This window comes from Erpetoichthys calabaricus, chromosome 3, assembly GCF_900747795.2.
Source record: "Erpetoichthys calabaricus chromosome 3, fErpCal1.3, whole genome shotgun sequence".
Lineage (NCBI taxonomy): Eukaryota > Metazoa > Chordata > Cladistia > Polypteriformes > Polypteridae > Erpetoichthys > Erpetoichthys calabaricus.
Window position 1 is genome coordinate 239,262,333 of NC_041396.2, and position 72,089 is coordinate 239,334,421.

At 37.6% G+C, this 72,089-nt stretch overlaps 2 protein-coding genes across 2 annotated transcripts; both read right to left on the reverse strand.

Moving 5' to 3' along the window:
- Positions 1-1,094: 1,094 nt before the first annotated feature.
- LOC127527115 (trace amine-associated receptor 4-like) lies at positions 1,095-42,910 on the reverse strand. Its single transcript, XM_051924753.1, has 2 exons — positions 42,774-42,910; positions 1,095-2,178 (listed from the first exon to the last, which is right to left on the reverse strand). The coding sequence occupies exon 2, from the start codon at positions 2,115-2,117 to the stop codon at positions 1,095-1,097; it is 1,023 nt and encodes a 340-aa protein (XP_051780713.1). The 5' UTR covers positions 2,118-2,178; positions 42,774-42,910.
- An 11,663-nt stretch (positions 42,911-54,573) lies between these two features.
- LOC114649469 (trace amine-associated receptor 1-like) lies at positions 54,574-55,622 on the reverse strand. Its single transcript, XM_028798960.2, has one exon. The coding sequence runs from the start codon at positions 55,594-55,596 to the stop codon at positions 54,574-54,576; it is 1,023 nt and encodes a 340-aa protein (XP_028654793.2). The 5' UTR covers positions 55,597-55,622.
- Between the last annotated feature and the right edge of the window lie 16,467 nt (positions 55,623-72,089).

A 72,089-nucleotide genomic window follows, 5' to 3' on the forward strand; every position in this document is an offset into this window, starting at 1 on the left:
AACTCTTGACAAGATGTAGTTATAGAACAGTCTCCTTTTCTCAGAGATACCTAAGTTGCCTAAGTAAACATGGTGACATTAATATATAAAAGTATTAAAAATTTCTCTTTAATTCTAGCTAAATCATTTTATAGCGTGGACATTGACAAAGAATTAGGAAAGTTAAGAAAATTTGCCTTATCAAAGTTGATGACTGGCAAATGCAGAAATAAGTATGATGAAGTATTTTTATATTTACAAAAGAGCTAATCAATAGGTGCAAACATGTTATCAATGTAAAGGTCTCTGAAGGTTGAGATTCCTAATGACTTCCATAAATGAAATAATAATAGACAGCTGTATTTCATTATTACAAAGCAGCAGATAACAGAATCTCTTTCTTCATATGTTCTACATTTGTTCCATACTATGTGTGAGTAAAGCTTATTCTGATTAATAGTAAATTGAAGACAATTATTGATAACAGCACAGTATGTGAAGAGTATCTTCCAAGAAGCACCTTCAAATGAAAAATATTATAAATCATGGTATAATACAACCAGTGTTCTAATTGGGAAACATTAAGGATAGTGATTATTTATTGCATAAGCAAATTGTAAAGCATTTATAGGAATGCTGTCTTTTAAATGGCTTCCTAATAATTCTTAACCAAAACATGAATGGGCAAATTGGTCCACGGAAAGCATGCATGTTTGTGTAAGTGATATGGAAAATTTACTTTCACTGCGGACACAGAAACAAAGTCTATCTGATCGATTAGGTGCGGGCTCCCAATATTCATGGATGGTTAATGAAGTTTCATGTATATTCACTTCTTGGAAAACAAAAATGTTTGTTTTAATAAGTCTAATGTGACAGGGTGTATACCCTTAATTTTAAAGTGACCTCAATAAGCATATTTTGCTTTCTTAATTGTACTTTAAGCTAAATATGGTAAACGTAGAATATACATGATGATATTCTATATTTTAGTAATTCTTGACTAAACAGAAACACAAGAAGAAATTTTGGTAAACCAACTGGTTGTCATTTAAAGGAAACATTTAATTTTATAGTTTGTACAGTACTCTGTTTTTCTATAAAAATCATCCTTATTATTCAGTATACAGCATTATTGTTGAAGAGCTTGAATCAAGTATTTTACAGGAAATTATAAGTTTCAATGCTTTGCGAAACCAAGGATAGAAAAAGGCATATATAAGAGGATTAAAAGTGGAGTTTAAATAACCCAGCCAAATAACAAACTCAATAAGCGTGTCAGATGTGGAGAAATCAATAAACACATTGATTAGACTCACCATAAAATAAGGTAACCAACAGAGAACAAACACCCCCATTACTAATGCTAATGTTTTTGCAGCTTTCCATTCTCTGCTTTGTACAAGTCTATTTTTTCTCATGTCAAAAGGATTTACTTTATTTTCCATACTGCTTATTATTTTGGCTTGTCTATGTGCCACTTTGAAAATTTGTCTATATGTAACAATCATTGCAAAACAGGGTACTATAAATGTGCAAGCATTTACCAAGGACCATATTTCATTATAAAGAAGCATACACTTAGTACCATTGCATGACAATTGAGCAAGCAGATCTTCGTAACCTTTGCTAGAATCGTCATTGTATATTAATCCAAAACTGTAAATAAATGCAGTTATCCAAGCAATACATATAAAAATCACTGCTGTCTTAACAGTGATTTTATTTGGGTAGGACAGTGGATCACACACTGCATAATAACGATCAATCGCTATAAATCCTAAATGAAAAATTGAAACTGTACAGAGCATCACATCTATGGTTGTATGTACCTTACAGAACACAGTCCCCAGGTACCAGCAGGTTTCAATAGTTGTCATAATGCTAAAAGGTAAAACAAACACACCGAGCAAAAGATCTGCAACAGCCAAAGAAAGAACAAGAAGATTATTTGGTGAATGAAGCTGTTTAAAGTGTGAGATGGAGATGACTACACACAGATTTCCTACTACTGTCATTAAAACAATAATTAAAAAGAGAGAATACATAACAAACCTAGAAATGGCTGTCCGAGGTACCTTGTAACATAAAATATCATCAAAACAGTAGTCTTCAATGTATGGAAAAGTCAAATTCATTGTCTTTTATACAGATTATAAAGAATTCCTTATTGCTTTTAGCAGTGAAATCAGAAATTCTCTGCAATGAAAAACAAATTGAATAGTGCAAAAATATTTTCTTTAGTTCAAAAAAAATAACAACATATGTAATTTCAATAATTTGCTTATAATAATTAAAAGTTTGCCCTTCAATAACTAAAATATATTAAGAGAAGTCACAAAATACCATAAAATGCTAGTGCAACATTAAAGAACAATAAATATAAAACTTCATATTTAAAAGACGCCTTATTATATTATATTATATTATATTATTAGAATACATAACAATCGTTCACATCTCTACTTTTTACAATTGAGCACAGTTACTTCAGTGACTTGCTTATGTTTACACTGTGAGTCAGATGCAGATTGAACTGGAAGCATTATGGTTCAAAAATTATTTTATGTTACTATTACCGTATGACCATGTCTCATAATGAATACAATACTCACACTATATCAGTAAACAGACAAATATACCTTTTTCCAGTTTGAACTGAACAGAACACTGGGCAGAGGACAGCAGTATTGTTTACTGACTTCACTTCAAAAAAATTTACGTCATGAACATTCAAAAGTATATTTTTCTAATCTATAACTTTAAAAATACTTACAGTTTTTAAGTTCAGAAGTATATGTTTTTATGGACATCCATTCTGTTAGAAACTCAATCTGGATCACTGCTACTAAACACAATGATATTTGAACCCATGTCTTAGTAATTTGGAGACACTGCTCTTCCTAACATTAGGGCTTTGTATTAGAGAAAGGAAACAGTCAAACAATCAATATAAAGAAAATTAATACATTCATATATAATCTATTTATTCTGTAAACCTACTTAAAGAGTTGTGACCAACCTAACATAAATACTTCTGTGCTAAAGCCAACATGCCAAAGAAAATTCCTCTGAACACAGAGAGAACATGCAAAATCTTAAAGGAGTCACTAAACATTATGCTATCCAAAATAATTCATATATGGATCAAAACAGTTTATATCTTAGAGGTAATCTAAGAAAATAATAAATGCTCTGAAAAATAGCACACTAGATCTTCCACTATAAAAGCAGAAATATCATATTCAATAGTTTAAGTATTATGTACTTACACTTCATGTTTTTTATCCTAAACATTTATCACTTTTTAATTTTGTAAATTATTTAATGGCGTTTTGGATTTATTGTAAAATCTTTTGTCTGTTGCCTTTTTACAAAATTTGTTAATTGTTTCAAACTGCATATTGTACACTAATAATTTTGTGTTTTTTTTTAAATAGAGGCATGCTTTTAATGTTAAAGCTTCACAATCACATACAATTCATTTAAATTACCTTAGCAGATTTTGTGAGGCTGAACTTCAGTTGAATTTACTTCATTATGGTTATCCCTGCATTTGAAAAGGCCAAACTTATACCTTAATATATAGGTTCTTTAAAAGAATAGGGAGGAGTCAGAGACATTTCTTAAGCTTAATTAAGGTAAAAAGCACCACAGTGAAACTGATTCTCTAAGGATCTGTGTCTTTTTAGTAAACATCTTTTACAAACTTGTCAGCTAGCACTAGTGGTCCTGGTACTTTGACAGGTTAATATTTCAATTTTGACAGGTAAATAATTCAATAGCATTCTATTATACATATCTACGGTTTATAATCACTTTCCTTTACAAAAGCTGTACAATAACGCAATGAAAGATTTTAATTTTTGAATACACCTGACCTTTTTTCTAACATTAATCACTGTTAAAAAGGCTTTATCTTTCATTTTGTATTAGATAAAACATTGTGACTCATTTTCTGGTTACTACTAGCTCCAGGATACTACACTCTTCTTTTATTAATCTCTGTGGAATGGTTGTCTGTTACATAGGCTCTCACATCAGGGCCCACGGCCCATTAAGGGCCATCATTAAACTTCAGGGGGGCTATAACAAGAATGGAAATAATAAAAAAAAAAACTAGAAAAAATCATTACAAATTTAGATACAGCAGTGGTGTCAAACTCATCTTTTTTAAATGGACAGCTTTATCTACATTTAAAATACTGTAGCATCTCAGGTGGCTAAATGGTGGCGGCTGTACAACAGCTGGATTTGACAAGGAAGGCAGAGAGCACCAGAATTAGTTGAATGTCACTGATACTGTTGTAAAGAAGGGGCGGCTCATTGATTGGATGAAAAGTAAAAGAAAGGCTGGTCTGAGCCTCATTGCTCCTAATCTTGTGCATTCAGTAGATGTGCCCTCTTTGTAATGGATATGAATGAACAGAGTTCTGTATCTGAGGTCACTGTGATGATAACACAATTCTGTAGTATCAAAACTTCTGTAATGGAAAACATCTCAACCCGAATTTTGAAATGACTATACAGTATCTTAGATATTTTTCTTGACATGACATTTGTAAAGACAAAGGGAAACAGTTAACCAACCAATCAAAGAAAAATAATACGTTCATATATAATGTAAACCCACTAAATTCTTTAAAGATCTGTGACAATGGATAACCAACCTAACATAAATAGTTATGTGATGAAGCAATGTGTCAGGAGAAAATCCCTCTGAACACAGGGAGAACATGCAAACTCTCAATGGACAGTAAGTGAGCTTTCAATTGAACTCTGATGAACTAAACATTGTGCCCCCCAAAGTATATATGAATCAAAACAGCTTATATCTTAAGAGTTAATCTAAAGAAAATATATATTGCTATGAAAAATAGACATTTCATTTAAAAAGCATTTATATCATTTTCAATAGCTTAAGTTTTTGTATGTACTTGCACTTCATATTTTTATCTAAAACTTTTAAAACATTTTAAATCAGCCGTGTCAATTGTTTTTAAAGCTCTTTTGACTTCTGGTCTGGAGATGAAGGATGAAATTAAGCAGGGGTAGTTAAAACTTTAGAAACAGCTCCATCAGGGCAAAGGCAACTATAGAGACAGACTTCAGCAGAATTTACATCAGAAAAATATGACGGAAGAGTGGAATGAGGAGTATTACTGACTATAAGCAGACTGTAAAACATGCAGAAGAATAGAACAAGAACAGAGCTAATGACAGGTTTAACTCATTCTTGTCAGCCCACTTCTCCTGTAGCACTGCTACCCTCTTTGTGCAAGCTGAGGAGGTTCCAGAATCCCAATTGCCATCTGCACCTTGCTGACAACACACCTGTGGTTTCCAGGCCACCTCCAACTTCCTGGACTCTCTATATCTGCTGATCAAGAGAGGAGAGAGCTAGGAAAATGTCACATGAAGAAGACTGCAGGACTGGCTGGAATCAGCTCCAGGGGGCTGAAAACATGCCACCCAAGCTCTATGGGGTCCCTTAGCACCAGTTCTCAAAATCTCTGAATTTGCAGAAGATTCCCCAGCTGTGGAATACATCCTGTGTAGTCCCAGTGTCAAAGAAATGGGATTCCAGTGAATGCTGGGGAGAAAGACATCCAGGGATTATTCAAACCATTGACCATAGTGTAATTTTTTGTGGAAAAACATGTACCCATGTACTAAACAACTATGTTCTTATCTCTGAGAACAGTAACAAAGTTAAAACTACTCAGAGGTACCCTATTGCAACCAATTTCTGCTCCTGGAAGTAGTTAACAATGGGTTTTATAACAGACTTTCCTACATTGCATTGTTATACCACCATTTCTCTTCTTGTGGCTACTTTTTCCATAAGTACACACTTTGCCTCTTTAAAGAAATGACCAGCCTTGAAGAAGACTGGCTGATTTTTTAAGGGAAGTTCTCATCTGCATTGTATTGCCAAGAATATAATTTTCTGAATGAATTCCTTTATTTCACAATTCTGCTGATAGTTTACATTCTAAGGGTGGTGCTGAAGTGAATCTTCTGCATTTTCTCTTGACAGTAGTTTAAGGTGTACCACTGATACTTTTCACCTTTTAGCTAAATTCTCTCAGAACATCTTTGCATGTTTTTGTGCACTTCCTGGTGATGTCAAAGGGTGAGTTTAACACGGATTAGTTGAAGCTAGAATAATTCTGGTGTTGTTCTAGGATCAACTTAACCCAATGATATCAGACCATCCTACCAACACATGTGACAGAATAATCAAAATAAGAAATATTGGCAGAAAAAAAAATACACAAATAGGTCTTTTATTTTAAAGGGATGAGCCAGAACTAACCTAGGAGTTCATATAACTCATCAGAATCAAGGCAGAAAAGTTAAAAATTCTAACAGATGTTTGACACAATCAAAATCACCAATTCTTTCCATTAATCTTAACAGCTAAATATAAAAGTATTTTAGGATCATAAGCAAAAGGTTGCCTCTACAAGAGAAGAAGGTGAGCAGAGAGAAACAAGTTTGAACTAAAAAAAAAAGCAAATATTGATGATACCTAAGGTGAAGATTGGCCTGCTGCACAAATAAACATGATGACTGGCTGAAGGATGGCTGATTATGAAGACAACATACAAATCAAGTGTCTACCTGTCTGTTAGACAAAATGGAAATACAGACAAAAAACCCTTTGGCTGAACTGTATGAAATGACTGGAAAACTGCTTCAAATTGATCGATGGCACATGAACTGAGCAGGTACACTTCAGTAAGGTACTCACAGCTCTCAGGAAACATTACAACAACAAAAAAGAAACCCATTAAGTAAATTCCACTGGTACCTACAGTATTTCTTTCAGGTTGTACCTACTGAGGCGTCTAGCAAAACAACAAACAAATCAAAAGTCACATTTTCTTACTTTGTTTTCTTTAAAACAAGAGATCTTGTATATGAAATACAATCAACTTTGGGCCCAGCAGGCATTCAGCTATGGAGACGCAGGAGACTGCGAAGAAGGCTTTACCGTGTCCCGGGACCAAATTACCTTTGGCACATGGATAGCTATGATAAGCGCACACCTTTTGGTATCACAGTGAACGGATGCATCGATGGCTTCTCACGCCATATCTTCTGGATGCAAGCGAACATCACTAACAGTAAACCTGAAGTTGTTGCAGGTTACTTTATTAGTGCTGTTATTGAGTTGGGGGGGCTGCCCAAAAATAATCAGATCCGATCTCGATACTGAAAATGTGCACGTTAACAGACTGCAATGTTTTCTACGTGAGGATGAAAATGGCACACTTTCTGAACCTGCTATTCTTCAAGGAAGAAGTACTGCAAATCAGATGGTTGAATGGTGGTGGGGATTCTATCTGAGGCAAAATATGGACTACTGGAGAGATTTGGTTCTAGAGTTTTAGCCAGTGGGAGACTTCAATGGTGACGTGGTTGACAATGGTCTCATTCAGTTCTGCTTTCTTGATGTCATTTAGGTAGGAGGAACCTGTTCACACAAACACGTATACCGCTCTCAGATCCGGCACGATTATAATACATGCTGCCCCTCTTTGAGGGGCAGCAAAAGAAAAATAAATAAATGAATAATCCGGGGCGCGAGTGACCAACACTACTTTTCTACTACACCACTTCAATTATAGAGACACACCAGTGAAAGCAGGGTCAAGTAAAAATGATTATTGAAAGACAATACACATGATCACCGTGACAACAACAAAAAAATCCTTATATACATAATATCGCGCTGCAGTGTTTCCCATCCCCACACAAATCACAACACAACCACTTGAAAACATAGAATACTAATAAAGATTTAAGCAAATGAAAACACAAAAAAAACCCAATGAATTTATAGTCTTTTAAGTCTTATCTGTTCGGTAGCGTTGAGCTCAGTCCGTAGTGGGGAATGAGGTGCCGACCATATCTCTTATTGATTAACTGTTCCTTGTGCTGGCCTGTCAAGTCTGCTCCCGTATGCCTTCCTCCCGAAAGTAAAAATAATTTGACTGGCAATGAACCCGGGTTCACCTGATGAAATCCAAGAGGTGTTAATCCTTTCCCTCGTGCATTCACCTGTTATGGCCTCCTCCTCCTCTCTCCTAGCTCTTCTTCTTCTTTTCTTTTTTCCCGCCACCTATTTACATACAGATAGCTCCTCCCCATACAGTCTGTTGGCCTTCCAAGCCAGGTGCTCCCCTCCCTCTGTATAAAGGGCCGGCCCTACACATAAAGGCATACCACTAAAAACAGGCATGGGAAAAGGTACAAACTTATGGTACACCCATATGCTCACCCGTCTGCCAAGAAAAACTTTATTGTGCCACCTCCCTTAAGCAGCTTGCCGGGCAACTTTATTTTTTCCCACAAGCTGTGATTAATTAAGGTAAAGGTGCTCCCTGTATCAGTGACAGCATCCCCAATGATGTCCCACACACTCACCGGTACCACTAATAAGGGCAACTGTGCGCTTAACATGGTGAGCTCAGCCCCAACTGACCGGTCCTTGTCCTTCGGATATTTGACCTTGTGTGCATCTTTGCTAGAAGTATCTCTGGGAGGATCTTTTTTACCCCTCATAGCAGCCCAATCCTTCTCGATCAAGGATCCGATTTTTACCATGGACTGTACTGAACTCACCATTCCCCTAAGTGCTACAGCAAGATGTGGGTTACAAGCACCAAGAATGCGTCTAACCATGTGTTCTTCTGACATATTGGGGTTTAATTTTAGACAAAGCACATGGTATTCGTAAACAAAGTCTCTGATGGGTTGCGATGGACCCTGCCGAGCAGCCAGGAGCTGTTCGTCGACTTCAGTTTGGTAGTCAGCCGGTAAGAAGGCTTCCAAAAAAGCCGTACGGAAAGATGCCCAGTCCTTCGGGATTAATAAAGTATCTATCTATCTATCTATCTATCTATCTATCTATCTATCTATCTATCTATCTATCCTTAATATTATTCTTTTTCGCCTGCCACCAGTGGAGCGCTGGTTCCTGTAGAGACGTACTCAAGAAGCCCATCAATTCAGTTAGCGTTAATGGGTACAGTTCTAAAAACGCGTCTGCTTGTTCAATGAATTGAAGCACCTCTGTCGATTTACAGGAAGCTCCCAGTTTTGGAAATTCCAACCGTACAGCAGCTGCAGCAATAGAGGAGTAGGACGGCCGTGCTTCAACCAATAGCGTCAATCGGTGCAGAGTTTGAAAGTACGTAGCAATACTCCTCCTCATTGTCTCCTGTATTTCTACCTCCCATTGCTGATCGCACCGCAGTAGGCAGTCTACCAGCTTTTGTTCCAGACTTCTTAGACGTACATGTACCCACTCCTGAAAATCGGCCACCGCTGAATCCACTTATCCATGCAGAGCTTCTTCCCGAGCTACCGCCCCTTCAATCATTTCACCTAGCCGGACTTTAAGCTCGTCCAGCTGCACCTGCACCTCTGCCCATGAGGATGCAAGTTCAGTGAGGCATCCATAGATTCCTGACCCAGGCTCTTGGGAGTCAAAATTTATAAAGTGTCTGGCAGGCTCGCTGCCTCCTCCACCTCTTCTTGTGCTCTGACTGTAACGTGGCGACCTAGTAATTCACCTCGCTCCGGCGTTGCACAAGAGTCGGCAAAGCGCTGCTCAGTGCTCTCAGTTGACATTTCTGATGGTACTTGTGAGTGGCAAAATGAAATACAGTGGATGAAATTTAGTCAACCGGCTCCCTGTACGGGCCACCAATAATCTGTACTGCTCTCAGATCCGGCACGATTATAATACGCACTGCCCTCTTTGAGAGGCAGCAAAAGAAAAATAAATAAATAAATAATCTGGGGCGCGAGTGACCAACACTACTTTTCTACTACAGCACTTCAATTATAGAGACACACCAGTGAAAGCAGGGTCAAGTAAAAATGATTATTGAAAGATAATACACATGATCACCGTGACAACAACAAAAAAAACCTTAAATACATAATATCGCGCTGCAGCGCTTCCCCTCCCCACACAAATCACAACACAACCACTTGAAAACATAGAATACTAATAAAGATTTAAGCAAATGGAAACACAAAAAAAAAACAATGGATTTATAGTCTTTTAAGTCTTATCTGTTCGGTAGCGTTGAGCTCAGTCCGTAGTGGGGAATGAGGTGCCGACCATATCTCTTATTCCGCGAAACGTATTGATTAACTGTTCCTTGTGCTGGCCCGTCAAGTCCTCTCCCGTATGCCTTTCTCCCAAAAAGTAAAAATAATTTGACTGGCAATGAACCTGACGATATCCAAGATGTGTTAATCCTTTCCCTCGTGCATTCACCTGTTATGTCCTCCTCCTCTCTCCTAGCTCTTCTTCTTTTCTTTTTTCCCGCCACCTATTTACATACGGATAGCTCCTCCCCGTACAGTCTGTTGGCCCTGCAAGCCAGGTGCTCACCTCCCTCTGTATAAACGGCCGGCCCTACACATGAAGGCATACCACTAAAACAGGTATGGGAAAAGGTACAAACTTACAGGCGCATACACATATTCCGGTTGACTGTTATACACGCACACACGTGCACACACACACATGCTCACCATAGTAACTTTTTGGTGTTCACCATAGTAACTTTTTGGCTAAGTACATATGAATTCTACACTATAACAAGTAGCCTTTACGCTTTTTTAGTTTTTATGAACTGGTGTAATTGCATTTTTTGCCATTTAACCATGAGCCCATCAATGCTGATTAGCCCTAAAAGTATATGCTTGGCGGCTTTCTTTTTTTGGGTAAATATTTGTGTTTGCTGAGCCATACCTATTGATCTGAAAGGTGGTGATGATTGTAAGGGTTCACAACTGGATGGGGACCCACGAACATTCCAGCGAATAAAATTACACGGGGCTTGAAATTCAGCGAGGAATTATGAGTAAGCTATTCCGCACATTATTTGTTAAGCGATCTCAACGTCCTTGTACAAATTATTGTTAAGTAATTGTGCCTAATTTGTTATATAGGGATTTAGTGGTTTTTTATTACACTTTATGTTTTGTTAAATTCTCATGCATGCATCGTGCAGCTACTGAATTCACGCAATTTGATCAACTGTTTAGTGCACCTGTTCAAGTGCACCAGGAAAGTCTAAGACTTGTGGTGCGCGTATTGCCGTATTTAAACTGTGTTTTAGAAGACACTTGCCTAAACTTTATTTACTTAAACGTGAAAAACAGTCTGAAGTACATTCTTCCACTAAAATCAGTACATTTCAGGAAATTAACTTGGATTATTTGGTGAGTCCTTAATCAGCTTCACTCCTTTTTATATGGCGAACTGACTGCAGTGACACAATGATGAACAGTACTCAAAGATAACGCTGAGAAAAGCGTCTGTTAAATATGGCCCTGTTTAAGGTTGCCATCAAGCTCTGGAAAGAAACACATTTCAGCCTATAAATGAAGACTTTGTAGAACGCATTACCCTATGATTGCACAATTCAACTTTACATTATTTAATGGTCTTTTAGAAGTGTCTTTTGGTTTTGGCAACAGTTCATGGCAATTTCAAAGTAAATGTGTACACTGGCTGACTTATAGTCCTAGTCATTCTCAGGTTCCTCCAGTTCAGAGGAGCAGACAGCAAGAGCCTATAATGTTAGAACTGGGTTCAAGACAGGGCCTGGACAGGGTACTGGTACATCACAGCCATGCTAGTAACCAAACTAGCATGGGTTCGAGAATGTGGAAGGAAAACTGGAGTACCCAGAAAAAAAGCGCAGAGACATAAGGAGAACATATGCACTCCACACAGACAATCAGGTGCTGGATTTGAAACAAGCATGCTGAATCTGTGACAGTGCTAATCAATGTGTGCTGTGGTACCACCCAAGCTAAGAGTATATTAGCTTTTCGTTTTTACTATTGAAAATGTCTCAAATTAACAGCATTCACACTTTCAGCCTTATGTTGACTGCTAAACTGCCTAAGACCTATGGAAAATAATATTATGATAGGAAAAACAATATAGAATATATAAAAAAATTAAAGAATACTTATTTCCTTTTGCATAATTTATTTTACCTTCTCTATAGATTTTTATATTACCTTACTTAAATGATTTTTCCTTTGCATGTCTGTTTTTTGACTGAATATGAGTGTAATCATCCAAATTAATCATTTATTTAAAGTTAAAATAACTGGAATAACAACCTATTTGAAAGACTTTCTGGTTAATCCATCTACTCAAAGTTGTATAAACAATTATAAAACAATTATAAACATGATATTATAAAATGTCTGAAATATTAATATCAGAGTGATTTTTAATCTTTGGATTTTTGATCCATCAACACAATTTCATTCACTCCAGAAAGTCTTGTGTTTAATTTAAGGGAGGATCCCCCATAATTTCAAAGATGAATTTCAAGCCCTACTTTAATATAATGCTGTGTGTGTGTTTATAGATACTGTGTGTGTGTGTATATGGCAGACCAGAGCAATATTCTTTCAGGGGGACAATAATTCCTACCTGTGTCTATGTGTACCTGTGTACTGGGGTCATGGTGAGAAGATTAGTAACACATTTGACTAATTTGAATATTCTTTGCAGAGGGAGTTAGATACTGTGGTCAGAATGTGGAACAACCATCGGGTCAGGCCAGGTGGGAGTGGTCGTGATTTATTTCATGGCAGACCTTTTCTCACGTACCAAGCACCAGAACTTTACTAAGCACAGGACTACCTCCATCCACTTGACTATGACAGACTTGGTATAATTGTAGAAGAGGGTGTTTGCATTTGGAAAACTGGTATTCCCTGTGATCCAGATCTTCATGAACTCTGTGTTTTGCTAATGTAGAAACACCATCTTGAAGCTGGTTATACTGCTGTTGAGGCTACTAGCCTGTACAGAGACCTTAGGCCTTTGGTAAGAGAAATATTGTCAGAACCAGAATAGTCAGAACCCCCTGACGTACTCACACCAACATATGTAATAATATGTCCATAAAGGATCTTATACTCACTGTTTTATTTATGTCTGTTTCTTTTGAGTGTGTATGTTTCCTTTAGATTTCTTTGCTTGTTTGTTTTGCTACTATGGTTTAACCTTCTCTATTGATAGATTTCAAGGTAAATGACCTAAGCTTGAAAATTTTGTTGTGCTGAACATAAGTGTAGTGTATTTTGGGAAAGCTGAAAAGTGAAGTAGGACCTTAGAATGATTTGTATAGCCAGCCTGTTTGCAGGTTCAAGTAACTTTTAGGAATCAAACTTGTCTTGTGTGATAACTGTGGTAGTGGAATGAAAGCCAGGTGTAAATGTTTATTTGACTGTGAGGGGTTGGGGTGGTGCCTTTTATTATAACTCTTTTCAGAAAGAGTTCTGAATTCAGCTTTAGTTCAATTGCCAGTTTGTGGCAAAAACTGAGCATTTAATTCAGTTGCTTTCTGACACTTTTTGTAGAGAGCCCAGCTCATTTGCAAACATGGACATTTTGAGAGGAGCCATGGACATTTAAATGAAGCTTGCTATTTGTATAGCTGCTGGACTCCTGTAAAGGAGCTCAATCTCCAGCAAGAAATCTTTATTTTAACTTTTTACTTAAGGATATATAATTAATAACTAAGGAACTGGGCCATCAAGAAACTGACATCTGGGACTGAATGAAGATGCATGAACCCACCCAGATTGTATAATCTTTGTATTACTTATACTTGTTTTTATTTGTTGTCATTAGTTATTATGCAAATAAACATTTTTTATTTGCTGTCATTATGGAAATAGATAATTTTAAAATAAAAGCTTAAATTGGTGTTTTTGTCCAATTGCTATTAGCAAGCTCAGTTCTTCAATTGATCATTCCTTAGCTACAGCCATTTAAGGGTACAAAGGACACTTCTTGGAGCCTTGTATTGGTGGAAAGTTGGGCTGAATTAAAGGTTCAGCAAAGCAGTCTGCCATGGTGGTCTGTAAAGTTGACAATGAAGGTTACAGGTAACATATACATAGCTGGTATTGACATTTCTTCCTATCCCCGAAGAAAAAACCCTAAAACTTTAGTTAGTACATTTTGTGTTAAGTGCATGCCACAGGTGATCTTATAACACAATAAAACACAAATTTTATTTTCCTTTTTCCCTTCTGCTGATGGCTGAATGGAGGAGGAGCTGAATTTGCAGCAACTTTCTCTTTCAGACATCTGAATGAATGTCAGCAGCATGCCCAAAATGCAGAAATAAGTTATTTTACTTCATTTTTTTAACTTCATTCTTCCTCCTCTTTTTGTTTTCTTTGTAATGCCCCATCGCTCAATCAGTATGTAAATACATATCTACACTACTAGACAATCTGGTCATTGGAAGCAGTTTGGAGGTTAAGGCATAGAATTTTATAACATATTTAAATCTGAAAACTGTAATATTTGAAATCAATATACTCTTATCCTATTATTTGGGGAAATAAGATGTCTGTAGATTAAGTGTTTATTTTTTGTAATAAAAAACAATAAAATGCAAATATAAAACTAGAAAAATATTTTCTCCTCAAATCTTGTTTTCCTCATTACATGACATCATATCACACAATAGACCTGCAGAAAAGAAAAGCAGTTAAATTTGAAACATGAATGTACATTAAAAAAACTAAAACTCATTTTCTAACAGTTCCTCTGGAAAAAAAATGTGCACAAAATTCAAACTTCAAGCAACAGAAATACAAATGAAAATTAGATGGACAAAATCCATGTGAACTTTGTGATGTATTTTTATATTAATACTTAATAATTACATCATTTATGTTGTTCTACAATAACTTTTGTGTAAACAAAACAACGTGCTTGATTTGTAATGTAACAAAATTCAATATGTAACAAAGTAATGCATTACAGAGCATTATGTTGAACTATGAAGAAGAACGTTTAGTAGTTTGGCTCTTGTTGAGGGAACTATGTTGCCTTTGTTGCGATGACAAAGAAACAGAATGCATATGTAACTGATCTGCTTAAAAAGTACTTCAGGAAGACAGCATCCACTGTAAAACATTTGGAGCAGTATGTTAATTGTATTTCAGACACCTGTAGCACAGTGCAATGTATAATTGTGCTCCTTATTTTTATGTATAGTCATGCATCCCTGCAGTATCTTATCATGTAGTCATTCTGAGGTCTTCAATTGACAGCAAAGTTTTTTATACCATATCCATGACCCATATTCCACTTTTTAACACAGACAGAAACTCTCACCTTAATTCTGAGAAAATGCTGTAGTTGCGTGCTAGTTCCAGGACACAACTGCAAGTATGGGCTTCTGGCCATCTAGTAAATTCAGACATGTCCTTAAATGTAACATTAATGGTCTTTGACAGAAAAAGATCAGACCCTGTGCAAAACCTAAGGAACAGTCCAATCTCCTGATCTGATGTGGAGATGGAAATGTAAGACAAAAATTCTAGTCAATAAGCAAAAACTAGGTCTGAGCTAGAAAGACTACCTGGAGGGCAACACAAAATCAATCACAAAACATGAAGCAAAATAAAAGGTGAAAACGAGTTGAAAACACAAATATGAAATCTAAAGCTAGCCCTGCTTTGAAAAGGAAACTAACTGACTCTAAAAGTTATTTTCTTTATCCAACTGCGGGATAAAAGTGACTACCATAGTTATGTCGTGGAAAACTAGCATCCTGTAAACAAAGAATGGAGTGAAAATAAACTTTACTAAAACAAATCAACAAAGATAAATGAAAACCTTCCTAATACATCTTCCTGTTAACTTAACCACAAAATAACTCAAACTGCACATATATAAATGTTTTAATGTAACAGTACCCACTTTTGTTTATGATACCGAAGCAGAGATTCGATAAGCATCTGTTTTGTAAACCTAAAATTTGCATCTCTTGTCTTTGTAGATAATGCCATTTTTTTTTTTTTGTTCTTTATTTCACTTATACAATTTGTTGTATTAGGAATTTGTTAGTTTTCGCATACCCCTTGGGGTCAGAGCGCAGGGTCAGCCATTGTACAGAGCCCCTGGAGCAATTGAAGGTTAAGGGCCTTGCTCAAGGGCCCAGCAGAGTGGGATCTGTTTTGGCAGTGACAGGGATTCGAACCGGCAACCTTCAGGATACCAGCGCAGATCCTTAGCCTCAGAGCTACCACTCTCAATCCCCACAGCTGACTGTGATGTGGTTTAGATGAAAATTAGTATCTCCATCTGAGGTCATAGATCTCCACTGGAAATAAGTGTCTTGCTGTCTATACCTCATGGTAATTTATTAATCTTGTTGCAGTCTATTTTCTAAAGTTTTGTGTTGTTTCTATATTATTATATATATATATATATAGAACATAATTCAATCCGTGGCACGGTGGCGCAGTGGGTAGCGCTGCTGCCTCACAGTTGGGAGACCTGGGGACCTGGGTTCACTTCCCGGGTCCTCCCTGCGTGGAGTTTGCATGTTCTGCCCGTGTCTGCGTGGGTTTCCTCTGGGCGCTCCGGTTTCCTCCCACAGTCCAAAGACATGCAAGTTAGGTGGATTGGCGATTCTAAATTGGCCCTAGTGTGTGCTTGGTGTGTGGGCGTGTTTGTGTGTGTCCTGCAGTGGGTTGGCACCCTGCCCGGGATTGGTTCCTGCCTTGTGCCCTGTGTTGGCTGGGATTGGCTCCAGCAGACCCCCGTGACCCTGTGTTCGGATTCAGCGGGTTGGATAATGGATGGATGGATAATTCACTCCAAACCACAAAACTAAAATTAAATTGCTAATAATTAATCAGGTCTCATGAAACCCTTGGAAATCCAGACAAAATACATCTCTCTAAGAATTATTTTTATTCATTATGCAGATGTATTGCTGTTGGTATAAAGCGGCCCTAGTAGCATTTCTTGCCACACTTCTGCTGAATAATTTGTTATCTGAAAGTACTTAGTGTTAGTATTTCAGAGAGAGGATGATCAGCATTATTCATAATGGAACTTAGTTTTGTTTTAATTCCCTCCTTCACTAATACCTCCGAGGGATCCAGAGTGCGTCCTATAACTTTTAATTAACTTGTTGATTCAGTGGCCCCTCTCTTGAAGTGATGTTACCAGCCCAGCAAATCAGAGCATAGAAAATTGCACTGTCCATAGCAGAATTCTAGAAGATATGAAGGATGTCACATCCTACATTATAGCAACATTGTCTCCTAAGGAAGAAAAGCCAGCTCTGCCCTTTCTTACATAGTTCCTCTGTGTTCCGATACCATTCCAACCTGTCATGATGTGGAACCCAAAGTACTTGTAGAAGTGAACCACCTCTACATACGCTCTCTTACTAGTGACCAGACATAGAGGCTCTTTGGTGCGGTGAAAGTCAATAACCAGTTCCTTGAATTTGCTGATGTTAAGATGCAGACAGTTCTCTTTGCACCAAGAAACAAACTTTTTCACCTCGCTCCTATACTCTTTGCTGCGTCCTCCAAAATGTAAAGTTTCTCAGCAATCTAGCCATGCATAACAGGAGCGTGTCCCACTGTTTGTGTCCTCATTAGTGGCTGCTTTGCCACAAACTTCTTTTTAAAATAGTAAAGTATAGTATGAAACAATGCTGTAGATACATGCATCGATTTAAAATAAGAAGCATATTAGAAGACTGGATTGCAAGTTTCTCAACTTATTCCCCTATCACATGTTTCCACCATATAATTAAAATTTAGTTCTATTCTGCAATGAATTAAGTTAGGTCCAAAGCGGGTGCAGCTCTCTAAATTTGGGGTTGGTTTTGTGTTAAAAAAGTGCTTTAGTTGACTCACATTTTTATGCAATCTTTTTGTTCAACCCACTGAATTAAAGCTGAAAGTCTGCACTTCAACTGCATCTGAGTTGTTTCATTTAAAATTCATTGTGGTAATGTACAGAACCAAAATTAGAAAAACGTTGTCTCTGTCCAATTATTTATGGATCTAACTATAGTTATAGAACAGTCTCCTTTTCTCAGAGATACCTAAGTAAACATGGTGACATTAATATATAAAAGTACTAAAAAGATTCTGTTTAATTCTAGCTAAATCATTTTATAACGTGGACATTGACAAAGAATTAGGAAAGTTAAGAAAATTTGCCTTATCAAAGTTCATGACTGGCAAATGCAGAAATAAGTATGCTGAAGTATTTCTGTATTTACAACAGATTTAATCAAAAGGTGCAAACATGTCATCAATGTAAAGATCTCTGAAGGTTGAGATTCCTAATGACTTCCATAAATGAAATAATAATAGACAGCTGTAATGCAAAATTTTCCTGCAATGAAGCAGCAGATAACACAATCTCCTACTTCATATGTTCTACATTTGTTCCATATATTGTGTGGGTAAAGCTTATTCTGATTAATAGTAAATTAAAGACAATTATTTATAACAGCATGGTTTGTGAAGAGTTTCTTCCAAGAAGCAAATTCAAATGAAAAATATTATAAATCATGGTATAATACAACCAGTGTTCTAATTGGGAAACATTAAGGATAGTGATTATTTATTGCATAAGCAAATTGTAAGGCATTTATGGGAATGTTGTCTTTTAAATGACTTCCTAATAATTCTTAACCAAAACATGAATGGGCAAATTGGTCTACTGAAAGCATGGAATGCTTGTGTAAGTGATATGGAAAAGTTACTTTCACTGCAGACACAGAAACAAAGTCTATCTGATCGATTAGGTGTGGGCTCCCAATATGCATGGATGGTTAATGAAGTTTCATGTATATTCACTTCTTGGAAAACAAAGATTTATGTTTTAATACGTCTAATGTGGCATGGTGTATACCCTTAATTTTAAAGTGACATCAATAAGCATACAGTATTTTCATTTCTTAATTGTACTTTGAGCTAAATATGGTAAACATAGAATATATATGATGATATTCTGTATTCTAGTAATTCTTGACTAAATAGAAACACAATAAAAAATTTTGGTTAACCAGCTGGTTGTCATTTAATCAAAACATTTAATAGTTTGTACATTATTCTGTTTTTCTATAAAAATCATCCTTATTATTCAGTATACAGCATTATCGTTGAAGAGCTTGACTCAAGTATTTTACAGGAAATTATAAGTTTCAGCGCTTTGCGAAACCAAGGATAAAAAAAGGCATATATAAGAGGATTAAAAGTGGAGTTTAAATAACCCAGCCAAATAACAAAGTAAATAATCATGCCAGATGTGGAGAAATCAATAAACACATTGATTAGACTCACCATAAAATAAGGTAACCAACAGAGAACAAACACCCCCATTACTAATGCTAATGTTTTTGCAGCTTTCCATTCTCTGCTTTGTACAAGTCTATTTCTTCTCATGTCAAAAGGATTTACTTTATTTTCCATACTGCTTATTATTTTGGCTTGTCTATGTGCCACTTTGAAAATTTGTCTATATGTACTGATCATTGCAAAACAGGGTACTATAAACGTGCAAGCATTTACCAAGGACCATATTTCATTATAAAGAAGAATACACATAGTACCATTGCATGACAATTGAGCAATCAGATCTTCATAACCTTTGCTAGAAGCACCATTGTATATTAATCCAAAACTGTAAATAAATGCAGTTATCCAACCAATACATATAAAACTCAAAGCTGTCTTAACAGTGATTTTATTTGGGTAGGACAGCGGATCACACACTGCATAATAACGATCAATCGCTATAAATCCTAAATGAAAAATTGAAACTGTACAGAGCATCACATCTATGGTTGTATGTACCTTACAGAACACAGTCCCCAGGTACCAGCAGGTTTCAATAGTTTCCATAATGCTAAAAGGTAAAACAAACACACCGAGCAAAAGATCTGCAACAGCCAAAGAAAGAACAAGAAAATTATTTGGTGAATGAAGCTGTTTAAAGTGTGAGATGGAGATGACTACACACAGATTTCCTACTACTGTCATTAAAACAATAATTAAAAAGAGAGAATACATAACAAACCTAGAAATGGCTGTCCGAGGTACCTTGTAACATAAAATACCATCAAAACAGTAGTCTTCAAAGTATGGAACAGTCAAATTCATTGTGTTTTATATAGATTGTAAAGAATTCCTTATTGCTTTTAGCAGTGAAATCAGAAATTCTCTGCAATGAAAAACAAATTGAATAGTGCAAAAATATTGGCTGTAGATCAAAAAAATTAACAACATATGTCATTTCAATAATGTGCTTATAATAATTAAAAGTTTGCCCTTCAATAACTAAAATAATATATTAACAGAAGTCACAAAATACCATAAAATGCTAGTGCAACATTCAAGAACAATAAATATATAACTGCATATTTAAAAGATGCCTTATTAAATTACATTATTAGAATACATAACAATTGTTCACATATCTACTTATTACAGTTGAGCACACTTACTTCAGTGACTTGCTTATGTTTACACTGTGAGTCAGATGCAGATTGAACTGGAAGCATTATGGTTCAAAAATTATTTTGTTACTATTACCATATGACCATGTCTCATAATGAATACTCACATTATATTAGTAAACAGACAAATATACCTTTTTCCAGTTTGAACTGAACAGAACACTGGGCAGAGGACAGCAGTATTGTTTACTGACTTCACCTCAAAAAAATTTATGTCATGAACAATCAAAAGTATTATTTTTCTAATCTACTGTATAACTTTAAAAATACTTACAGTTTTTAAGTTCAGAAGTAAATGTTTTTATAGACATCCAATCTGTTAGAAACTCAATCTGTATCACTGCTACTAGACACAAGGATATTTGAACCCATGTCTTAGGAATTTTGGAGACACTGGTCTTCCTAACATTAGGGCTTAATATTGGAGAAAGGAAACAGTCAAACAATCAATGTACGGAAAATTAATATATTCATATATAATGTATTTATTCTGTAAACCTACTTAAAAAGTTGTGACCAACCTAACATAAATACTTCTGTGCTAAAGCCAACATGCCAAAGAAAATCCCTTTGAGCACAGAGAGGACATGCAAAACCTCAAAGGAGAGTGAGCAATCACTTGAACCCAGATGCACTAAACAGCACGTTATCCAAAATAATTCATATATGGATCAAAAGAGTTTATATCTTAAAGGTAATCTAAGACAATAATAAATGCTCTGAAAAATAGCACACTAGATCTTTTGCTATAAAAGCAGTAATATCAAATTCAATAGTTTAAGTATTATGTACTTACACTTCATGTTTTTTATTCTAAACATTTATCACTTTTTAATTTTGTAAATTATTTAATGGCTGTTTGGATCTATTGTAAAATATCTTTTATCTGTTGTCTTTTCACAGAATTTGTTAATTGTTTCAAACTGTATATTGTACACTAATAATTTTGTGATTTTTTTTTTAAATAGAGGCATGCTTTTAACATTAAAGCTTCGCAATCGCAAACAATTAATTAAAATTACCTTAGCAGATTTTGTGAGGCTGACCTTCAGTTGAATTTACTTCATTATGGTTATCCCTGCATTTGAAAAGGTCAATATTATACTTTAATATATAGGTTCTTTTAAAGAATAGGGAGGAGTCAGAGACATTTCTTAAGCTTAATTAAGGTAAAAAGCACCACAATGAAACTGATTCTCTAAGGATCTGTATATTTTTAGAATACATCTTTTACAAACTTGTCAGCTAGCACTAGTGGTCCTGGTACTTTGACAGATTAATTTTTCAATTTTGACAGGTAAATAATTCAATAGCATTCTCTTATACATATCTATGGTTTATAATCACTTTCCTTTACAAAAGCTGTACAATAAACCAATGAAAGATTTCAATTTTTGAATACACCTGACCTTTTTCTAACATTAATCACTGTTAAAAAGGCTTTATCTTTTATTTTGAAGTAGATAAAACATTGTGACTCATTTTCCGGTCACTACTAGCTCCAGGATACTACATTCTTCTTTTATTAATCTCTGTGGAATGGTTGTCTGTTACAGAGGCTCTCAACTGAGGGCCCATGGCCCACTAAGGGGCATCAGTAAACTTCAGGGGGTCTATAACATGAATGGAAATAATTTATAAAAACTACAAAAAATCATTAAAAATTAAGATACAGCAGTGGTGTCAAACTCATCTTTTTAAAATGGACCACTTTATCTGAATTTAAAATACTGTAGCATCTCAGCTGGCTAAATGGTGGCGGCTGCACAACAGCTGGATTTGACAAGGAAGGCAGAGAGCACCAGAATTAGTTGAATGTCACTGATACTGTTGTAAAGAAGGGGCGGCTCATTGATTGGATGAAAAGTAAAAGAAAGGCTGGGCTGAGCCTCATTGCTCCTAATCTTGTGCATTCAGTAGATGTGCCCTCTTTGTACTGGATGCGAATGAACAGAGTTCTGTATCTGAGGTCACTGTGATGATAACACAATTCTGTAGTGTCAAAACTTCTGTACTGGAAAACATCCATCCATCCATCCATTTTCCAACCCGCTGAATCCGAACACAGGGTCACAGGGGTCTGCTGGAGCCAATTCCAGCCAACACAGGGCACAAGGCAGGAAACAATCCTGGGCAGGGTGCCAACCCACCGCAGGACACACACAAACACACCCACACACCAAGCACACACTAGGGCCAATTTAGAATCACCAATCCACCTAACCTGCATGTCTTTGGACTGTGGGACGAAACCGGAGCGCCCGGAGGAAACCCACGCAGACACGGGGAGAACATGCAAACTCCACGCAGGGAGGACCCGAGAATCGAACCCAGGTCCCCAGATCACCCAACTGCGAGGCAGCAGCGCTACCCACTGCGCCACCGTGCCGCCACTGGAAAACATCTCAACCCAAATTTTGAAATGACTATATCTTAGATATTTTTCTTGACATGAACCATCAGAATTATGTGTAATGTATGCATGGGCAAATTAACATCTGCTGATCTCTCCATCTAAAAAGAAAGTATTAATAATGATTGTGGTGATGTCTTGCTTATATCCCATAGGTCTGTTGTTCTGGTGGACTAGAAGATAATTGCTTTATAAGGAAGTATATGTGAACACACAGTTTAGCCATTTACAGATATTGGTTAGCCTAAATTTAGGACTTTATAAAGAAAAAGGGAAACAGTTAACCAACCAATCAAAAAAAATAATATGTTCATATATAATGTAAACCCACTAAATTCTTTAAAGATCTGTGACAATGGATGACCAACCTAACATAAATAGTTATGTGATGAAGTCAATGTGTCAGGAGAAAATCCCTCTGAACACAGGGAGAACATGCAAACTCTCAATGGACAGTAACTGAGCTTTCAATTGAACTCAGATGAACTAAACATTGTGCTCCCCAAAGTATCTCCTATATGAATCAAAACAGTTTATATCTTAGAGTTAATCTAAGGAAAATATTTATTGCTATGAAAAAATAGACATTTTATTTAAAAAGCATTTATATCATTTTCAATAGTTTAAGTTTTTATATGTACTTACACTTCATATTTTTATCCAAAACGTTTAAAACATTATAAATCAGCTGTGTCAATTGTTTTTAAACCTCTTTAGACTTCAGGTCTGGAGATAAAGGATGAAATCAAGCAGGGGCAGTTAAAACTTTAGAAATAGTTCCATGAGGGCAAAGACTACTATAGTGACAGACTTCGGCACAAGTTTTTGGATGATAAATTAGACTTGGATGATAAATTAGACTGGACTACCAATACTGATGCTCTGTGTAAGAAAGGACAGAGCCGGTTATACTTCCTTAGAAGGCTGGCGTCCTTCAACATCTGCAATAAGATGCTACAGATGTTCTATCAGACGGTTGTGGCGAGCGCCCTCTTCTACGCGGTGGTGTGCTGGGGAGGCAGCATTAAGAAGAAAGACACCTCACGCCTGGACAAACTGGTGAGGAAGGCAGGCTCTATTGTTGGCATGGAGCTAGACAGTTTGACATCTGTGGCAGAGTGACGGGTGCTCAGCAGGCTCCTATCAGTTATTGAAAATCCACTGCATCCACTAAACAGTGTCATCTCTAGACAGAGGAGCAGCTTCAGCGACAGACTGCTGTCACTGTCCTGCTCCACTGACAGACTGAGGAGATCGTTCCTCCCCCCAAACTATGCGACTTTTCAATTCCACCCGGGGGGGTAAATGTTAACATTATATAAAGTTATTGTCTGTTTTTACCTGCATTATTATCAATCTTTAATTTAATATTGTTTTTTGTATCAGTAAGGTGCTGCTGGAGTATGTGAATTTCCCTTTGGGATTAATAAAGTATCTATCTATCTATCTATCTATCTATCTATCTATCTATCTATCTATCTATCTATCTATCTATCTATCTATCTATCTATCTATCTATCTATCTATCTATCTATCTATCTATCTATCTATCTATCTATCTATCTATCTATCTATCTATCTATCTATCTATCTATCTAAGTTACAACAGAACAACATGAAGGAAGTGTGGAATGAGGAGTATTACTGACTATAAGCAGACTGTAAAACATTCAAAAGAATAGAACAAGAACAGAGCTAATGACAGGTTTAACTCATTCTTGTCAGCCCACCTCTCCCGTAGCACTGCTACCCTCTGTGTGCAAGCTGAGGAGGTTCCAGAATCCCAGTTGCCATCAGCACCTTGCTGACAACACACCTGTGGTTTCCAGGCCGCATCCTACTTCCTTGACTCTCTATATCTGCTGATCAAGTTAGGAGAGAGCTAGGAAAATGTCACATGAAGAAGACTGCAAGACTGGCTGGAAGCAGCTCCAGGGGGCTGAAAACATGACACGTATCTCTGTGGGGTCCCTTAGCACCAGTTCTCAAAATCTCTGAATTTGCAGAAGATTCCCCAGCTGTGGAATACATCTTGTGTAGTCCCAGTGTCAAAGAAATGGCATTCCAGTGAATGCTGGGGAGAAAGACATCCAGGGATCATTCAAATCATTGACCATAGTTTTATTTTTGGTGGAAAAACATGTACCCATGTACTAAACAACTATGTTATTATCTCTGAGACCTGTAACAAAGTTAAAACTACTCAGAGCTACCCTATTGCAACCAATTTCTGCTCCTGGAAGTAGTTAGCAATGAGTTTTATAACATACTTTCCTACATTGCGTTGTTATACCACCATTTCTCTTCTTGTGGCTACTTTTTCCATAAGTACACACTTTGCCTCTTTAAAGAAATGACCAGCCTTGAAGAAGACTGGCTGATTTTTTTAAGGGAAGTTCTCATCTGCATTGTATTGCCAAGAATATAATTTTCTGAATGAATTCCTTTATTTCACAATTCTGCTGATAGTTTACATTCAAGGGTGGTGCTGAAGTGAATCTTCTGCATTTTCTCTTGACAGTAGTTTAAGGTGTACCACTGATACTTTTCATCTTTTAGCTAAGTTCTCTCAGAACATCTTTGCATGTTTTTGTGCACTTCCTGGTGATGTCATAGGGTGAGTTTAACATGGATTAGTTGAAGCTGAATGACTGTCCTGGAATAATTCTGGTGTTGTTCTAGGATCAACTTAAACCCAATGATATCAGACCATCCTACCAACACATGTGACAGAATCAAAATAAGAAATATGGGCAGAAATAAAAACACACAAATATGTCTTTTATTTTAAAGGGATGAGCCAGAACTAACCTAGGAGTTCATAAAGCTCATCAGAATCAAGGCAGAAACGTTAAAATTTCTAACAGATGCTTGACACAATCAGAATCACCAATTCTTTCCATTTATCTTAACAGCTAAATATAATAGCATCTTAGCATCAGAAGCAAAAGGTTACCTCTACAGGAGAAGAAGGTGAACAGAGAGAATCAAGTTTGAACTAAAAAAAAGCAAATATTGCAGATACCTAAGGTGAGGATTGGCCTGCTGCACAAATAAATACGATGAATGGCTGAAGGATGGCTGATTATGAAGACAACATACAAAGCAAATGTCTACCTGTCTCTTAAACAAAATGGAAATACAGACAAAAAACCCTTTGGCTGAACTGTATGAAATGACTGAAAAACTGCTTCAAATGGATTGATGGCACATGAACTGAGCAGGTACACTTCAGTAAGGTACTCACAGCTCTCAGGAAACATTACAACAACAAAAAAGAAACCCATTAAGTAAATTCCACTGGTAACTACAGAATTTCCTCCAGGTTGTACCTACTGAGGCACCTAGCAAAACAACAAACAAATCAAAAGTCACATTTTCTTACTTTGTTTTGTTTAAAACCCAAACAGAAAGCAGCTTTCCTCCTTCCAAAGAAAGTAAAATTCTGTTCATTTAGCTATTTTTTTCCCAGAAGGGGGATCTTCTCTTGCACACCACAAAAAATGAATCATCACAAATGTTATGGTTGCTGCAAGTTGCCAGGATAGGTTTTGGCAATTCAGGTTATGACCTTGAATTGGCTTGACGAGGTTTGAAGATGTGATTGTGTGAATAAAGACTCTTCAGAATTTCCAGTGCTATTCTATGGAAGCCGAGAGAGGACATGCTATATTGATATATTTTTTTATTGTTTTATTGAGATAACAGAATAATTTTATCAAGATCTCGAGAAACCGAACTTTATTTTCTCGACATAACGGAATAATGGCAGAAATTGTTTGAAATGGCAGAAGAGCAGAACTGTATTGATCAGTGCATCACATTTTTGTTCAATCAAGGACTGACGCAGGCTGAAATATCTTTATGTCTTGGTTTGGAAAATAACAACGTTAGTGGGCGTCATTTAAGAAGACGGTTAGCAAGGCTTCAGTTGTATAGGCGTCGCAGTCTAAGCTAGCCATTGTGCATCACATTGCAGAGCAGTTAATGGGCCCTGGGCAATTCCACGGATACCGTATGATGACAGAGAGATGTAGATTAGTTGGATTAAGAGTCACTAGAGATCTTGTATATGAAATACAATCAACTTTGGACCCAGTAGGCATTCAGCTAAGGAGATGTAGGAGACTGCGAAGAAGGCATTACCATGTCCCGGGACCAAATTACCTTTGGCACATGGACAGCTACAATAAGTGCACACCTTTTGGTATCACAGTGAACAGATGCATCGATGGCTTCTCACGCCATATCATCTGGATGCAAGCGAGTGTCGCTAACAGTAAACTTGAAGTTGTTGCAGGTTACTTTATTAGTGCTGTCATTGAGTTTTGGTGTTGTCCAAAAATAATCAGATCCGATCTCGTACTGAAAATGTGCAAGTTAACAGACTAGAGCATTTTCTACGTGAGGATGTAAACGGCACACTTTCTGAACCTTCTATTCTTCAAGGAAGAAGTACTGCAAATCAGAGGATTGAATTGAGGTGGGGATTCTATCTGAGGCAAAACGTGGACTACTGGAGAGATCTGTTTCTAGAGTTTCAGTCTGTGGGAGACTTCAATGGTGACATGGTTGACAATGGTCTCATTCAGTTCTGCTTTCTTGACGTCATTCAGGTAGGAGGAACTTGTTCACACAAACACACACACACGCGTACAAGCGCACACACACGTACTCACCATAGTAACTTTTTGGCTAAGTACATATGAATTCTATACTATTACAAGTAGCCTTTACGCTTTTTTAGTTTTTATGAACTGGTGCAATTGCATTTTTTGCCATTTAACCATGAGCCCATCAATGTTGATTAGGCCTAAACGTATATGCTTGGCAGCTTTCCTTTTTTGGTTAAATATTTGTGTTTGCTGAGCCATACCTATTGATGTGAAAGGTGGTGATGATTACAAGGGTTCACAGCTGGATGGGAACCCACAAACATTCCAGTGAATAAAATTACACGGGGCTTGAAATTCAGCGTGGAATTGTGAGTAAGCTATTCCGCACATTATTTGGTAAGTTATCGCAACTTCTTTGTAAAATTATTATTAAGTAATTGTGCCTAATTTGTTATGTAGGGATTTAGTCGTTTTTTTTTCACACTTTACATTTTGTTAAGTTCTCATGCATGCATCATGCAGCTACTGAATTCTGCAATTTGATCAACTGTTTAGTGCACCTGTTCAAGTGCGCCAGGAAAGTCTAAGACTTGTGGTGCGCGTATTGCCATATTTAAACTGCGTTTTAGAAGAAAATGACTAAACTTTTTTACTCAAACGCTAAAAACAGTCTGAAGTACATTCTTCCACTAAAATCAGTACATTTCAGGAAATTAACTTGGATTATTTGGTGAATCCTTAATCAGCTTCGCTCTTTTTTATATGGCAAACTGACCGCAGTGACACAATGATGAACAGTACTCAAAGATAACGTTGAAAAAAGCGTCTGTTAAATTTTCCCCTGATTAAGGTTGCCATCAAACATTGGAAAGAAACACATTTCAGGCTATAAATGAAGACTTTGTAGAACGCATTACCCTATGATAACACAATTCAACTTTACATTATTTTATGGTCTTTTAGAAGTGACTTTTGGTTTTGGCAACAGTTCATGGCAATTTCAAAGTAAATGTGTACACTGGCTGACTTATAGTCCTAGTCATTCTCAGGTTACTCCAGTTCAGAGGAGCAGACAGCAAGAGCCTTAAATGTTAGAACTGGGCTCAACATAGGGTCTGGACAGGGTACTGGTACATCACAGCCATGCTAGTAACCAAACTAGCATGGGTTCGAGAATGTGGAAGGAAAACTGGAGTACCCAGAAAAAAAGCATAGAGACATAGGGGGAACATAAACTCCACACAGACAATCAGGTGCTGGATTTGAAACAAGCATGCTGAATCTGTGGCAGTGCTAATCAATGTGTGCTGTGGTACCACCCAAGCTAAGGGTATATTAGCTTTTCGTTTTTACTATTGAAAATTTGTTAAATTAATAGTATTCACACTTATAGCCTTATGTTGACTGATAAACTGTCTAAGACCAATGGAAATTAATATTATGATAGGAAAAACAATATAGAATAGATAAAAAAATTAAAGAATACCTATTTCCTTTTGCATAATTTATTTAACATTCTCTATAGATTTTTTATATTACTTTACTTAAGTGATTTTTCCTTTGCATGTCTGTTTTTTGACTGAATATTTTTCACTGTCTCACTGCCTTTGCCTCCTCTTACCTGTAAACGACAAATCTCTTACAGAAACCTTAAAAATACCTGTCCCTCTATCCTTTCTGGATCCATTTCTGATATTTTACTGTCTGCACCTATTCCATCAACACTAGATAGTCTTGTTGACCACTATAACTCAGCCCTTCATTCAGCATTAGATAAAACAGCTCCTTTAAAACATAAGGAGGTTTCCTTTAAACGTTCAGCTCCTTGGTATAACTCAGAATTGCAATCTATGAAAGCAGCTGGCCGACGCCTTTAGAGAATGTCACGTAAGACTGGCCTCACCGTGCATATCCAGGCTTTCTCTGACCACCAAAGGGCTTACAGAGAAGCACTAACTGCTGCCAAGAACACCCACTATGGTAGAATAATAGAAAGTGGCCACGATAACCCAAGGGTTTTGTTCTCTGTAGTTAATAAACTACTCGAACCCACATCTGGCCCAACTACTTCTTCCACTGAAGTCTGTGAGGAATTCCTCCACTTTTTCCGTAACAAAATTAAAGATCTAAATAATTCAACTAACATAAATACATCATCTGTTTATATCTCTCCCTGTTTTCCCACTCCATCCAGCTTCTTCTCTAAGTTCTCACCAGTCACATCTGCGTTTGTTAATAACCTGCTTTGTAAGATGAGACCGACTACTTGTGTACTGGACCCCATCCCCAGTACACTACTTAAATCCTGCCTTCATGCCATAATCCCGACTGTTACAACAATAATAAACTCATCCCTCGACACTGGGTTTGTGCCGCTCACTTTTAAAATTGCTTCTGTAACCCCAATGTTAAAAAAGTCTGGTCTTGATGCTGACAAGCTTAACAATTTCCGGCCTATTTCCCACTTACCTTTCCTGTCAAAAGTTCTCGAGCGTGTTGTAGCTTCCCAACTCACCAATTACTTGACCTCTAATAACTTGATGGAACCCTTTCAGTCTGGTTTCAGGGCGCGGCACAGCTGTGAAACTGCTCTGCTACGGGTAACCAATGATTTGCTTATGGCAGCAGACTCTGGACAAACCAGCATATTAATTCTATTAGACCTCAGTGCAGCATTTGACACTGTCAGACATGACATTCTACTGTCCAGAATGGAGAATATGCTGGGTATCTCTGGCACTGCCCTCCAGTGGTTCAAGTCCTATCTGACTGATTGTGACGATGCGGGTTCTGCTCCATGCTCCCATCGGCTGTTAGGGAGCCCTTGAACCCAACACCGTCGGTAATGTCACTGATGAGCTAGACAGTGAGGCAATAAACATTGAGCAAGGGGATGATGTATAAGTGCAAAGTGCTTTTATTAAAAGACAAATCAACACAGTGTTTATAATAAAGTGCTGTGCAGTTCATTCAAAGTCTTCTTCAAATAAATAAATAATCCAATAAAATGAAATGTGGAGGTTAAAACCAATAGAAAAAACTCTTCTAAAAACCATGAGATAAAATAGCACAGGAAGCAATATGTTAAAATCAAAAAGCCCGATGTCTTCCGTTTAGCCTGGCGGCTCCCCTGCTACACCCATCTGGGCTGTTCTACCGGAGAGTCGCCTTACATGCAGCTGACCTTCTCTCTGCCTGCTTCAGCTGTTTGGATCGCCTCACCGACCCCTGGCTCCGGTAGGCTCTTCCAGACAGCGACTTGGGTTCCTCAGCGACCAGGGTGCCCACGCTGGGGAATACACACCCCAAGTCTTAACTCCCGCTGCCGTCCGTGGCCTTATGCGGAGAGTCATCCATCTTCCAGTCACTCCCGCCCTTCAAAATCAACGCTGCGGGAGCGACCACTACTGCTACTCCTCGGGTGTCAGCCTAACACCCAAGCTACCTGTACAGCTGCTGCATGAGCCTGCACTCGCTTGCTCTCCCACACCGACTTTCTCTCTCTCTACTGCTTCCTGCCTCCTCCTGCAACCTCCGTTTCTTTCCGTCTTTCCTTTTACTTCTTCTTCTTTTCTTTTTACCTGCTCGCACTTCTCTATATATGCGGAGAGGACATGGCAGCTGCAGCCCATTAGCCATAGGAACAATCACAGATATGGGCAGTCTCTCACCTGTGCACTTAGGTGAGAAACGCCCACACCGCAAATCGCCCTGCGGCTCGCTACAGTTACCACGCCCCCTCACAAAGCCGCGAGCGCGGCGATTATTTATTTAAAACAAAACGGCCTTTGCTGGAAGAGCTGTGGACCCATAACACCACACTGATAGGCAAGAGTTTATTAGTCTTGGTAACAGCAGATCCAGCTCAGCACCAGTCACACAAGGAGTTCCTCAGGGCTCTGTCCTTGGCCCTCTTCTCTTCTGTATTTACATGCTTCCCCTTGGCCATATTATATGTAGCTATGGACTGGGTTATCATTTTTATGCAGATGATACTCAACTCTACTTCAATGTTAAAAGTGGAACTTCATCAGAGTTTTCTCAGCTCACAACCTGCCTTAGTGAAATTAAAACCTGGATGGAGCAGAAATCTTTAAAATTAAATTGCAACAAAACTGAACTCCTGCAAACTGGGACTAAAGCACAACTTAATAAAATGAGCTCCTTCCCAGTCCATCTTGGCGGTGATCTCATCAGACCTGCCTCTACTATAAAGAATCTTGGTGTCATTTTTGATTCCTCCCTCTCTTATTCCGCCCACATAAATCACATTAAGAAACTTTCTTACTTTCACCTCCGTAACATATCCCGTGTTCGCTCCTTCTCTAATGCTGAGAAACTTGTCCATGCTTTTATCACATCCCGCATCAATTATTGTAATTCCCTACTGGCAGGTGCCCCTTCTAATCTTCTATCACAGCTCCAGCTTATTCAAAACTCAGCTGCAAGAGTCCTTACTCGAACCAGCAGAAGCAAGCAAATCACATCCATCCTGCTCCGTCTTTACTGGCTCCCTGTGCCTTAAAGAATCGAATATAAAATTCTACTAATAACCTACAAAGCCTTAAATAACCTTGAGCCAAACTACATCAGTGACCTTCTCCATCACTATGTGCCTGCCCGCCCACTAAGGTCCTCTGATTCTGCCAATCTTGTTGTGCCCCACACTAATCTACACTCCATGGGTGACAAGGCTTTCAGCTGTATAGCGCCCAGACTCTGGAATGACCTACCAAAATTAATCAGGTCAGCTGACTCCATGAATTCTTTTAAAAAACAACTCAAAACCCATCTGTTCAGGAAGGCTTTTAGCTCTACTTGACTCTATCACACTTCTCTCAGTTTACTTCTCTGTCAAGATGCTCATGTAACCTATATGTGTGTGTGCTAGACCATCAATTATGTTGTCTGTTAGGCTTTTTCTCTGAATTCATTGTCATAATCTTCTTTATTTATTTATCTGGTTTGTACAATGCTATATACTGTATACTCTGCCGTTCTTTCTTATATTCTGTAAGTTCCTTGAGCATGGGAAAGGTGCTATAAAAATAAAATGTATTATTATTATTAATCTTTACATGCAAAATTAAACAATCATTTATTTAAATTTAAAATAACTGGAATAACAACCTATTTGAAAGACTTTCTGGTTTCTCCATTTACTCAAAGTTGTATAAACAATTATAAGCATCATTAAGAATAAGATGTGATATTATAAAATGTCTGAAAAATTAATATCAGAGTGATTTTTAATCTTTTAATCTTTGGATTTTTAACCCATCAACAAAATTTCATTCACTCCAGCAAGTCTTGTGTTTAATTTAAGGGAGGATCCCCCCTAATTTGAAAGATGAATTTCAAGCCCTACTTTAATATACTGTGTGTGTGTGTGTGTATATGGCAGCCCAGAGTAATATTCTTTCAGGGGGACAATAATTCCTACCTGTGTCTATGTGTACCTGTGTACTGGGGTTATGGTGAGAAGATTAGTAACACATTTGACTAATTTGAATATTCTTTGCAGAGGGAGTTAGATACTGTGGTCAGAATGTGGAACAACCATCGGGTCAGGCCAGGTGGGAGTGGTCGTGATTTATTTCATGGCAGACCTTTTCTCATGTACCAAGCACCAGAACTTTACCAAGCACAGGACTACCTCCATCCACTTGACTATGACAGACTTGATATAATTGTAGAAGAGGGTGTTTGCATTTGGAAATCTGGTATTCCCTGTGATCCAGATCTTCATGAACTCTGTGTTTTGCTAATGGAGGAACACCATCTTGAAGCTGGTTATACTGCTGTTGAGGCTACTAGCCTGTACAGGGACCTTAGGCCTTTGGTAAGAGAAATATTGTCAGAACCAGAATAGTCAGAACCCTCCGATGTACTCACACCAACATACGTAATAATATGTCCATAAAGAATCTTATACTCACTGTTTTATTTATGTCTGTTTCTTTTGAGTGTGTATGTTTCCTTTAGATTTCTTTGCTTGTTTGTTTTGCTACTATGGTTTAGCTTTCTCTATTGATAGATTTCAGGTAAATGACCTAACCTTGAAAATTTTGTTGTGCTGAACATAACTGTAGTGTATTTTGGGAAAGCTGAAAAGTGAAGCAGGACCTTAGAATGATTTGTATAGCCAGCCTGTTTGCAGGTTCAAGTAACTTTTAGGAATCAAACTTGTCTTGTGTGATAACTGTGGTAGTGGAATGAAAGCCAGGTGTAAATGTTTATTTGAGTGTGAGGGGTTGGGGTGGTGCCTTTTATTATAACTCTTTTCAGAAAGAGTTCTGAATTCAGCTTTAGTTCAATTGCCAGTTTGTGGCAAAAATTGAGCATTTAATTCAGTTGCTTTCTGATACTTTTTGTAGAGAGCCCAGCTCAATTGCAAACATGGACATTTTGAGAGGAGCCATGGACATTTAAATGAAGCTTGCTATTTGCATAGCTGCTGGACACCTGTAAAGGAGCTCAATCTCCAGCAAGAAATCTTTATTTTAACTTTTTACTTAAGGATATATAATTAATAACTAAGGAACTGGGCCATCAAGAAACTGACATCTGGGACTGAATGAAGATGCATGAACCCACCCAGACTGTATAATATTTGTATTACTTATACTTGTTTTGATTTGTTGTCATTATGGAAATAGATCATTTTAAAATAAAAGCTTAAACTGTGTGTTTGTCCAATTGCTATTAGCAAGTTCAGTGCTTCGATTGATCATTCCTTAGCTACAGCCCTTTAAGGTTACAAAGGACATTTCTTGGAAGCCTCGTGTTGGTGGTAAGTTTGGTTGAATTAAAGGATCAGCAAAGCAGTCTGCCATGGTGGTCTGTAAAGTTGACAATGAAGGTTACAGGTAACATGTACTGTACATAGCTGGTATTGACATTTCTTCCTATCCCCCAAGAAAAAAACCTAAAACTTTAGTTAGTACATTTTGTGTTAGGTGCATTCCACAGGTGATCTTATAACACAATAAAACACAAATATTATTTTCTTTTTTCCCTTCTGATGATGGCTGAATGAAGGAGGAGCTGAATTTGCTGCAACCTTCTCTTTCAGACATCTGAGTGAATGTCAGCAGCACGCCCAAAGTGCAGAAATAAGTTATTTTACTTGATTTTTTTTAACTTCACTCTTCTTCCTCCTCTTTTTGTTTTCTTTGTAATGCCCCATCGCTCAATCAGCATGTAAATACATATTTACACTACTAGACAATCTGGTCATTGGAAGCAGTTTGGAGGTTAAGGCATAGAATTTTTTGACATATTTAAATCAGAAAACTGTAATATTTGAAATCAATATACTGTTACCCTATTATTTGGGGAAATAAGATGTCTGTAGATTAAGTGTTTATTTTTTGTAATAAAAAAACAATAAAATGCAAATGTAAAACTACAAAAATATTTTCTCCTCAAATCTTGTTTTCCTCATTACATGACATCATATCACACAATAGACCTGCAAAAAAGAAAAGCTGTTAAATTCGAAACATGAATGTACATTAAAAAAACTAAAACTCATTTTCTAACAGTTCCTCTGGAAAAAAAATGTGTACAAAATTAAAACATCAAGCAACAGAAATACAAATGCAAATTAGATGGACAAAATCCATGTAGATAGATAGATAGATAGATAGATAGATAGATAGATAGATAGATAGATAGATAGATAGATAGATAGATAGATACTTTATTAATCCCAATGGGAAATTCACATTCTCCAGCAGCAGCATACTGATACAATAAATGATATTAAATTAAAGAATGATAATAATACAGGTGAAAAACAGACAATAACTTTGTATAATGTTAAATGTTAACGTTTACCCCCTCGGGTGGAATTGAAGAGTCGCATAGTTTGGGGGAGGAAAGATCTCCTCAATCTGTCATGTGAACTTTGTGATGAATTTTTATATTAATACTTAATAATTATATCATTTATGTTGTTCTACAATAACTTTTGTGTAAACAAAACAACTTGCTTGATCTGTAATGTAACAAAATGCAAAATGTAACAAAGTAATGCATTAAAGAGCATTATGTTGAACTATGAAGAATAATACTTAGTAGTTTGGCTCTTGTTGATGGAACTATGTTGCCTTTTTTGCGATGACAAAGAAACAGAACGCATATGTAACTGATCTGTGTAAAAAGTACTTCAGGAAGACAGCATCCACTATAAAACATTTGGAGCAGTATGTTAATTGTATTTCAGTCACCTGTAGCACAGTGCAATGTATAATTGTGCTCCTTATTTGATGTATAGATAGATAGATAGATACTTTATTAATCCCAATGGGCCAGCATCCCTGCAGTATCTTATCATGTGGCCATTCTGAGGTCTTCAATTGATCACAAAGTTTTTTATAACATATCCATGACCCATATTCCACTTTTTAACACAGACAGAAACTCTCACCTTAATTCTGAGAAACTGGTGTAGTTGCATGCTAGCTCCAGGGCACAACTGCAAGTATGGGCTACTGGCCGTCTAGTAAATTCAGACATGTTCTTAAATGTAACATTAATGGTCTTTGACAGAAAAAGATCAGACCCTGTGCAAAACCTAAGGAACAGTCTAATCTCCTGATTTGATGTGGAGATGGCAATATAAGACAAAAATTGCTAGTCAAAAAGAAAAAGCTATGTCTGAGCTAGAAAGACTGCCTGGAGGGTAACACAAAAACAATGACAAAACATGAAGCAAAATGAAAGGCAATAACGAGTTGAACAAAGAAATATGAAATCTAAAGCTAGCCCTGCTTTGAAAAGGAAACTAACTGACTCTAAAAGTTATTTTCTTATCCAACTGTGGGATAAAAGTAACTGCCACAGTTATGTCATTCATAACTAGCATCCCGTAAACAAAGAATGGAGTGAAAATAAACTTTATTAAAACAAATCAACAAAGATAAATGAAAACCTTCCTAATACATCTTCCTGTTAACACAACCACAAGATAACTCAAACTACACATATATAAATGTTTTAATGTAACAGTACCCATTTTTGTTTATGATACCGAAGCAGAGGTTTGAAAAGTATCTGTTTTGTAAACCTAAAATTTGCATCTCTTGTCTTTGTAGATAATGCCATCTTCTTGGTCTCAATCCACTGAGATCTCCCTTGCAAATGGGAGAAGTTCACAGCTGACTATGATGTGATTTCGATGAAAATTAGTATCTCCATCTGAGGTCATCGATCTCCACTGGAAATAAGTGTCTTGCTCTCGATACCTTATGGTAATTTATTAATCTTGTCGCAGTCTATTATCTAAAGTTTTGTGTTGTTTCTATATTATTATATTATACAACATAATTCACTCCAAACCACAAAACTAAAATTAAATCGCTAATTATTAATCAGGTCTCATGAATCCCTTGGAAATCCAGAGAAAATACATATCTCTAAGAGTTATTTTTATTCATTATGCAGATGTATTGCTGTTGGTATAAAGTGGCCCTAGTAGCATTTCTTGCCACACTTCTGCTGAATAATTTGTTATCTGAAAGTACTTAGTGTTAGTGTTTCAGAGACAGGATGATCAGCATTATTCATAATGGAAGTTAGTTTTGTTTTAACTCCCTCCTTCACTAATACCTCCGAGGGGTCCAGAGTGCGTCTTATAACTTTTAATTAACTTGTTGATTCAGTGGCCCTCTCTTGAAGTGATGTTACCAGCCCAGCAAATCAGAGCATAGTAAATTGCACTGTCCATAGGAGAATTCTAGAAGATATGAAGGATGTCACATCCTACATTATAGCAACATTGTCTCCTAAGGAAGAAAAGCCTGTTCTGCCCTTTGTTACATAGTTCCTCTGTGTTCCGATACCATTCCAACCTGTCATTGATGTGGAACCCAAAGTACTTGTAGAAGTGAACCACCTCTACATACGCTCTCTTACTAGTGACCAGACATAGAGGCTCTTTGGTGTGGTGAAAGTCAATAACCAGTTCCTTGAATTTGCTGATGTTAAGATACAGACAGTTCTCTTTGCACCAAGAAACAGACTTTTTCACCTCACTCCTATACTCTTCGCTGCGTCCTCCAAAATGTAAAGTTTCTCAGCAATCTAGCCATGCATAACAGGAGCATGACCCACTGCTTGTGTCCTCATTAGTGGCTGTTCTGCCACAAACTTCTGCTTAAAACAGTAAGGTATAATATGAAACAATGCTGTAGATACATGCATCAATTTAAAATAAGAAACATATTAGAAGACTGGATTGCAAGTTTCTCAACTTATTCCTCTATCACATGTTTCCACCATATAATTAAAATTTAGTTCCATTCTGCAATGAATTAAGTCAAGTCCAAAGAGGGTGCAGCTCTCTAAATTTGGGGTTGGTTTAAAATGGATGGTACTGTGACTGTAATATTTAACAGTATTTTTTAAATGTGTCACCATAACTGACATAATGCACAGTTACACACACTCTTTTCAAGTAAAATTACATAACCTTCTAGATAGAAACATGCAGAACCATTCCCTACATATACCATGTAGATCTACTGTTGCTGAGAGTAACGAATTGGAAACTTCCCCTCAACTGGATTTGCAAGAGCAAGTTTTCTCTGGCCACAAGACAGCTCCTCTAATGTTTTGAAAGCACATTAAAAGTATGAAAAAATCTGTAAGTCTGTACCTATAAAATCAGGCTCTTCTAGAAAATGTGAAAGGGACAGGCGCTCTTTTCCAGTTAAAATGCACTCAGGGTGTGGGAGATAATTTATAATGAAATGAAATACTGTAATGCATTCCTGGGTTGTTGTTTCAATCATATACTGCTTGAACTTTAGCACAAGGTTGCAGGTATCTTGACTATTTTTTAAAAATTCTATTTGGTTCAATTTAGTGAAATTTCACTTTGCTACTTCAAAGCAAACAAGGCTTTCACAATTTTCACCTTATCCCATCCTGAGTTAGTTCAGAAAAAAAAATTACATGATTTGTGTTGTTTTGAGAGGGTGATTAGGTGAGTTTGTGACCAATCACCTGTGAGTTATAAACATTTTAGCATCAGACATACTGTGGATGACACCAATAGGATCTGTCTTTTAAAATCCTTAGTAATTTCGTGTGATTGTCATGTGCTTATGTCATTTCTTGACTTTTCCTAAATAGCTTCACTGTAAATGCCTATGTTGTTGTAACTGCACAAATGTGAATTGTTGTCTCTCTTTTGCCGACAAAAACAAAAATAGATGAAAAAAATGTAAGACTTATAAGCACACAAATTATTTCATTATGTGCAATTAAGGAAACAGACAAACCTTAAAAATGTCTCTGCTAGGTCAGTCATGTAAAAAACAATTATAAACTAATTTATGATGGGATCACAATGTTTTTACACAACTTGTAAGCCAGACACAATAATGTATATAAACTGGAAAATAAACACTGGGATTATTTGGTTGAGGTACATAAATATGTTGACACACGTCAGAGATTGTTCATTAACTGAAGCTGGAAGGACCAATGGAATACAATAGTTGTGAGTTTACTGCTAGAGAGGTAAACCCCATTTGACAGATTTTCAAACAGGTCTGTAAGAGCATTTCGGATGATTGTAAATTTGTCAGATAGGTAAACAAATATCTTCACTCAAAAAGGTTTAAATTTAGGACTTTTCAAATTATATTACTAATAAGGCTGAAACTACTGTATATGGCATCTGTCACATTTTAAGGTCCAACCCCTTTGTTAAATGGTGTGACTCAAACCACCTACACCTGAACACCAGCAAAACCAAGGAGCTGGAGGTGGATTTTAGGAGGCCCAGACCCCTCATGGACCCCATGATCATCAGAGGTGACTGTGTGCAGATGGTGCAGACCTATAAATACCTGGGAGTGCAGCTGGATGACAAATTAGACTGGACTGCCAATACTGATGCTCTGTGTAAGAAAGAACAGAGCCGGTTATACTTCCTTAGAAGGCTGGCGTCCTTCAACATCTGCAATAAGATGCTGCAGATGTTCTACCAGACGGTTGTGGAGAGCGCCATCTTCTACGTGGTGGTGTGCTGGGGAGGCAGCATTAAGAAGAAAGGCCTGGATAAACTGGTGAGGAAGGCACGCTCTATTGTTGGCATGGAGCTAGACAGTTTGACATCTGTGGCAGAGCGACAGGCACTAAGCAGACTCCTATCAATTATGGAGAATCCACTGCATCTAATAAACAGTGTCATCTCCAGACAGAAGAGCAGCTTCAGCAATAGACTGTCCTGCTCCACTGATAGACTGAGAAGATCGTTCCTTCCCCAAACTATGCGACTCTTCAATTCCTCCCGGGGGGGTAAAAGTTAACATTATACAAAGTTATTGTCTGTTTTTACCTGCATTATTATTAATCTTTAATTTAATATTGTTTTTTTGCATCAGTATGCTGCTGCTGGAGAATGTGAATTTCCCCTTGGGATTAATAAAGTATCTATCTATCTATCTATCTATCTATCTATCTATCTATCTATCTATCTATCTATCTATCTATCTATCTATCTATCTATCTATCTATCTATCTATCTATCTATCTATCTATCTAATGCATTTTAGATAATTTCAATTTGGAGAGGAGTGTCTAGTGTATACCTATAAGCAGAATTATGACATAACTAACTCTTGACAAGATATACTTATAGAACAATCTCCTTTTCTCTGAGATACCTAAGTTGCCTAAGTAAACATGGTGACATTAATATATAAAAGTACTAAAAAGATTCTCTTTAATTCTAGCTAAATCATTTTATAGCGTGGACATTGACAAAGAATTAGGAAAGTTAAGAAAATTTGCCTAATCAAAGTTCATGACTGGCAAATGCAGAAATAAGTATGCTGAAGTATTTCTGTATTTACAACAGATTTAATCAAAAGGTGCAAACATGTCATCAATGTAAAGGTCTCTGAAGGTTGAGATTCCTAATGACTTCCATAAATGAAATAATAATAGATGGCTGTAATGCAACATTTTCCTGTAATGAAGCAGCAGATAACAGAATCTCTTTCTTCATATGTTCTACATTTGTTCCATATTTTGTGTGGGTAAAGCTTATTCTGATTAATAGTAAATTAAAGACAATTATTTATAACAGCATGGTTTGTGAAGAGTATCTTCCAAGAAGCAAATTCAAATGAAAATATTTTAAATCGTGGTATAATACAACCAGTGTTCTAATTGGGAAACATTAAGGATAGTGATTATTTATTGCATCAGCAAATTGTAAGGCATTTATAGGAATGCTGTCTTTTAAATGGCTTCCTAATAATTCTTAACCAAAACATGAATGGGAAAATTGGTCTACTGAAAGCATGGAATGCTTGTGTAAGTGATTTGGAAAATTTACTTTCACTGCAGACACAGAAGCAAAGTCTATCTGATCGATTAGGTGTGGGCTCCCAATATGCATGGATGGTTAATGAAGTTTCATGTATATTCACTTCTTGGAAAACAAAAATGTTTATTTTAATAAGTCTAATGTGACATGGTGTATACCCTTAATTTTAAAGTGACCTCAATAAGCATACAGTATTTTCATTTCTTAATTGTACTTTGAGCTAAATATGGTAAACATAGAATATATATGATGATATTCTGTATTCTAGTAATTCTTGACTAAATAGAAACACAATAAGAAATTTTGGTTAACCAGCTGGTTGTCATTTAATCAGAACATTTAATAATTTGTACATTATTCTGTTTTTCTATAAAAATTATCCTTATTATTCAGTATACAGCATTATCGTTGAAGAGCTTGACTCAAGTATTTTACAGGAAATTATAAGTTTCAGCGCTTTGCGAAACCAAGGATAAAAGAAGGCATATATAAGAGGATTAAAAGTGGAGTTTAAATAACCCAGCCAAACAACAAAGCAAATTATCATGTCAGATGTGGAGAAATCAATAAACACATTGATTAGACTCACCATAAAATAAGGTAACCAAAAGAGAACAAACACCCCCATTACTAATGCTAATGTTTTTGCAGCTTTCCATTCTCTGCTTTGTACAAGTCTATTTTTTCTCATGTCAAAAGGATTTACTTTATTTTCCACACTACTTATTATTTTGGCTTGTCTATGTGCCACTTTGAAAATTTGCCTATATATACTGATCATTGCAAAACAGGGTACTATAAATGTGCAAGCATTTACCAAGGACCATATTTCATTATAAAGAAGCATACACTTACTACCATTGCATGACAATTGAGCAAGGAGATCTTCGTAACCTTTGCTAGAAGCACCATTGTATATTAATCCAAAACTGTAAATAAATGCAGTTATCCAACCAATACATATAAAAATCACTGCTGTCTTAACAGTGATTTTATTTGGGTAGGACAGTGGATCACACACAGCACAATAACGATCAATCGCTATAAATCCTAAATGAAAAATCGAAACTGTACAGAGCATCACATCTATGGTTGTATGTACCTTACAGAACACAGTCCCCAGGTACCAGCAGGTTTCAATAGTTGTCATAATGCTAAAAGGTAAAACAAACACACCGAGCAAAAGATCTGCAACAGCCAAAGAAAGAACAAGAAGATTATTTGGTGAATGAAGCTGTTTAAAGTGTGAGATGGAGATGACTACAAACAGATTTCCTACTACTGTCATTAAAACAATAATTAAAAAGAGAGAATACATAACAAACCTAGAAATGGTTGTCCGAGGTACCTTGTAACATAAAATATCATCAAAACAGTAGTCTTCAATGTATGGAAAAGTCAAATTCATTGTCTTTTATACAGATTGTAAAGAATTCCTTATTGCTTTTAGCAGTGAAATCAGAAATTATCTGCAATGAAAAACAATATTGAATAGTGCAAAAATATTTGCTTTAGTTCAAAAAAATTAACAACATGTCATTTCAATAATGTACCTATAATAATTACAAGTTTGCCGTTCAATAACTAAAATAATATTTTAACAAAAGTCACAAAATACCATAAAATGCTAGTGCAACATTCAAGAACAATAAATATACAGTACAGTATAACTGCATATTTAATAGATGCCTTATTATATTTTTAAGAATACATAACAATTGTTCACATGTCTACTTATTACAATGGAGCACAGTTACTTCAGTGACTTGCTTATGTTTACACCGTGAGTCAGATGCAGATTAAACTGGAAGCATTATGGTTTAAAAATTATTTTGTTACTATTACCATATGACCATGTCGCATAATGAATACAATACTCACATTATATCAGTAAACAGACCAATATACCTTTTTCCAGTTTGAACTGAACAGAACACTGGGCAGAGAACAGCAGTATTGTTTACTGACTTCACCTCAAAAAAATTTACGTCATGAACAATCAAAAGTATTTTTTTTCTGATCTACTGTATAACTTTAAAAATACTTACAGTTTTTAAGTTCAGAATTAAATGTTTTTATAGACATCCATTCTGTTAGAAACTCAATCTGGATCACTGCTACTAAACACAAGGATATTTGAACCCATGTCTTAGTAATTTGGAGACACTGATCTTCCTAACATTAGGGCTTAATATTGGAGAAAGGAAACTGTCAAACAATCAATGTAAAGAAAATTAATACATTCATACATAATGTATTTATTCAGTAAACCTACTTAAAGAGTTTTGACCAACCTAACATAAATACTTCTGTGCTAAAGCCAACATGCCAAAGAAAATCACTTTGAGCACAGAGAGAACATGCAAAACCTCAAAGAAGAGTGAACAATCACTTGAACCCAGATGCACTAAACTTCATGCTATCCAAAATAATTCATATATGGATCAAAACAGTTTATATCTTAGAGGTAATCTAAGAAAATAATAAAATAGCACACTAGATCTTTCGCTATAAAAGCAGTAATATCAAATTCAATAGTTTAAGTATTATGTACTTACACTTCTTGTTTTTTATCCTAAACATTTATCACTTTTTAATTTTGTAAATTATTTAATGGCTGTTTGGATTGGTTTGTAATATATCTTTTATCTGTTGTCTTTTCACAAAATTTCTTAATTGTTTCAAACTGTATATTGTACACTAATAATTTTGTAATTTTTTTTTAAATAGAGGCATGCTTTTAATGTTAAAGCTTCACAATCACAAACAATTCATTTAAATTACCTTAGCAGATTTTGTGAGGCTGACCTTCAGTTGAATTTAATTCATTATGGTTATCCCTGCATTTGAAAAGGTCAAAATTATACCTTAATATATAGGTTCTTTTAAAGAATAGGGAGGAGTCAGAGACATTTCTTCCAGCTTAATTAAGGTAAAAAGCACCACAGTGAAACTGATTCTCTAAGGATCTGTGTCTTTTTAGTAAACATCTTTTACAAACTTATCAGCTAGCACTAGTGGTCCTGGTACTTTGACAGGTTAATTTTTCAATTTTGACAGGTAAATAATTCAATAGCATTCTATTATACATAAAGTATCTACGGTTTATAATCACATTCCTTTACAAAAGTTGTACAATAAACCAATGAAAGATTTCAATTTTTGAATACACCTGACCTTTTTCTAACATTCATCACTATTAAAAAGGCTTTATCTTTTATTTTATATTAGACATTGTGACTCATTTTCTGGTCACTACTAGCTCCAGGATACTACACACTGCTTTTACTAATCTCTGTGGAATGGTTATCTGTTACAGAGGCTCTCACCTGAGGGCCCATGGCCCATTAAGGGCCATCAGTAAACTTCAAGAGGGCTATAACATGAATTGAAATAATTAAAAAAAAACTAGAAAAAAATCATTAATTAAGATACAGCAGTGGTGTCAAACTCATATTTTTAAAATGGACCGCTTTATCTGTATTTAAAATACTGTAGTATCTCAGCTGGATAAATGGTGGTGGCTGTACAACAGCTGGATTTCACAAGGAAGGCAGAGAGCACCAGAATTAGTTGAATGTCACTGATACTGTTGGGAAGAAGGGGTGGCTCATTGATTGGATGAAAAGTAAAAGAAAGGCTGGGCTGAGCCTGATTGCTTCCAATCTTGTGCATTCAGTAGATGTGCCCTCTTTGTACTGGATGCGAATGAACAGAGTTCTGTATCTGAGGTCACTGTGATGATAACACAATTCTGTAGTGTCAAAACTTCTGTATTGGAAAACATCTCAACCCAAATTTTGAAATGACTATATCTTAGTTATTTTTCTTGACATGAACCATCAGATTTATGTGTAATGTATGCCAAAATTAGATGTCTCCCTATGTATGGTAGGTTGGAGTGGTGGCTCTGAGGCTAGGGATCTGCACTGGTATTTGGAAGGATGCCGGTTCAAATCCCGCAAAATGCCTGTGGTAATGTGCCTTACTGGTAATTAAATAAAATTTGTCAAGTGTTCGCTGCAGTGTTGAGAGGCATTTGTTTGTAATAAAAAGTTAACGTACAAAGAAAGGAAATTTGCCTTTTTCCTTTTTATCGAATGCAGATAGACATCTTCACTGACCTTATTAGCGCCTATTGTAGAGTGTCACGGTAGGTCTCGTGTAGAATGAAGAGACAGTCTTGCCATTATCCGGCCGGGATGGCATTGACAGTCCTCCAGTCCTGCGTGTGCCTCCCGTGACCCCATAACACTAAAGGAATAAAAGAAAGGGTGAAGCATCGTAGTATTAGTTTACCGTGGTTTAGAAAAGGGATCCCATGTCTGTAGTTGTCTGGGCAGTAGCTCAGGGGAAGGACGTGAAAATTTAAATACTTACGTTAACTTAAGGCAGAAGCGCAGTATGCATCTCAAAAGCCGGCACAGCTATGCGCGCGCGCACCAGCTGCTTGAAGTTCAGGCCTTGAACTATTCTAGTATTTTTGCAGGGTAGGAGACGCCACTTCTCGCAGACGCGGTCTCTTCATCGCGTGGTTGTAGAGAGATGACATAGGATAGCTTAATTGGTCGGCACAAGGGCGCCAAATATAAAAGGGACTCATGGCTCCTAGAGGTGGGTTACTTTCTGACTAGATCTTCTTGGACAAAGGTACTCGGTAGAATAGTTCTTGAATTTACCAAGCATTACGGCTTGCACCTTGTTTTTGTAAATATTTGTTCTTGTATAAATATCTCTGGAGTAATTTTGGTGGAGGTATTTATTTGGGTTAGGGTTATTGGTGCACTGTTTTTTTTTGTATATCTCTATATATAATTCACTAAGCCGGGAGACAAGTAGCCACCCATGGAAAGCACGCCGGAAGGGGCATGGATTCACTAAACCGCCGACAAGTAAGATGCCAATGGCGCACGCAGGAAGGAGCCACACCCACCAACTCTTAAACCATTGGATACGACGAAAAAATCACAGAGCCACGCCCACCAACTTGGACGCGACGCCTCGGAAACCATGCCGTCATTTCTGTTTGTCTGTGCCACAGTCCACTTGCAGCTCTGAGCCATGTTGACTTTTCATTAGTCAACCTCAGTGGAACCTTGGTTCACACAGAGGCAGCGCCAGAGAGAGACAGAGGTACACACAGGCAGCGCGAGAGAGAGAGCCGCACACACACAGGCAGCGCCAGAGAGACAGAGGCACACACAGAGGCAGCGCCAGAGAGACAGAGCCGCACACACACACAGCGTCAGAGAGAGACAGAGGCACACACAGGCAGCACGAGAGAGAGAGACGCTCACACACAGGCAGCGCCAGAGAGAGACAGAGGCACACATATGCAGTGCGAGAGAGAGAGCCGCGCACACACACACACACACACAGAGGCAACGCCAGAGAGAGAAAGAGGCACACACAGGCAGCGCAAGAGAGAGAGCCGCGCACACACACAGAGGCAGCGCCAGAGAGAGAGACAGACGCACACACACAGGCAGCGCGTGAGAGAGAGCCACGCACACACACAGAGGCAGCGCCACAGAGAGACAGAGGCACACACAGGCAGCGCAAGAGAGAGCTGCGCAATCCTTTAAAACTGAAGTTAAAACACAATTGAGGAAGCAGTCTTTAAAAACCAATAAGCCCTGTGCCTCTTTCTCATTAGCGTCTCACCTGCTTCAGGCCCTGCAACAGTCGAGACGCTCTCTCTGCAGCTGACCTTCTCTCTGCCTGACTCCACTACTGTCAGTCGCCTGATTAAAAATGGACTTTTGAAGGGGAGTATGGACCCGCTATACCACAGGAACACATTGCCTTTGAGCCTGCTCTCGCTCACTCTAATGTACTGGCTTTCTCTCTCTCTCCTCACTCGCTCACACACTGCACAGGGGAGAAATGCCCGCAGCACGAATCTACCCGGAAACCGTTTCGGCCACACTTCCACGCCCCTCGCTACACTGTGAGTGCGATGATTATTTATTTAAAAATGTGCTTTTGAAGGGGAGCTGTGGACCCGCTATACCACAGGATCACCTGTGACATTGCCTTCACATTGTTTTCCTTTTATTTATGATCCTGTTGAGCAGATCAGACACCCAGGCAAACAACACTGAATAATCAATAGCTGCAACCACTTTGCCCGCCCCAACTCCTCACCGGAGTCGGTTTTGTCTGTGTTCAGCATTGTTTCCCAGACTCGGTCCTGGTGAACCCCTGTGGATGCAGGGTTTTGTTCCAACCAGATTCCTAATCATTAATGCCGGTAAAACTCATCCGGGATAAGTCGGTTTTTCAAACGCAGACGTGTAGCACATTAGTCTAACAGACTAGCTGGATGTAAAAATGTCATTGACGAAACTGTTGCTCTCAAACTTCACAACATGGCTGTTGGCTTTGTTTGCCAACATTGGGATAATGTCGGTGACATGGTCACAAACTGCAACAACTCACCACACAAGGACACCCTGTCTCTTGAGGCATTCACACTGCCGGAAGACAGCCATGGGATACGCAGAAAACAGCCATGTCAGTCAATGCAGATCAGACACCCAGGCAAACAACACTGAATAATCAATAGCTGCAACCACTTTGCCCGCCCCCACTCCTCACCTGAGTCGGTTTTGTCTGTGTTCAGCATTGATTCCCAGACTCGGTCCTGGTGAACCCCTGTGGCTGCAGGGTTTTGTTCCAACCAGATTCCTAATCATTAATGCCGGTGAAACTCATCCGGGATAAGTCGGTTTTTCAAACACAGCCGTGTAGCAGATTAGTCTAGCAGGATGTAATAATCCGAGATGAATGAATGAATGAGTGAAAAGCCAATATATATTGATGTCTACAAAACATGATCAGCAAGTCTTTGATAGGCTGCAACAAAATGATGAAAGAACGGGAGCATTTTTTTCACACAAGCTGGGTGGGTGGGTTTTAGTTAATTAGTTACTCGAAGGATTTCAAGATTTAATATACACAAGCGGTAACACTGTAAAAGCGGCCCAAACCAGAAAAGATGGCTGGCAAAAAGTGCCTGACAAATTAAACGCGTATACATTGTACTTACTGAAAGCAGCGTTACGGATTTTGCAAATGTTCATTTTTTTCCCTCTGCTTAAAAAACATTTAAAAAGCAGCGTGATTATGCGGCGTATACTACGCCGCGAGTTGGTATGCAGCGTGTAAAACAGTTTGTCGCGGATAATTTGCCTTTTACTTTAAGACGAAGGCAATTTCCTGTTAGACTTGCCTTTGTGATGACAATTAATAAGGCACAGGGCCAAACTTTCAAAAACATGGCTAGCGGCTCATACGCTCGCACTGATTATGTCCCTGCCCTTTGTACGCCCCCCCTCGGTACTACCATGGTCGGATGACTTGGTGGATTATATATAGAAAAGCAGCCAAAACCACAAACAACAATGAAAAGTCTACGTGACTCACACGTGCATATGGACTGGGTGGGCACATGAAATGTTACTTTTCTTGGTGATTTATTACATTTCCGATTTTTCAAATGTTAATTTTCTCCCTGTGCTTAAAAATCATTAAAAAAGCGGCCTGATTATGCGGCGTATGGTACGCTGCGGGTTGGCTAGTAGTCACTATTTTTGAGCTTCATTTACTTACTGTTTACTTACTGTTTTTGTGTGTCTTCTGCGGTATTGGACTGTGTATTAATATATAAATTCCGCAGGACATTATTTTGATAAGTGCACCTGTAAATAAAACCTCACTTTATTTTTCAAAAAACCCAACCCTTTTTGTGTCCGTGTCTCCCTGTCTTACACTATCATCCTGGTTACGCTTGGTCCCACATACTAGACACCTAGAGTGTAGGCTGGTGTCCCTAATTCCCACTACACAGGGTGTCACAATGCCAAAAGGCTCTTTTGGGCCCTTGAGCAAAGCCCTTAACCTGCAATTGCTCCGTCCTGGGTATGATGTTAATCTGCATCCATCCCTGCATGTAGGCCCTCCAACCTGCAGGGAAAAACTTGGGGGTTGGTGGCAGAATTGGCACTCCAGCCACCATAAAAAAAACCTCACACTGTTCCACTACATCTGAACTAGTGTGGTGCTGATGTATCACCCGTTGCATGACTGCACTCGGGTCCTAATCTGGTTTGTTGTGTGGTGGGTGCTGCAATGCAATGTATCAATGTGTGCTCCTAACCTCTCTATGCATGGGCAAATTAACATCTGCTGATCTCTCCAGCTAAAAAGAAAGTATTAATAATGATTGTGGTGATATCTTGCTTATATCCCATAGGTCCGTTGATCTGGTGAACAAGAAGATAATTGCTTTATAGGGAAGTATATGTTAACACACAGTTTAGCAATTTACAGATATTGGTTAGCCTAAATTCTGGACTTTATAAAGGAAAAGTGAAACAGTTAACCGACCAATCAAAGAAAAATAATATGTTCACATATTATGTAAACCCACTAAATTCTTTAAAGATCTGTGACAATGGATGACCAACCTAACATAAATAGTTATGTGATGAAGTCAATGTGTCAGGAGAAAATCCCTCTGAACACAGGGAGAACATGCAAACTCTCAATGGACAGTAAGTGAGTTTTTAATTGAACTCAGATGAACTAAACATTGTGCCCCTCCCCACCAAAGTACATATGAATCAAAACAGTTTATATCAGTTTTCCTATATTAAAGGAAAATACATATTGCTATGAAAGACATTTTATTTAAAAAGCATTTATATCATTTTCAATAGTTTAAGTTTTTGTATGTACTTGCACTTCATATTTTTATCTAAAACTTTTAAAACATTTTAAATCAGCTGTGTCAATTGTTTTTAAAGCTCTTTGGACTTCAGGTCTGGAGATGAAGGATGAAATTAAGCAGGGGCAGTTAAAACTTTAGAAACAGCTCCATGAGCGCAAAGGCTACTATAGAGACAGACTTCAGCACAAGTTACATTTGAACAACATGAAGGAAGTGTGGAATGAGGACTATCACTGACTATAAGCGGACTGTAAAAATGGAAAGGAATAGAACAAGAACAGAGCTAAAGACAGGTTTAACTCATTCTTGTCAGCCCACGTCTCCCGTAGCACTGCTACCCTCTGTGTGCAAGCTGAGGAAGTTTCAGAATCCCAGTTGCCATCAGCACCTTGCTGACAACACACCTGTGGTTTCCAGGCCACCTCCAACTTCCTGGACTCTCTATATCTGCTGATCAAGTGAGGAAAGAGCTAGGAAAATTTCACATGAAGAAGACTGCAGGACTGGCTGGAATCAGCTCCAGGGGGCTGAAAACGTGCCACCCTGCTCTGTGGGGTCCTTCAGTACCAGTTCTCAAAATCTCTGAAATTGTAGAAGGTTCCCCAGCTGTGGAAAACATCCCGTGTAGTCCCAATGTCAAAGAAATGGCATTCCAGTGAATGTTGGGGAGAAAGACATCCAGGGATTATTCGCACCATTGACCATAGTGTTATTTTTGGTGGAAAAATATGTACCCATGTACTAAACAACTATGTTCTTATCTCTGAGACCTGTAAACACTACTCAGAGCTACCCTATTGCAACCAATTTATGCTCCTGGACGTAGTTAGCAATGAGTTTTATAACAGACTCTCCTACATTGCATTGTTATACCACCATTTCTCTTCTTGTGGCTACTTTTTCCATAAGTACACACTTTGCCTCTTTAAAGAAATGACCAACATTGAAGAAGACTGGCTAATTTTTAAAGGAAGTTCTCATCTTCATTGTGTTTCCAAGAATATAATTTTCTGAATTAATTCCTCAGTTTATTTCACAATTCTGCTGATAGTTTTTGTTGTAAGGGTGGTGCTGAAGTGAATCTTCTGCATTTTCCCATGACAGTAGTTTAAGGTGTACCACTGATACTTTTCACCTTTTAGCTAAGTTCTCTCAGAACATCTTTGCATGTTTTTGTGCACTTCCTGGTGATGTCAAAGGGTGAGTTTAACACGGATTAGTTGAAGCTGAATGACTGTCCTGGAATAATCTGGTGTTGCTCTAGGATCAACTGAAACCCAATGATATCAGACCTTCTTACCGACACATGTGACAGAATAATCAAAATAAGAAATATGGGCAGAAAAAAAACCTGCACAAATATGTTTTATTTTAAAGGGATGAGCCAGAACTAACCTAGGAGTTCATATAGCTCATCAGAATCAAGGCAGAAAAGCTAAAATTTCTAACAGATGCTTGACACAATCAGAATCACCAATTCTTTCCATTAATCTTAACAGCTAAATATAATAGCATCTTAGCATCATAAGCAAAAGGTTGCCTCTACAGGAGAAGGTGTGCAGAGAGAAACAAGTTTGAACTAAAAAACAGCAAATATTGCAGATACCTAAGGATTGGTCTTCTGCACAGATAAACATGATGACTGGCTGAAGGATGGCTGATTATGAAGACAACTTACAAAGCAAGCGTCTACCGGCCTCTTAGACAAACAAAAAACTCTTTGACTGAACTGTATGAAATGACTGGAAAACTGCTTCAAATGGGTTGATGGCACACGAACTGAGGAGGTACACTTCAGTAAGGTACTCACAGTTCTCAGGAAACATTACAACAACAAAAAAGAAACCCATTAAGTAAATTCATCTGTTCACTACAGTATTTCCTCCAGGTTGTACCTACTGAGGCGCCTGGCAAAACAACAAACAAATCAAAAGTCACATTTTCTTACTTTGTTTTGTTTAAAACCCAAACAGAAAACAGCTTTCCCCCTTCCAAAGAAAGTACAATTCTGTTCATTTAGCTATTTTTTTCCCAGAAGGGGGATCTTCTTTTACACACCACAAAAAATGAATCATCACAAATGTTATGGTTGCTGCAAGTTACCAGGATACGTTTTGGCAATTCAGGTTATGACCATGAATTGGCTTGATGAGGTTTGAAGATGTGATTGTGTGAATAAAGACTCTTCAGAATTCCCAGTGCTATTCAATTATTAGTTTACTGTAATTTTTATTATGTAGAAATTGTCCAGAATAATCAGTTGTATAAGTGGTAATGTTTAATTAGTATAATCAATATCATTTTTATGTGATTTAATTTATTTTAAACCATCCATTCATATGGTCACCGTGCTTTCCCATTAGTACAGTGGTTAGGGTTGTTGTCTTACAGCTGCAGCAAACTGGGTTTAAATCCTGACCCAGTCACAGAGGTTATCTTTTCTTTCGAGGTCTGCATGGGTTCTCTACTAGTACTCTGACATTCCTAACACATCCCAAAGATGTACATGCTACTTCAAATGAATTTGTACAATATGGGTGGAAGCAGATGGGTCTTTGTTGTCATGGACCAGTGACTCATCCAGAGATGGTTCTTTCTTTGTGCCCAAAGATAATTTTAATTGTGTTCAAGAATTAGATCAAATGATGAAGTTTCCCATTACTTGGAGGAGAGCCAGAGCTTACTCTCACAGCATAATAAACAAGGCAAGAAGAAAATTTGTTTGAGACCAGTGACCAATAGTGAGCAAGCACATGAATATATGCACACTCATTTATTTATACCAGACCAATTTTGAAACACCTGTTAACACAAGCTTGGTCATTAATGTTACCAGAGCTGTCAAACATTACACTCCTCAAATTTATGTGAAGGTGCTTTTTTATTTAAAATAGTGCTGTTTGAAAATTTGCATTTGTACAGTGACAGTTGACCCACATTATTGTATACTGTATATATGCCCACATTTTGGGATGCTGTATATCTGTTAATGAGGTACAATATTTTCTGTTGAATATTTTTACAAAAAGCCATCTAGTAGGTGCACTCCATGCTGGCAAACACATTGTTCTGCCTCTGTGTCCTTGAGCTTTCTACTTCATGACTTAACACTCTTTCCACATGACATGTGTCTTTTTTAGCAATACATTGAAAGTTTATTAGCTGATGTTTTCTTAAGTCTTATATGCTGTTTATCCATTGTATATTCCGTTTTATTTCAGCAGTGTCCTTAATCTGTAAAATGTTTTGGTGATGATAAAGAATATTTTTCTGACTTTTTCATTTTACAGTTTACAAAGTAATCCATCCATCCATCCATCCCGCTGAATCCAAACAGGGTCACGGGGGTCTGCTGGAGCCAATCCCAGCCAACACAGGGCACAAGGCAGGGAACCAATCCCGGGCAGGGTGCCAACCCACCGCAGGACACACACAAACACACCCACACACCAAGCACACACTAGGGCCAATTTAGAATCGCCAATCCACCTAACCTGCATGTCTTTGGATTGTGGGAGGAAACCGGAGCGCCCGGAGGAAACCCACGCAGACACGGGGAGAACATGCAAACTCCACGCAGGGAGGACCCGGGAATCGAACCCAGGTCCCCAGGTCTCCCAACTGCGAGGCAGCAGCGCTACCCACTGCGCCACCGTGCCGCCCAGTTTACAAAGTAATTCTACCTGAAATATCATTTTTTCTTACTTGTTTGAGAACATAATTTCTTGTGTGTATAAATAAAGCTTCCAATACTTGGACTATGCATGTTCATACAGTATGTGCAAACAAGATAGATGTTGATAACAAAATTACAAAATATATTATTTTATGAAAGAAACCTGGTTAAAGGCTATTATGGCATGCACATAAGAAATAGGGTAGAACATGCAAAGACTGCAAAGATAATAATTCTGTTTTGCAGCAGAATAGATCTGTCACCCGCAAATTGGGTAAATGCTTTAATTTTTACAAATATGCCAAAAAAGTAATGACATTTACCACACATCATTCAGACATAGAAATAACATGGAAGGAGCAAAGGGAAAGAGAGTGATAGGCACAGAAAAAAACAGCAAAACCTTTCTGAGCTTCAACACAATCACCTTTAAGTCAGCAGCACAGTGTGAAACAGAAAATGCAAATAGAAAGTTAAACTCATTAAATTATCATTTTTACTTTGGTGGGTGTTGAATTTTGTTTTGTTAGGTTTTGCCTTTTTTGTTGCTGCTTTCGTTTTTTAACTTTCTGATATTTTTTTTCTTTTCTTCTTTCTTTTCTAGTTTGACTATGAAGTCATTTATGGTATTATAAGTTCAATTTGATTGTACGGAATGTTAGTCTCTTCATATAAACAAAATGAAAAATAAATGATCATTTAGTTTGTTATTCTTGCAGAGGTTTTTTATTTTATTTTAGCTGTTTAATCTTAAATATACATATATCTATGTACTGTGTCTATTTATAGCTCTCTTTACATAAACACTTTCTCAAACCTGCATAATCTAATAAATTATTATTAGTATCCTAAATGCACATTTTATTTTACAGGTAAAGTATACTGAACTTGCAGTTTTAATAAAGTAGTACTTTTATAATTCTGGATAATTTAATGGAAACATAATTTACAATTGAAATAGTTTGGCATTTTATATTATTTAGCATTCGTTAATGATGAATATATATTTATTTTTTGTCAAACTATCCAAATTCATTGTACTTATAAACTAAATTAACTGTCTAAACCATACATACATAAAGAAAATAATCCTTTTCACATACAGATGGTTAAATTCTAGTCTTTTTTGGACATTTGCTTAATCTTGAAAGAATCTTTTAATCTTGTATTAAAGCTGCATAATACCGACCTCTGCTAAATCGAGCCGTATTTTAAAAATACATTTCGCTAAAGATAATAAATTTGTAATTGGTGCATTAACTCAGAAATATCAAGTCAACAAAAACAGAAAACCATACTCTCTATAAATATAGATTTGTTTCTAAATGTAAATCAAACTCCACACAATAAGCACACACACACACACACACACACCTCGAAATGTTTGAGTAATTTAGGAGGCAAGGAGCTTAAAAATATAAATACATGTAATTTGATTTTATTCAGTATATAGTTTTATATTTGAAGAACTTGAACTAAATATTTTACATGTAAGCATTAGTTTCAAAGCTTTTCTAAACCACGGGTAGAAAAAAGCATAGATGAGTGGGTTAAAACCAGAATTCAAATAACCTAGCCAAATGACCACATCAATCACTATTTCAGATATTGTAAAATTAATATAAACATTAATTAAACTCACAATAAAATATGGTAGCCAGCAACAAACAAATACACCCATTACTATACCTAGTGTTTTTGCTGCTTTCCGTTCTCTGCTGTGTGAAATTTTGTTTTTATTTTCATCAGTAGATTGTGCTTTGCTTTCCATACTCTGTATCATGTTGGCTTGCCTGCTTGCTACTTTAAAAATCTGACCATATATACCTATCATTGCAAAGCAGGGTATTACAAATGTACAGAGGTTTATTAATGACCAAAGTTCATTATACAAAAGTAAGCATTTATCTCCATTACACGACATCTGAGCATGTATATCTTCATGACCTTTATTGTAGGAGTCAAAAAAAATTAAGCTAAAACTGTATAAAAAAGGTATTACCCAACCAATCAAAACAAATAAGAAGGCCACTTTTATGGTGATTTTTGTGGAATAGCACAGTGGGTCACATACTGCATAATAGCGATCAACTGCAATAAATCCCAAGTGAAAGATGGAAACTGTACAGAGTGTAACATCTACAATAGTATGTATCTTACAGAATGCAGTTCCCAGATACCAGCAACTTTCAACAGACCTCACAAAGCTGAAGGGAAGAACACAAACTCCTAGCAAAAGGTCTGCAGTTGCCAATGAAAGGACAAGTAGATTATTTGGAGAATGGAGTTGTTTAAAATGAGAAATAGAAATGACTACAAAAAGATTTCCACCAATGGTTACCATAACAATAATAAAAAAAAGAGAATATAAAATTGTTCTAGAAGTTACTGTACGAGGTATCCTGTAACAAAATATATTATCAAAGCAATGCTCCTCTGGGTCCGTGTAAGTTATGTTCATTTTCTTAGGCGTTTTTCAAGGGTGAAATCCCTGCAAGAAATGAAAAAAATGAAAAGAATAGCTTAATGTAGTGTTAATTTTGTTACAAAGTCTCTTTGGTCTAATACAGAATGAAAAGATATTGAAATCAATAATTATTGTTTTAATGTATTCATATAATAGTGTAATATCCATAATATTGGTGGTTTTCAAATTAGACTGGATATGAATCATTACACTTTTTATTTGTAAATGTTATTCTTTGTATAGTCATTCATAGTTTTTTTCTATTTAGTCATTCATAACTAGAATGTTTTCTTCATAGTAATGATTGAAAACAAAATATTTTTAGATTCTATAAATGATTATACCTATGCAGTTATTAAACCTTAAACAGCAGAATGATCGATGCAAGTTCCATGCCAATTCACAGTTTTTCATTAAGATCATTAAGTGACAATGCAAAAATATGGCATATGTCATGCTTGCAGAAAATAACATCCACTTTTGGTGTACTTTACCTAAACAGGACAGACTTATCAGATATCAATGAATAATTTTATCATTAGTTCCAAAATTTTTTAACTGTTAACAAGCAGGTAAGAAAACACAAGTTGTGATGAAGACTTCAGTCCCTCTTAAATAAACAGTGCCTTTAATATAAAGTTACCTTAACAAACAGTACTGTAGTAAAAGTAATTTCTTAAAAAATGTTTCTCAACAATGCAACTACAGTACAGCTTACAGCAGATGTCAGCCTTTCCCTGTCTACACTGTAAAGGTGTATCTGATTTAGCATTTTTTGTTGCATTGTTGCAAATTTGTTCCATTTCATGATATAAAATCACAATGAGTGTATTTAGACTTTATGTTTATGTCTACATGAGACCCACAATTTAATTTCCTCCTTATATATATTGGGTTTCTTTTAATCTGAGTGATTAATATATCTAAAAAAAAAAAAAAAAAAACCCTGCTTAAGAGCATTGAAATATTACCAGAATCCACATTTAAGTAAGTGACGCACCTTTCTTTCAGCGAACAGCCTGAGCTTTCTTAAGGAGATTCAAAATGAAGGTCAAGAAACTTCTGTCAACCTCTGCCAACCTGTGCTTTTTAAAAGGAATCTAGATATGCATAATTAATTTTCAGATACACCCATAGAAAGGATGGCCTGTTTTCAGGTGAATTTGTCAAAGCAACCAGAAGGTGTCAGATAATGAAACAATCTCTGTAGTATAGTGAGGTTGAAGAGCACACACAGCAGTTTAGGTTATTTGGTATTCACTGTGAATGCAAAATAATTAAATTACGAGCTTTATGCATAGGTACATTTTAAAAAAGACAGAATACACTTATACTATAAGATATTCTGTTACTTTACATAGAACAGTTAGGAAACACTTCAGTTTAGGTGCTGCAACACAGCATCTGTTAATCATATACTATTATGTACCAAGACCTTAAAGGCTTCCTTTGGTCTTAATGACACTAAAATCAGTAATGTGGTTATATTTCTCTGCAATATGGCTTCCTAAAATGATACATTACTTTGCAAATGTCAGTTGTGATTTAAGTGAGACAATTTTTTTTTGATATTCCATACTTCACTCTAAGACATTTGAATTCCTCATATTCACAATTAATTTTACCAGCATATTTAAGCCTCTTAAAATGACACAGTATACAAAGGTGAATAAACCTGATCCTTTGAAAGTGTTATTAAGACCCAAAGAAGACTGTTAAAGTCTTGTTATATAACAGTATATGAATAAAAGATGCATTTTTCCAGTATCTAAACTAAAGAGTTAACCATATTTTGAAACCTCTGCTTTAACATTTGGAAAAATATGTCTGAGAGGTAAAAATAAAACCTGGTTAAATACAGGGTAGGCAGTTGGGAAGAGACTAATAACCCAGCCTGAGATTGTAGTGAAAAATATGCAGTCCATATGAGTAAAAATGCAGATAAAGCCTGTTTATTTTGATTACAATGGTTATATATTTTTAACAAAATGTATGTTGCTGCTTCTGTTTAAGTATAATGGAATGCATGCATTTTTAAAACTAGTACAAAGACCTACTTCATTTTTGGAAAATATAAAATAAAAAAGGAAAAACATCCATCATCCAACCTGCTATATCCTAACTACAGGGTCACGGGGGTCTGCTGGAGCCAATCCCAGCCAACACAGTGCTCAAGGCAGGAAACAAACCCCAAGCAGGGCGCACACACACACACACACCAAGCACAAACTAGGGACAATTTAGAATCCCCAATGCACCTAACCTGCATGTCTTTGGACTGTGGGAGAAAACTGGAGCACCTGGAGGAGACCCACACAGACACAGGGAGAACATGCAAACTCCACACAGGGAGGACCCGGGTCTCCTAACTGCGAGGCAGCAGCACTAACCACCGCACCACCGTGCCACCATGAAAAACATTAAGTAAAAAAATCTTACAGATGTGACTATTTTGTAGCTCACTTACCTTTTATAAATGTTAAAATTTAGAAAGCTTGAAAATAGTTCAAAATTAAGCATACCATGAATATTGTGCCCCAAAAATCTATTTTGGATTATGCTCTTACACTTGTGCTTTCATATTTGAATTAAATGTATTTACCTGGTATGAGTATTATGAATTCATTTTGGTTGAATAACTTTATTTTCATTTTAATTAAATAATGTTTTATATTTTAATCAGTCCTTAAGCATTAATGGCTATTTAAATGACAACACATTTTTTATCATATTTTCTTAGCAAATCAAAAGCATTTTTGATTATAAATATGTTTGTTAATCTAATGTTTGATAATTCACTTTACTCTGGATAAAAAAAAAAGATAAAGTCTAACATTAGCATTACTTATTTTGAAATAAAGGAGATTCTAGCATGGCTACCCAAACCCCCTTTACTCCCTGCGCTTAAATTTCAGTGCTAACATAGTAATTTCCTTCAAAATTGTTCATTGTTTATATAACATGATGGTTCAAAGGTTTTCATCTTCAAAGTATATTAGACTAAATAAAAAAGAACAAAACATGAATACATAACATTTTATAATCATGTGTTCAGTACATGCAGTGTTTTATGTAATCAAGTATGTAGAAAGACTCCTAAAATTACACAACATCCTTCTGTTTTTTCTTGGTATTTGCTTTTGCTTTTTTTTTGACTGTAACATTCATTTATGCACACAGATACTAAGCAATGGATTCAAATATTCTTTGAAATTTGTTACCATCTGCCGGTACATATCTCTGCAAGGTTTCCTAAATATATCTTGTTTTTATTGTTATATTCAGGAATTCTTTGGGCACTTCAGAAATCATATATTGATAGGCAGCCAATATTTAGACATTTCTGTGCCATTCAGATTTTGATAAACTTTCAAAGAGTTGCATGATGATAAAAACGGTTGAGAAGTCTACAGATTATTGCCTAGCAAGCACATCTCTCTATTCATTCCAGTATTGCCTTAAGAGTGATATTATAATTGATTAAATAAACTTGATTGCCTAAACATCCCATTGTGAGACACTTTACAAACCATACATATCCCTTTCCCATTAATTGCAATGGTAAGGCATGACCCAAAAGGCAGCAACCCATGAACCAGTGTTTTAGAAACTATAATCTAGGCGATAAATAAGAGTAAGTGCACCTCCTGCTATCCTTGTTCGGGCTGCACATGAGTTTCACGGTGCACTCTTAACTAATGACAGAATACCCTCCAAGTGTCTCCACTGTCGCACAATTAAGATGACCTCTGCTGTCCATCTTCCCCTTCTTATATGTCCTCAGGATCTCATTCCTCCAATCTGATTGAAGCCTCAGCCAACTTCCTCCAATTATCAAACACTCCTAAGTGTAGTCTATTACATGCACTGAAATCCAGAAGAAAGCCTGCAAAACAGTACCCAGTTATCACATCCTCTCTCAGTCATGCTATCATTGAGTACTTTTAGCCAATAAATTATTTAAAAGAAGTGCTTTAAGAAATGCACCCATGAAAGCATTGCACAGATTCAATAGTTTATAGCTTTTTGTTTAAATTTTATTTTAAAAGATTATCTTCAACACAGGCATGATGTCCAGAGTATTATCATGATTTTACATTATTGTTTTTTATTTACAAGAAACCATTTGTCATTTATGTTTGTACTTAGTAGAAAGACAAACAAAGCTGTGAGTACTTAACAAACTTTCACCTTTACCCTTGTCATTCTTATATAAATTAGTTCTGATCCCCATATATTGTTTACAGAGTATACTTGGAATTAGAGCTATCTGTGTTATATACATATGTTATATTGTATTGTTATGTGCATAACAATATTTATTTATATAGCACATTTTCATACAAATGATGTAGCTCAAAGTGCTTTACAGGATGAAGAAAGAGAAAAAAAGAAAAAATATATAAGAAAATAAAATTAGGCAATAATAATTAACATAGAAAGTAAGTCCAATGGCCAGGGAGGACAAAAAAAAAAAAAAAACTACAGATGGCTGGAGAAAAAAAATAAAATCTGCAGGTGTTCCGCCCAGCCCCCTCTAGGCATTCTACCTAACATAAATGGCCTCAAGCAGTCATTATTGTATTGAGGATTCACATGGAAGAACTTGATGATGACGGTCATGTGGACTTCTGGCCTTTAATCCATCAGTGTAGGGACATCATGGTTCTTTGATCAGGTGGTGGTGGCGCAGATCGCCACCACAGAAAACCAGACAAAAAACAGCAGAGAAAGTAGGGGTTAGTACGGATTTCAGAGCCATCATGAATGATAATGATAATTAAATGAATATACAGAGCATCAGGATTAAACCAAAATGAAGTTATGAGAAAGCCATGTTAATGTAATGTGTTTTTAGCAGATTTTTAAAGTGCTCCACTGTAATATCCTGGCAAATTCCTATTGGCAAGCTATTCCATATTTTAGGTGCATAACAGCAGAAGGCTGCCTCACCACTTCTTTGAAGTTTAGCTCTTGGAATTATAAGCAGACACTCATTTGAAGATCTAAGGTTACAATTTGGAGTGTAAGGTGAAAGACATTCTGAAATATAGGATGGAGCGAGATTATTTAAGGCTTGATAAACCATAAGCAGTATTTTAAAGTCAGTTCTAAATGACACAGGTAACCAATGTTGTGACATCAAAACTGGAAAACATTAACTTTATTCTTCTTTAACCATTCTTTGGTAGGACGACTTGTGTGCTTAGGGTCGTTGTCTTGCTGCATGACCCAACTTTTCTTGAGATTCAGTTCATGGACAGATGTCCTGACATTTTCCTTTAGAATTCCCTGATATAATTCAGAATTCATTGTTCCATCAATGAAGACAAGCCGTCCTGGCCCAGATGCAGCAAAACAGGCCCAAATCATGATACTACAACCACCATGTTTCACAGATGGGATAAGGTTCTTATGCTGGAATGCAGTGTTTTCCTTTCTCCAAACATAACACTTTTCATTTAAACCAAAAAGCTCTATTTTGGTCTCATCTATCCACAAAACATTCTTCCAATAGCCTTCTGGTTTGTCCACATGATCTTTAGCAAACTGCAGATGAGCAGCAATGTTTTTTTTGGAGAGCACTGGCTTTCTCCTTGCAACCCTGCCATGCACACCATTGTTGTTGAGTGTTCTCCTGATGGTGGACTCATGAACATGAACATTAGCCAATGTGAGAGAGGCCTTCAGTTGCTTAGAAGTTACCCTGGGGTCCTTTGTGACCTCGCCGACTATTACATGCCTTGCTCTTGGAGTGATCTTTGTTGGTTGACCACTCCTGGGGAGGGTAACAATGGTCTTGAATCTCCTGCATTTGTACACAATCTGTCTGACTGTGGATTGGTGGAGTCCAAACTCTTTAGAAATGGTTTTGTAACCTTTTCCAGCCTGATGAGCATCAACAATTCTTTTTCTGAGGTCCTCAGAAATCTCCTTTGTTCGTGCCATGATACACTTCCACAAACATGTTGTGAAGAGCAGACTTTGATAGATCCCTGTTCTTTAAATAACACAGGGTGCCCACTCACACCTGATTGTCATCCCATTGATTGAAAACACCTGACTCGAATTGCATCTTCAAACTAACTGCTAATCCTAGAGTTCACATACTTTTGCCACTCACAAATATGTAATATTCGATCATTTTCTTTAATAAATAAATGACCAAGTATAATATTTTTGTCTCATTTGTTTAACTGGTTTCTCATTATCTACTTTTAGGACTTGAATGAAAATCTGATGATGTTTTAGGTCATATTTATGCAGAAATATAGAAAATTCTAAAGGGTTCACAAACTTTCAAGCATAACTGTAGATGAGAATAGGCCATTCAGCTTTTCAAAGCTCACCAGTCCTATCCACTTAATTCATCCAAAATAACATCAAGTCTATTTTTAAAGGTTCCTAAAATCCTACTGTCTACCACACTACTTGGTAGCTTATTCCATGTGTGTATGGTTTTCTGTGTAAAGAAAAACTTCCTAATGTTTGTGAGAAATATACCCTGTCAAAGATGAGTGACGTCATCACTTGGGCCGGAACTGGAAGTGGTGTCCTCTTTTTTGTCAAATCAGTCAAGGGTGCCGCTCTCTACTAAGCCAAGAAAGGCTTTGACCTGCCGCTTGGTTCGTGGTGGGGGCCATTTCAATATGGCATCTACTTTGGAGCACTGTGGCTTCACGGTACCCCGACCCACCAGGTAACCTAAATACTTGGCTTCATACAATCCAAAGAAGCATTTATTGGGATTAATCTGAAGTCCGGCCTCCCCAAGTGTCAATAATACCACTCGGACCTGCTGTAGGTGTTCCTTCCACGTGCTGGAATAGATGACCACGTCTTCCAGGTAGGCAGCACTATACAAGTTATGAGGCCAGAGCACTTTATCCACCAGGCGCTGGAAAGTCACAGGACCCTCGTGTAATCCGAATATAAGGACACGATACGGCCAGTGACCACTAGGGATGCTAAACACAGTCTTAACCTTTGTGGAGTCCATTAAAGAGTGTTGTGGCGAGCACCCTCTTCTATGCGGTGGTGTGCTGGGGAGGCAGCATAAAGAAGAGGGATGCCTCACGCCTGGGCAAACTGGGTGAGGAAGGCAGGCTCTATTGTAGGCACAGAACTGGACAGTTTGACATCTGTGGCGGATCAACAGGCGCTGTGCAGGCTCCTGTCAGTCATGGAGAATCCACTGCATCCACTGAACAGTATCATCTCCAGACAGAGGAGCAGCTTCAGTGACAGACTGCTGTCACTGTCCTGCTCCACTGACAGACTGAGGAGATCGTTCCTCCCCCACACTATGCGACTCTTCAATTCTACCCTAGGGGGTAAACGTTAACATTATTCAAAGTTATTGTCTGTTTTTACCTGCATTTCTATTACTCTTTAATTTAATATTGTTTTTATCAGTATGCTGCTGCTGGAGTATGTGAATTTCCCCTTGGGGATTAATAAAGTATCTATCTATCTATCTATCTATCTATCTATCTATCTATCTATCTATCTATCTATCTATCTATCTATCTATCTATCTATCTATCTATCTATCTATCTATCTATCTATCTATCTATCTATCTATCTATCTATCTATCTATCTATCTATCTATCTAAATAAACCTGCCAGTACCCCTTTGTCATGTCAAGAGTGGTCAAATACTTAGCCTGCCCTAGCCTCTTAACGAGGTCGTGAACTCATGGCATTGGATAGGCATATAACTGGGAGACCTGATTAAGTTGATGGAAGTCATTGAAAAACCTCCAACTCCCATCAGGCATACTGACCAAGATGATGGGACTGGACCAGGGACTATGAATTTCCTCTATCACTCCTAGTTCCAGCATGCACTTGATTCCTAGTTCCACTTTTTGCCTCGGGAAGGCGATATGGGCATTCTTGAACTATAACTCCAGGTTCTGTCACAATATCGTGCACAATCAGATGTGCTCTAGGTGTTTCACTCACTACATCTGGGACAGACAGGATAACTGCTTCCAGCTGCCATCTTTGTCTGGGACTCAAATCTGCACCGAAGTTAAGTTTATTTTTTTGAGCTAAGAGTGAGCAGGGCTAACTGAAGGAGGGACCAGGATCTCTGTCCTTCCATGGCTTCAGCAGGTTTACATGATAGACCCACTCGCTCAGCCAACGATTGGGTTGTTTCACCAAAAAATCAATGAGTCCTTTCCTCTCCTTAACCTCATAAGGGCCTTGCCAATAAGCTAGGAATTTAGAATGGGAGATAGGAACAAAGACCATGACCCGATCTCCTGGGTGGAACTCTCGGAGAGACGTGCCTCGGTTGTAATATCAGGGCTGTGCTGCATGCACCTCTTCTGTGTGACTCTTGAGTAATGGTCAAATCTTTCTAAATCTATAGCGTAATTCCTCAATATATTCTAATACTAGCAAAATACCCGCGCTTCGCAGCGGAGAAGTAGTATGTTAAAGAGGTTATGTAAACATATATATACATATACATATATACATATATATACATATCTACATATACACATATCTTTGGTTTCCTCCCACAGTCCAAAGACATGAAGGTTAGGTGCATTGGCGATTCTAAATTGTCTCTGGTGTATGGGTGCGTGTGGGTGTGTGCGCCCTGCGGTGGGCTGGCACCTTGCCTGGGGTTTGTTTCCTGCCTTGTGCCCTGTGTTGGCAGGGATTGGCTCATGTATTTAGGATATAGCGGGTTGGATAATGGATGGATGGACATTTGTATGCATAGCCCCATTTGCCCATTTTCGTTTTTTTTCATTCTTCAGTAATATTTAAGCAAACCCGGAGCTTGTCAGTTCAAATCCTGGTACTGACACCACTGTGTGACCCTGAGGAAGTCACTTCACCTGCCTGTGCTGCAAAAAACCAAAGTAATGTAACAAATTGTACCTCAGATGTTGCAAGTTGCTGGAATAAAGGCATAAGTCAAATAGATAAATATGTATTATACACATAGGAACTATTCATTTATTTTCAGTTAAGTCATCTTCAGCAAACCTTTATAAATGAGGGTTTCTCATTTTTAGATAGTGCAAACTGTTTCTTCTTCATTGACGTTTTCTCTTGGAGAGCTTTTTTCATTTCATTGAAAATTAAAGCAGCAGCTGCCAAAATATGTAGCTTTCTTATTAATTTTTCAACATGTGTAAAATAACTTTATAAAGTAACATAAAAGGTTTAAATACTCGTTATCCTTTTACAATAAATATTACTAAAGAGATACAAAAAAAGTAAAATGCATATGTTGTTTTTCTTTAAGGAGATTAAATATCACTGAAGAAAAAAAAAAAAACTTAAACAGCCAAATGGGGCTATGCATACAAACTTAAAAGGTTTAAATAAAACAGAAATATATACCTTTTATTTTTACTTCCTTAACTTGTGGAGGGTGTATTTTGTAGCAAAGCCCTAAGCTTTTTCATGAAAGCCCGTTTCAGTCATTAAGTCTTAAAAAGAGGTGTAAAGATATTGACAATAAGCTATGCAAACCCACCAAAACATGAAATCGTTTAAATCAAGGCGTGAGTCGAAAAACACCATCCGATACTATTAGTTAACGATTAACACATTTCTATATGTATTGTAAGCATACAATACAACTGATAATATGTTGCGCTTATTTATCTGGTGTACCGACATTTTTGCGCGTTTAACGGCTGAAATCTAACGTGGTTTGTGCCCTTCAGAATGAAAACAGTTAGCATTTACCTTTTTAATAAAAAGCGAGCTTTTAAGCCTGAGAAATCACTCCATAAATGCACACGTTTAATTCTTGATCACTTCAAACAACTGAACTATCCAGAACATTTCAGGCATACATCCAGCATTCAAACTATGTATAAAAAGCACAACTGTTAAAGGAATTCAGCATTTCTTAATTGAAAATGTTCCTTTAATCCTCAACATGTCTCAATGAGTCGTTCTGGTGGTTTTACTTGACATTTTGATATTTTTGTTAATTGTGTTTGCAGTTGAGATGTTCTTTCCTGATTTATACTTGTTTTTTCGTTAATATTTGTTTCGCTGGTGTTAGTGTTCTGATTAGAGGTTATTGGTCCTTTGATGTCTTGACGGTTTCTTCTTAGAACAGCTCCTATTACGCAATTCCGTCACATACTGGTCTATTGTTTCTCTGCTTTTCTGGAAACATGTAAAAAACTTGTGCTGCTCAAACGTCACATTGCGCTTTGGGTTGCAATACGTTTCGAATTTTTCAACTATTTTGTTCAATTTCATATTGTCTCCATCTTCTTCAAACTGAAAATTGTTATACACCTCTAGCGCCTCTTCACCAATTACATGTAGAAGCATAGACGCTTTAATTTTTTCACTTTTCCTATCTACTTCAATCGCAGCAAGATACAACTCGAATCTCTCTTTAAATCTTTTCCAATTTTCAGCTACATTTCCCTTTAACTGGAGATTTGGTGGGGGCTGTAATCCTAACATATTTTTTTTCTCTTTTGCTAGAACGTCTTAGCGCTTTCTGATCACGTTTTCGGGTTACTAACAGACACGCGACTCGTTCAAAAGCTGAACCTCTTCTTCACATTCCTCTTCCAATCCGCCACTTCTGACACCATGTAGTGATCTTGTTAGGTTCGTAGTTTAATCAATACACAGGATTGAAAGATATAATAACTTTTTAATAGACAGACTTTAGAGACATTTACTGTACAAGTTACTAATCGTTCTTTAGTTCACGCCCATTCTCCTACTTGCATCGGCATTCACAGGCATTACTAATCATTCTGTAAGTATCCCTTAATAGACCTTACTAATCAACTATCATTACAAAATCCAACATGGTTTGTGCCCTTCAGAATGAAAACAGCATTTACCTTACGCAATTCCGTCACATACTGGTCTATTGTTTGTCCGCTTTTCTGGAAACATGTAAAAAAAACATGTGCCGCTCAAACGTCACATTGCGCTTTGGGTTGCAATACGTTTTGAATTTTTCAACTATTTTGTTCAATTTCATATTGTCTCCATCTTCTTCAAACTGAAAATTGTTATACACTTCTAGCGCCTCTTCACCAATTACACGTAGAAGCATAGACGCTTTAATTTTTTCACTTTTCCTATCTGCTTCAATCGCAGCAAGATACAACTCGAATCTCTGTTTAAATCTTTTCCAATTTTCAGCAACATTTCCCTTTAACTGGAAATTTGGTGGGGGCTGTAATCCTAACATATTTTTTTTTCTCTTTTGCTAGAACGTCTTAGCGCTTTCTGATCACGTTTTCGGGTTACTAACAGACACGCGACTCGTTCAAAAGCTGAACCTCTTCTTCACATTCCTCTTCCAATCCGCCACTTCTGGCACCATGTAGTGATCTTGTTAGGTTCGTAGTTTAATCAATACACAGGATTGAAAGATATAATAACTTTTTAATAGACAGACTTTAGAGACATTTACTGTACAAGTTACTAACCGTTCTTTAGTTCACGCCCATTCTCCTACTTGCATCGGCATTCACAGGCATTACTAATCATTCTGTAAGTATCCCTTAATAGACCTTACTAATCAACTATCATTACAAAATCCAACGTGGTTTGTGCCCTTCAGAATGAAAACAGTTAGCATTTACCTTTTTAATAAAAGGCGAGCTTTTAAGCCTGAGAAATCACCCCGTAAATGCACACGTTTAATTGCACATGTTTTAATATGTATGCTTACACAGTATTAAAAGACACTCAAAAATTAACGTCACTTACCTTCATTCCCGCGTTTGACTTGTGCTGTAAATCTCTTCCTTGTTTTTAGTTCAAGTGATTACGTAGGAGGTGTGATGACGCGATACGTGACTCCGCCTCCTCCATTAATAATAATAATAATAATAATTCATTACATTTATATAGCGCTTTTCTCAGTACTCAAAGCGCTATCCACACAGGGAGGAACCGGGAAGCGAACCCACAATCTTCCACAGTCTCCTTACTGCAAAGCACATTAGAGTATATGGACAAAAAACAAGTTCCAGTTATGACCATTACACGTATAATTTCGAAATGAAACCTGCCTAACTTTTGTAAGTAAGCTGTAAGGAATGAGCTTGCCAAATTTCAGCCTTCCACCTACACGGGAAGTTGGAGATTTAGTGATGAGTCAGTCAGTCAGTCAGTCAGTCAGTGAGTCAGTGAGGGCTTTGCCTTTTATTAATTAGTATAGATATTTGTAGAGGGAAGAGCCTCTTCCTCCCATCCTTCTTTTAAAATATCCAGTATGTTCAGTTGTCATATGTATAATAAGGGGAGGCTTGTGGGACTTCCCAATATGCAACCTTGCGAATCATTTGTTTGAGAGTCTGATTAAATCTCTCCACTAGACCATCAGTTTGAGGATGATACACCATGGTCTTCAGGTGCTTTATTTTAAGTAACTTGGCCATTTCCATGAATGTTGCCGAGGTGAAAGGCATCCCTTGTTCCATCAGGACTTCCTTAGGGATGCAGACTCATGCGAAGACCCCTTCCAATTCCTGTGCGATAGCTTTAGAAGTGGCTGAGTGCAATGGAACAGCTTCGGGGTATCGGGTAGCATAATCCACTAGAACTAAAATATATTTGTGTCCTCGAGCTGAGTGTTCAATGGGGTCCTGCTAAGTTGACTCCATTTCTTTCAAATGGGACATCAATCAGCAGAATGGGAACGAGAGAAACATTGAATCTGTCACATTTGACACTCTGGGCAGGATGTGCAAAAGTGGCGAACCTCCTCATTGATTCCTGGCTAATAAAATCAAAGCTTTTTCAGTGCCCAAATGGCCTCCTAGGAGGTCGGCGTGTGCTAATTCACAAACCTGCCGCCAGAAGGTTCGTGGTATTAGCAGCACCTTCTCTACCTCCTCCTCATGCTCCGCTACCCGATGCAAAAGGTTGTTTTGTAAAACAAAGTGAGGACCCTGTGGCATGGGCTGATAAGTGCGTTGGCCATTGACAAGAACAACTGTATTTTTGTAAATTGATACTCTAACATAAAGAGAGGGTCAGGACCGACCTCAAGGGCCATGGATTCCTCCCATTCTGCATTAGTTGATGATGGTTCTACCTGCGACTGCCCAGAAATTGTTACGTCACACTGAGTGGCCACATTGTCTCTGTCCGCTGGCTGGTTACATGCCATGGAGGTAGATTGAGACAGTTCATCCCCATCTATAATTAGGCCCAAATTTGACTTAGAAGTGGAAGGTACCAAACTGCTTTTAATTTTAGACCAGATCTGCCCAGGTATCACTGGGAATGTTGGATTTGGAAGGACCACTATGGCTAACTTTTTTAGCGATCCTTCGCAACTGATGACACAGGCAGCGAACCTGTACCAATGGGTTTCTGAGTGGATGCAGGTTAGACTAGTCTTAATTTTTAGCCATTGTTGCCGTAGCACATATTGACAAGCAACAATGGAAATGTTGCTGCTGCAATCGAATAAGGCATCGGTTTTAAATCCATTTATAATCACCCTTCCTTTATGCAGAATCACCAGGGGATTTGTCAGTGCACAGCACCCTTCCTTCCCCCTCCATCTGCATTCATCCTTGTTCCCAAGTAGACTGCACGCCCGCAAATTTGGAGACATCAGCACAGGCTCCAATTTGTATCGGTGGGGCCAAATTTTTAGGACGTAATCTGTCTGGGTTGACTAAGGGATGGTTCTGCCCACCCAGATTGCTAGGCCGTCCTAAATGCTTCCACAAGCTCCATGAGCTGTGCCATATTTTGAAATTGTTGTCCCCAGACCAGCTGGGTGAAATATTCTGGTAGGCTATTCAAAAATAGGTAGCAGGCAACCTGCTCCACTATTTGCCTTAGCCAGTGCCTTAGCTTCACCCATAGGGAGAAGCCCTGTTTGTGTGTTGGTTCCTCTGGGTCAAATTTCTAGTGTTTTTTTCATTCTCACCTGCTGGTCTGGGGCAACCCCACATTTAGCCAAGGGCTCTGCCTTGGCGGGAAGGCTGACACTCTTCTCCCAGAGAACATAATAAGCCCCTGTTGTCTCCCCCAATTGGACCAGCCCAATCCTGTTAGCCCCTCCCACACACTCCCCGAGGTATTTAGTTCGCCCAGTTATGTGTTTTGGGGATGAAGCCTGCACCTGGTCTTTCCAAACCACAGGACGTACTCCCCACTCAGAAACTCAGCCACTGGTACTTTCCCACATGGTTATATGTCAGGTCCTGCTCCTGGTTCTTCTGGGAGTCCACCATCCTGCTGACTATGTCAGTTGTCAAAGATGAGACAAGTGAGATGCAAAAAGGTTTGGTGCAGCTACCCGTATAATTTCTTCTGGCTGCAAAAGAATTGTTTACAGAGTACATATGTATATAGGTTTGAGTCCAAAACAGAACTGATTTGCTGGCACAAAGATGGCGGCTTTAAGGGAGAGTGGAGGAAGTGACGCCATCAGTGGGGTCGAAACTGGAAGTGGCATCATTGAGGCCAGGACCAGAAGTAACATCATCGGGGCCAGGCGGAATTTCCCATAACTGGTCTGCAGAGAAGTAAGAGAAAGAGTTAGTGCACTCCGCCATCTCTTGGTCTGGCATTACTCTCATTCAGGTCCTTTAGCTGCCTCCTATGCACAAGTGTGTGACAACCCTTAACAAGTTTCCAACTATGTTGCCATGTTCTTGATGATTTAATTTAAAGTATGTCACGCTTGGGTCACAGATTTGCACAAAGACACAGGAGGTTGTAGAAAAAAAGGAACTTTATTCAAAGCACTGCAAACAAACATTTGTCTCTTTTCAAAAGTTTAAACGTGTTCCATGACAAGTAAGGGATGACAGTTTCACCAGGAGCAGAGAATGTCTGAGAGAGAGAAGGAGAAGCAAACAATCAATTTAACAAAACTGATAGAAGCCCGTACAGGCTTTTTAAGTAAGCGGAGTATCGTGCGAGAGGCATATTACGCGACAGAGCAAGCCAGAAAGGTAAGGAGGAATGTGAAGGTAGTCTGTCAATGTTTTTCCAGTGTTTTCCCAGGGGCGTCTGTATTCTCTGGAGGTGCGATCAGCTCCTCAGCTCACACCCCCTCCCTCAGCTTTATTCACGTTTCCGTGAATCAGGCGATCCTCCAGACCAGGTTCAAACAGACATGACAGGACATCAGCATTAACATGCTCAGAGCCAGGTCAATGCCTGACTATACAACTGTAAGGTTGTAAGCCCAAGAACCATCTCATGAGACGGGAGTTTGTATCTTTTTGACGGTAGGCCTTTAACCATTGAAGTGGAGCATGATCAGTTACTAATGTGAAATTTCGCCCCCATAAGTAATACCGTAGCGCTTCTACAGCCCATTTAATCGCCAAACATTCTTTCTCAGTTGAATAATTGCGTTCTCTGGGGAGTAATTTCCTACTCAAGTATGTGATAGGGCGTTCTTCTCCATCGAAAACCTGGGACAGGACTGCGCCTACTCCGAATGCACTTGCGTCTGTCTGTAGTACAAAATCTTTAGTGAAATCGGGATTTCGCAAAACTGGATAAGAAGACAAAGCGTTTTTTAAAACTGAAAAGGAACGTTCGCAAGGTTTTGTCCATAAAATAGGGCGTTTTTTTCTTCCTTTAGTAAACTCTGAGAGTGGAGCAGCCCTATTTGCAAAGTCAGGGATGAATCTTCTGTAATAACCCGCAAGCCCCAGAAAAGCATGTACCTGTTTCTGTGTTTTAGGATGGGGGTAAGTGAGCATCTCTTCTATTTTTCTTAATTGTGGACGAAGTAAACCCCTGTCCATGGAGTAACCTAGATAATGAGTCTCAGGCATACCTAGTTTACATTTCTTAGGGTTAGCAGTCAATCCAGCCTGTTTCAGGCTGTCAAGGACAGCCTGAAGACGTTCTAAATGCGAATGCCAATCATTGCTGAAAATCACCACATCATCAAGATACGCCCCAGAATATTCAGAATGTGGATGCAATATCTGATCCATCATACGCTGGAACGTTAGAGGGGCCCCATGAAGACCAAACGGGAGTCTTGTAAATTCATAAAGTCTGTCAGGAGTCGCAAATGCTGTTTTCTCACAACTGTCAGCCTCTAGAGGCACCTGCCAATAACCCTTTGTGAGGTCTAGCGTGAAGACATAGGTCGCCTGACCCAGTTTTTCCAACAGCTCGTCTACACGGGGCATTGGATAAGCATCAAATTTAGAGACCTTATTCAAGCGCCTAAAATCAATACAGAAGCGAACCGAACCGTCTTGTTTTGGGACTAACACGACCGGACTACACCAGTCACTTTTACTTTCTCGAATTACACCTAGCTCCAGCATCTTCTTGACTTCTTCGCGCACAATATTTCTTCGTGCTTCCGGGATTCGAAACGGCTGCATCTGTACCAGGACACCGGGTTCAGTAGTGATTTTATGTTCTGCTAAATTAGTGACGCCTGGTAAGTCTGAAAATATATCAGTGTTCTGTTCAATCAAGGTTAATAATTCTGTCTTTTGTGAGCCAGTCAAA

Excerpts from the sequence above, each read along its gene's own strand:
- LOC127527115 (XM_051924753.1), bottom strand. The coding sequence starts at position 2,117 with ATGAATTTGACTTTTCCATACATTGAAGACTACTGTTTTGATGATATT.
- LOC114649469 (XM_028798960.2), bottom strand. The coding sequence starts at position 55,596 with ATGAACATAACTTACACGGACCCAGAGGAGCATTGCTTTGATAATATA.